The sequence below is a fragment of the Gastrolobium bilobum genome, unplaced genomic scaffold (genome assembly GCF_033153095.1).
Source record: "Gastrolobium bilobum isolate Gb01-03AN ecotype WA unplaced genomic scaffold, APGP_CSIRO_Gbil_v1 utg2596, whole genome shotgun sequence".
Taxonomy (NCBI): domain Eukaryota; kingdom Viridiplantae; phylum Streptophyta; class Magnoliopsida; order Fabales; family Fabaceae; genus Gastrolobium; species Gastrolobium bilobum.
In genome coordinates this window covers 1-72,089 of record NW_026895392.1, presented here as the reverse complement: position 1 = coordinate 72,089, position 72,089 = coordinate 1, and the positions used below count along the sequence as shown (strand labels likewise).

The following is a 72,089-nucleotide window of genomic DNA, read 5'->3' as shown; positions in this document are numbered from 1 at the left end:
GACGTATACTTGCACTGTCTCTGGCCAGTAGATTAGTATTGACACACATGGCATGATTATCTGCTGCATTGCATTGTTTTAGAAATGATAAATGATAAACTGCTTTTGAACTTATATTGCACATGTAAGTGTGCTTGGGGTGGAAGATCCTTGAGGACACTTACTGAGATTTCTAGATTAGAGATCTTACCCTACGTTTGGGAAATGCTTATTTCAGGATCAGGTAGTATGGGTACTGATGTCTCAGGCGGCAGGAGGCCGGAGCTTAGCTGATTATGTTTACTGCTTATGTTAGCATGACTGGATATGGATGCTGTTTATGTTTTCCGCTATTTATGATATTTTGTTGTTGAGACTGATGTTGGGCATGTTGCCTTATTTGAGTGAACATGGGGATTGTCCATGACACTTTCTATTAGTACTTTTAGATTGGAGTTGTATAAACTATTAGATGGTCCGGTCTACATTGTTGTAGTTCCGTGACTAGAGCCACACTTATATTATCTATGTTATGAGGTATTTCAGTTAGCGATTTAATTGCAATTACATATAGGCGATGTTTTATTAATTGATTATTAAGCAAGTTGGTAATGTTAATGGCATCATAATTGAAAACAAAAAGTAATTCCGCAATTTAATTAAGCGTAACTTAATACGATATTAAGATAGCATTACCGGATATATACGGGGTGTTACACTTGGGGCGCCAACTTTCTGCCTCCTGGGACAATTTCAAGCTACGAGCGTGGGATCCCACGCTATGTGCGTAGGAGTCCTGCAAATTTCTGCACCATTTTCTTAGAAAATGCGTAACTTGAGCTACGGTGCTTCGATTTGAGCGCGGTTTGAACCCACGTGTAGCTAATGAAAAGTCCTACAACATAGTGGGAGATGGGTGGCAGAAAGGAAGTGTTGAAATAATTTAGTAATAAAAGAGAGGAAGACATTTAACGATGTATTGTCTAATAAAATGGGAATAAAATATTAAGCTTAGTCTTACTATTCTGCAAAGAAAATATGGTTATGATCACGCATTTGGTTATTTTAAATTCGGCTTGTTTTAAAAAGAAAAATTTATCCTATTTTCTAATTGAACCAATGTGATTATAACTACGCTTAATGTCGTACGTAATGATAACAATCCGGTTCTAGAACGGGGTGTTACATTAAACTCATGCCCAAAATTGAACGTAGCCTTTTTTATACTGAAAATAATCTTTATCTTTCTTGCTTTCTGAAATACAAGTGCTAGAGAAAAACTCTCGTTGGATTTGGATCTAAGAAGTTTAAAATGGCTTTTCGAAGAACCAAAGAACCATGGGTACAATTTTGAAGAACCAAAGAACCACGGGCGAAGGATACGTGTCGGTCAAATTAAAAAGGTTTACAAGTTACAACAAGCTAACGCCACGTACAATTTTGAAACTTCACGTTATCTTGTTTTTTTTAGTACATTTACGTTATCTTGTTTAGTTTTTGTATTACTGCATTAGGCTTTGTAGTGGAAGATATTTTGGAGGGCCGTGGATTGATGAAAGTACAAACTATTTTGCTTGGAGCATATAAGTTACTCATGGGATGTTTTATTATTTTTCTTAATATTTTTTTTTTATAAAATTTGAATATTTGATTAGTTATATGACTTATTATGAGTTGCTATATGTATTAAATGTAAAATATATTATATATATTAAATATATTATTTAATATCAAAACGTGTTCCAACGTGTCAAAATTTTACATTTTTTAAAATTAACGTGTCGGAGTGTCGTGTCGTGTCGTATCCCGTGTCGCGTGTCGGTGCATCATAGGTAGGACCTACCATTCTAACTAGAAAAAGAAAGAGATATATAAATTTTAAATGAAGATGAAAATTAATTAGATGCAACCTCTGTATTAATTGACTATAAAAGAAATTGATCATTTTCAAGAATGAGGTAATCTATTAGGGATAAGATATTGTGACAACTAAATAATGTTACTAATGTTACTACTACGTCTTAAGTCACAATATCCTATTCCAATCTATTAAAAGAAAAAAAGAAACGAAAGAATGAATGAGGTCCACTGATTCACGTATCGGTTGGCGGTTGCAATCAACTCTTTTTCGAAACCCTTTTAAACCCCCTCCAATATTCCCCCAAGTCCCCAGGTCTGCTCTATTTTTTCCTACAACTTCCTCTGCTACTCAAATACTACAACAAGAAGCAAAAGCAGCAAAAACCCAATCACCTGAATGAGAAAGAAAAAAAACACATACCAAGGGATTCAATTTAGCTGCATAAATGAAATCAAGAATTCGTCAACAATATTGCTAGATAGTCAATGAACATGATTATGTCATTTAAAATGATAAATATTTTAAAATAACTCAAATTATTGCAAACTTATACCATAACCAAATTTAATAAATTAAATCCCAACACATACCAAGGGATTCAATTTAGCTGTGTAAATGAAATCAAACATATTATAGTATCTAAAGGAGGGTTTTATTATTACATTGCAAGCTTTCCAGCTGAGTGGTGTGATAAATATCATACAATAAGAGCTTATAATTATTTTTATATTTGCACTTTATGTAGAATGATATGAGCACCATGTTGTGGTTGAAGAGTAATCACTGTAGCTGGAGCATGAGCATAAGCAGGAGAAAGTTCAAATGAGAAATGTTGTAAAATCAATGACAAAGCCATCTTTGCTTCCAACATGGAAAAGTTTTGTCCAATGCATATTCTAGGACCCCATCCAAATGGAAAAAATGAAACTCTGCCATTTGTTGCCTTAAAAACTCCTTCAGAGAATCTCTCAGGATTGAACTCCTTAGCATCATCACCCCAGAGTTCACAGTCATGGTGAACCAAAACTATTGGTAAGGAAACCTGCACTCCAGCAGGTAACGTCAGGTTTCCAAGTTTTATATTTTTGTGAACAGTTCGAGAAAGCTCAGTTACTGGAGGGTATAACCTAAGAACCTCGTGCAAAATCATTGTGACCTGTTAGGAAAAGATTAATGGTATTATTAAGTATCAAGGACAAACTCTTCAGTATTGAAATCAAAATAATACAATACTTACAATCTTAAGGTGACTCAGCCCATCAAAATCTGGTTTGTTGTTGCCAAAGACTTGTAAGACTTCATCCCTAGCACGTGCTTGCCAATCAGGGTACCTACTCAATAAGACCATCGTCCAAACAAGCAAAACTGAAGTGGTTTCCTGCCCTGCAAAGTAGAATAGCTTGCATTCCTCTATTACATCTTCAAGATTCATTCCAACATTCTTATTGTTTCCTTGTTCTTCAATTTCCTTATGATTTGACTCAAGAAGTATTCCTAATAAGTCATTCTTAGCAGCTTCACCAGCCTTTAGTGCTTTCTCTCTCTTGTTAATTATATCCTTAAGCGAAACTTTTACATCTCTGTAAATTTGCTTCATCCTCCGTTGGGTAGTATTAGGTAGAAACCTACAAATAAACATAGCCGGTCCTGTAATTATCAAGATACGAAGGGAATGGTCTTCCTATATCTACTAGCCTTCTAGTGGCTGTTCTGTCAACAGTAAATTAACGCAAGTGGCAATTCAGACACTGCATCCCATCTTCCCATCACAATATTTCGTAAATAAGTGGACATTGTATATAACGCCTTGATTCTTATTGTTTATGATAAATGTAACTTATCTGAACGATTTTTTTTTTTAATTCAAGTTGCTATTTAGAGACCGCATATTCCTGTCACAATAATTGGTAATTTGCTCGTTGTAAAAACAAATTTGTTTGATTCTTAATGATAAATATTATTTGCTAATTGCTGTTTCCGGTATGAAATATGGTAAGTTTAGTTCAAACTCTTTTAATAAGCTTGATGTTGCTTGAGTAATTGAGCAGTAAGATACAAAGATTAGTCTTACCTCCATCCAGGGATGAAAGTTTTAATTACAACTTTCATTACAAGTTCAGCTTGCTCTTTTTGAAGCTCAAATATTCTTCTTCCCTCTTCATAACTGCTTCCAAATGCTGTTCTAGAAATAACATCACTCGCCAAATTCTGAAGGAAAGGCCATACATCCATTTCACAGGATCCATCTAGAGATAGCATTCCCTCCCATTTGCTAATCAGATCATTACAGCTTTTGAAAAATATTGGTAACATAATCTGTGGTGTAATAAAGAGATAACAAGGAGTAATCATTCACTGTGTCAAACTAAGCACATAAACATACAGATGTTTCATGTTTGCAAAAGTATATATGTTGGTGGCTAAACTAGCAAAAGCTATGCCATACCAAGTATTTTTCTCAGGAGAATGCATTTCCAGGAAGAGTAATTTTGCCACTGTGTTTCTGACAAGTTTCCAAAAGGCACAAAAGTTGATTATACCAAATCTATATCTAGCAAAGGGAAACTAACCTTCAATTTTTCTAAATTGAATGCAGGGTTGATTATCCTTCTGTGCTTGCTCCACTTTTCTCCCTCATGGCTTACAAGACCCATAACTAGTAACTTGAAAAGCGGATTGACATTAGGCTTTGGGAAGTCATAGATCTTGTTAAATACATCTTTTATTACCTCAGGATCTGTGAGGGTCACTACTGGTATTGGTCCTAACCAACTAAAAGAATTCTCTCCTGCATACCATCAACAACTTTATGGAGTCTCAACTTTAGATAAAACAAAAAACAGAAATTATAATGAAGGAAATGTCTTGTCAAAGGGAGGGAAAATTTTCCAGCTTTTGCCTCTTCCTCCAAAATTCAATTCAGGAAATTCCCTGCTATGCAATGTCGTTCTAAAACTATTTTAAAAGACAATGTTCTCAAGTAGCTTCTATTTTATGGAGGAGAAAGGTATGAAACGAGCTACACATTTTATGAATTGTGGGACCATTGCTTAATATAAAAGGGAAGCACACTTGAAGCATAATCTATTGGGATTTCAAACTAGGCCTCTTCAGAAATCAGGCATGGAGGATTGCTCAAAACCCCGGGATACTTCGAGTACTGTTAGATTATTCGAATGTATATTATTATTTTATTTTATTTTATTTTGGTAACAATTAGAATGTATATTATTAGTCCCCCTATATTGTGAATAAGGGCGCAAGTTCGTGTACTCTCTTATTATAAATATAAGTCTTGTCTGATCATATTAGACACACAATTCCATAATTTTAAGTTGGTATCAGAGCTTAAAGTTGGTATTAGAGAGTGATAGATTCACGGAGATGGAGTACAAAGAACAGAGCTTTGGACCAGATTGTTGATGCAGTGATAATTTCTTGCTTTTACTTTTCAATTTATGGATTCCTTCTTCTGTGTTTGTGTTTTCTTTAATTCCATCATTGGACATTTTATTAGTATATTTTTTTTGTCTAACGTGTCATTTAGTGTTATGTGTATGTGATCAATGAATAAAAAGTATACCCTCTTCTAATATTTTTAGTTTAGTATTTTATTTTATAACAAGTACAGCTGCTCACCATATACAGGACTCCTCATTGATTTTGTAAAATTTCTAATCATATATTCATATATGCATAGACTAAACAAAAATAATAACACACGGAATAAGATACTGCAAAAGAGAGTCACTATTTTGGGGGTATAAAAAAAGTGCAGGAACATGGATTACAAAGTCATTAAATCAACAAGTGTAAAGAAAAAGGAAAATAGATGAATTATACAATAACAAAAAAGTGTAAAGAAAGAGGCAAATAGAGGACAATTGCTAATAAAGTAATAAGAAGAGCAGGAAGCATAGTCATACCATGTTTGTTGACATTATGTTGGACAAAAGATAACACACGGGGCACTATATCATCAGAGAGATTCATGGTTTTGGACCTTGCTTCCTTTTGCATCTTCAGAATATCCTTTAAATCCCCAACCATAATCTTGTATGGATTTCCCTGAAGGCCTTGTTCTCTTAGAAGCCTCTCTAGCCTCTTTGGCTTCAGCCACAACCAATTCAGCACCCTCCATGACCATATTATTGCAACTATCATTGTGATAATTATGCCTGCACTTGTGGCCCATGCTTCTTCCATTTTTGTTCAAAGGAAAGCAAAGCGCTTCACTTTTCAGAAATCAGAACTAATAGTTCTTACAGAATTTGGGTGGCAAAAACTATGAGGTGCTGGACTATTATATAAGTTATCCTTTCGATATTTATTTTGTTTTTGTTTTTTGTTTTTGTTTTTGTATCTTCATATTAAGCATGAATAAGATTACTAATTGACAAGGAGATAATTCTTTTTGGGGGCGTTTCTGGTTTGTCTGAAAATACGCATAACTATATTTGTTCACCCCGACGAACATTTCCTGACATTGCTTGAATAGTATCGAATTATGAATCAAATTTTTTTTTATACAAATAAATCCAAGAAGTTGTATTTGGCTCGTCATGCTATTGCTCTTAGTTTACATACAACAACATTGATCTTAGTAAAAGGTGCTTTTGATGTGCGGGTTCCAAGTTAATAACGGAGGAGAGAAAAAAAAATTATCCGAAAATTATGATTTCCACGAATATGGTGAAAAAGTAAGTTTTTCATGAATTTACAAAAAAGTTATTTGTTATGCCAAAATGTTCACGAAAATGTTGGGTTAATTTTCTTGATACTATGTTTGATTGATGGTAAAATATTATTAGAAATATGGATTGAGGTTAATTATGTACCCAAAAAATTATCAAATATACCCATCACATAGGATCTCAAAATAGTACTCATTTGATCATATTTTAAGATAAAAATTTTCTTCATAAACATGAATCCGGGGAATCCAACTTTCCCAATCCTCCTACTAAACGTGGGTTAAAACGTAGAGAAAGGAGTGATATTTTTATAATTCTCAATTTCTATAATAGCTCTACCCTAATTAATTAGTAAATTACATGTACTTAAGTAATTAAGCATGTATTAGTGAGTAAAATTAAGTATAAGGCCTAATTATATAAATTAGGGTCACTTTTGAGGTAAAAAGTGTTGTCAGTGAAAATTATGGAGTAAAAATGGGAGTAGGCAAAAGTACCCAAAATATAAAAATAAAAGTGAAATATTCCTAGAAAAATATTTTAGACCTTTGGGTAAAGTTTGGTAAAGAATGGAGTTGAATAGATAGATGAACTTATACCCAGTTAAGATAACTTCACTAAGTTAAGTGGCTAAACATGAATAAGTCTTCTCATTTTCTTCTTCTCCTTTGACGGTTCACACAGAAAAAAGAGGGGGAGTGACATTTGAAGCTCAAACCCTAGCTTCTCCATTTCCCCACCAAATCCATCCATTCCAAAGCCAAAAATGTAGAGAATCCTTCCCTCATTGCAAATCCTAGCTTAGTTTTGAGTGGGAAGCATTGTGGAGTGAGATATCTTCCTCCAAAGATTTCAACCCTTTGAAGATTTGAGGAGTTTGAAGGTAGTTCTTTCCATGGGAGCTTAGGAGATCAACATTCCTTGGTTGTGCAACCATTTGTGGATTGAGCCTTGTGGATCAACATTGAAGGACCAACCATTGGAGGAAGCCATGGAGCTTGATTAGCTCACTTAAATTGGTATTGATTATAAAGCTTGATTGTTTGAGTTGGTAAAGAACAAAGGTTGAGATAAGAGTATTGATGTAAGAACCCACACCGTTAATTAAGGAAGTTAATTAATTAATTATGTGAAATTAGAAAATAACTGACCCTAATAATTATTATGAGGCTCTAATTTATAGTAAGTGGGTAATATTGCTGAAAGTCGCTTTTCTGACGAAAAGTGCAGATACCGGTTCTGCTAGTCGGTATAAATGCATGATAATTACTAGAATAACATGTAGGACTTGTAAAACAAGTTTCAAGTTAAAATAATGAGAACTGGTGCCAGAAACTGGTACTGGCTATGAAAAGCGCGTACCGGAAAGGTGCTCTGAAAAATATAAGAAAAATATGATAATTCTTGTAAAATTGAGTAGGTTAAGAATCATGAGTTTGAGATTAAAATGCTAAGCGTAGCAATTAATTTTATATTTGTGTGTTTAATGTTTAAGTGGGCCTATATAAGCTTTGGCACAAAGCCTTAGGTCAGAATTACATTTGTGCTACGTGATTTTTCTGGTTCCTTTCAGCTGCCACCTTCCCTTCTCCACTCCATAGCTTCTCCTTCACTTATTTCACCAAAGTGATCACCTTTGGTCATGGTTCCTTCACCAAAATGGTTGAGTATTGTGAGGACAAGCCTTGTGTGAGTTAAAGATCTTAATTTGCTGAGTTTAACTCCTGGTTTTTAGGTGTTAGTGGGCTGAGTTGGTGAATGTTCTTTGGGAAAGCCATGGTTATGGGATTTGGTGCTTAAAAGAGCCATCTTTGAAGAGAAAGGTCCAACCTTGTGTTATATTTTCGTGCTCTTGCAAAGTCAGAATCTTTGAGCCTTGTTGGAGAGCTCCAAGAGCCTTCTTTTTGCTGAGTTTGAACCTCTATTGGTATACCTTGAACTTTCCTTTGAATTTCCTTGTTAATGGCTTGTTTTTGATTATGAAATGAGTTAACTTTAATCATTCAAGCTTAAAGTTGTTAATCTAAGTCTAAAATGTGGTATTGAACTTCTGTTTTGGGTCAAAATCAGACCTTTGGTCATGGGGTGGCAATTTGGATTCGGATTATGCAGAAAAAATCTGCATAATACTGTTCTGCCCGCGTGGTAATCGATTACTTTTGATTGGTAATCGGTTACCATGTGTGGTAATCGATTACCTTGCTGGTGGTAATCGATTACCATGTGCAGTAATCGATTACCAGCCCTTGGTAATCGATTACCACCTGTGAAAATGACCATAAATCAGTTTGTTGTGCGTGGGACAGTTCCTATGTGGGCTTGATGGCCTAGGAAGTTGGTGTTACTGTTGGGAAACAATGATACCTATAATTAAGGGACTTAGTGCTTGATAATTATGATCTAGAAAAGACGTAATCGAATGAGGAAATGTTGTCATAATGAAACGAACCTTTAAAGTACGGTTATTGATGATATTTCTCATATAAACAGATTGTGATTGTGCTGTTTATGGGTCCTGAGCTTGTACGGACTCTTGGCTTGGATAGTTAGCTTGCAAGGTAAGCTTTCGTGTCCTCGGTTTAGCCATGTTGTGGTTCCACATGTCCCATGGGGGTATGGTTATATGCATGCTGTGTTACATGCTTTGAATATTTGAAATGCTGTTGAGCTTTATGTGTAATGGCTTTTAATATGCATGTGTTGTTCCATCTTGACGGTAAGCCTGAGTATGTGGCGTCATACAAGACGGTGATCCAGGGTGGATGCAAGTGGCGTCTTGCGCTATGTTTGGGTATTAGACGTATATAAATCCTGCATTTCTCTGGCCAGTAGAATAGAATTGACACACATGACATGATTATCTGCTGCATTGCACTATTTTAGAACTGATGATGATAAACTGCTTTTGAACTTATATTGCACATGTACGTGAGCTTGGGGTGGAAGATCCTTGAGGACCCCTTGCCTTACTGATATTTCTTGTTTAGAGATCTCACCCCACGTTTGGAGAATGCTTATTTCATGTTCAGGTAGTATGGGGACTGATGTCTCTGGTGGCAGGAGGCCAGAGCTTAGTTGATGTTTTGTGCTGTTCATTGTAACACCCCGTTCTAGAATCGGTTTGTTATCATTACGTACGGCATTAAACGCAGTTATAAACACCAAATTGAATTAAAATACGGATAACTTTTTCCTTTTTACTTATAAACGCTTTTGATTAAATCAATTCCGTACTTAAAACAATTCCCATAAGGTGAATGTAACTTAACTACATGTGGAATTATTACTGTAGGTCTAACTTTTATTGCTTTTAGAATCTAAACGCGTCCACCCTTTATTGATTTAAGAAATTCCTATTCTACTCTTATGGTCTCCATTTGTTCAACATATTATAGAATTTTTCATTAGTTACGCGTGGGTTCAAACCGCGCTCAAATCGGAGCACCGTTGCCCAAGTTACGCATTTTCTAAGAAAAGGGTGCAAAATTCCCAAGACCCCCCATGCCCATAGTGTGGGTTCCATGCCCATAGCGTGGGAAAATAGAAAGGTTGACGCTTAGAGTGTGAATCTCACGCTCAGAGCGTGGCAGTTCTGGAGCAAGTACCCAAAACAGGACAATCTGACCTCCTATGGTATTCTACCCATAACTTGAGTTGTACTCATCCAAATTACTCAATCTTGGTCTCTATGGAAAGCTAAGAGAAATTTCTACAACTTCTATTAAGACAAAAGGGTCAAAATCGATCATATAAAATACTAAAATTGGACAACAAGACGGGATATCTTTACTTCTACTTGGATTTTCCACTTAGAGGTCTCCTTTCACCTAATTGACCATCATATGATTCTTTCAATACATGAATTCCAGTCTTTCAAAGTACTCCTGCACAAGAGAAACATGCATACCATTTTATCATACATATATCTCCATTAATTACAACCTTTCAACATGTCTTAATTACAATTCATGGGACTTAGCTATAAAAAGAACTATGATCACTCCCTTGGCTTTCAACAACAAAATAGGCACCAAAAGAAGTGAACATAGGCGAAGTCCATCCATTAAGGCATGGTATACATATAACAATAGGCTTTCAAATATAGATCCTATACATGGTATTTCTTCATGTCATATGTAATCCCAAAAAAATTCAACATCTTCATGCATCAACTAATCCAAATATGGCCACTTGCCACTGGAGGCTCCTGCAACATCCTTTCCTGAAAGGGGGTCCCCACAACACGGGGTGAGATATACGAATATATCAAAGTAAACCAGGGGTCCTTGGAGCATCTCTCCTCCCCATAGTTCAATATTAGTGTAATAGCAATAACAATAATAATGCAATAAATACATATCCATGCAGTGTGTGAACAACATCTCCAGGAGAAATCCCTCGAGCTCTCAAGCTGTCCTAAGGATACTCAGATGCAAATAGTCCTACTGGCCAGCTAAACTACCAAGTATGATTTACGCATCGTCATGCAACATACCAACATAGGGAAACATCATCCTATGCAACACCAAAGCATACACATACGTATAACAAAGCATTAAACTATTTCACTGCATTTATATACACTATCACAACCACTACCCAATCAGGGCTTGGTGGAACAATCAAGGGAATTATACTCAAGGTCCGAAGGCTTACCTCAAAGCTTCAGTTCAACCTTTGTTCACCACCAACATGTTCTACAACTAGTTAACTTTGATTCCAAATTATAACTTGTAAAGTACACACCTACACCAAGGTGTCACAACATCAATCATGCAATCAAATGAATATTTGTATATCCATCAATACCACAACCACTCTACACTATCAATGAGCATGAACTTACCTATTCCAATGAGCTAATCAAGCTCCATAGCTTGATCCAATGGTTGGTTACTCAAGGTTGGTCCAAATGCCTCAATCCTAAACACAACATGGCACAATCAATACCCAACCAAGTAATGGTTCAACAATGCAAGAAACTTCACAAGTCCAAGCATGGAATTTTTTGCAATTCTCAAAGTATAAACCAACGACTATCTAAGCTCATTTTCACCGATTAAATGTCATTCCTAGCCTTTTTCATAACATCCACTAAGTCTCAATCTTCCTAGAACATAGCCAATTTACTCACATTAACATAAAACCCTAAACATTATTCATCATCTTCCTCAATCATGCAATCTCCATGAAAATAAGGTTCAAGGAGTAGAATCTTACCACCAATAGTTGCACAATCAAGGAGCGATGGCTCTTCAAGCTTCCAAGGAGCCAAATGCTCCCCAAACTCCTTCAACCTTCAAAGGGGCGGATTTTTGAGAGAGAAAATCTCACAACACAAAGCTCCCCACAACAAACCTGGCATAGATTCAAGAAGAGAGAAGGATTTGGAGTGGTTTAGGCTTTTGAATCAACAAAAACGGTTAAGGATTGGATGATCTAGGGTTTCCCTCTCCTTTCTCTCTTCTCCCTCTCTTCTTCTTCTTCTTCTTTCTTTCCTTGTTCGACGGTTTTGGGGAGGGGAAATGGGTTTTCTCACTTTTAAGTCACATAACATTAGTTAAGTTATTTTGAGCGGGTATTAGCTCATCTATCTATTTAACTCCATTCACTACCAAACTTTACCCAAAAGTCTGGAATATTTTTCTAGTAATATTTCCACTTTCATTTTTATATTTTAGGTACTTTTACCTACACCCATTTATACATCTTAATTTTCACTGAGTACACTTTCTACCTCGAAAGTGACCTCAATTCACTTAATTAGGTCCTATACTTAATTTTACTCACTAATACATGCTTACTTACTTAATTACATGTAATTTACTAATTAATTAGGTTAGGGCTATTATATTCATATTATGCTGGCATGACTGGATTGGATGCTGTTTATGTTTTCTGCCCTTATCTTTATGTTGCTGTTGAGTTAAGACTTATGTTGGGCTTTGTTGCCTTATTTGGGGTGAGCATGGGAGTTGTCCATGCCACCATGTTGTTAGTACTTTTGAGTTGATTTGTATAAACTGCTAGTTGGTCCGGTTTACGTGTTGTAGCTCTGTGACTAGAGACATACTTATGTTATTTTAATTAATGAGGTATTTCAGTTAGCTGTTTTATTGCAATTAAATACAAGCGATGTTTTATTAATTGATTAATAAGCAAGTTGGTAATGATAATGACTTCATAATTGAAAAAAAAGATATTACGCATTTTTAATTAAGCGCAGCTTAATACGATAATATGATAACATTACCGGATATATACCGGGTGTTACATTTATGGTATCAGAGCAATGGTTCGAGGGAAAAGCCTGTATGTATTGCAATAGCTAGGATGTTTGGTTGCGTCTGTCTTGTGTGTCTACTCCGTCGAATTTTATTATGATAATGCATGCGTAATCACATTGCATGGGCCTGATCAACTCATAATTTGTGTAATTTGTGCAGAGTCATGGTAAGGTCCGGGAGAACACGAGAGACTTTTGAGTATCAACCCGATCCTATCCTGATTGCATTGGCTGAGATGCAGGAGGCTAGGTTAGCCGATCAAGAGGCCACCAGATTGGCCAACGCGACAATGATGGACGTTGTTCGCGAGGCGAACCGGAAAGCCGCAGAAGAGATTCGTGAAGCGAACCGGAGGACCACAGAGGATGTCCTCGAGGCGAACTGGATGGCGAACATGGAGATGATGAGAGTCATGTTGGAGGAGATGAGGGCTGGTCCTGCTATAGGTCAGTTACCACCGCCACCACCGCCACCGCCGCAGCCGCCACCTCCACCTAGTGTTCAGGATGAGAGCCTGAGTCACATTGGCAGTGCTAATCATGTCGCTGAGACGATGGAGACCTTGGTAGGGCATGCTTGTTAGTATATGGATGTCCTAGAGACAATCTTTTGATTAGATTAGGACATATGTGGACCTTTTTATATTGTCACAAATAAATAAAAACACTCTTTATCCTGTTTCATATTTTGTCTCAATATTATTGTTAATATTTTATATGAGTAACTGGTTAAACCTTTTGGAATAAAATAGGTATCTCTTGAGTATCTGTGATGAGATCACAATCATGAGGATTCAAGGATACTGAACGTTTATTCTTAATTTTATGTTTGTAGTCTAGAGACACTAAGAATGTGGATCAGTGATCTCGGGTAAGACTAGCACGACTTATCTACTTGTATACGGATACAAGGTAAAAGACCTCATGTGCTACAGATATGGAGATGTCTTAGCTAAAGTCGTGGGTGGACCTATAAGGGTATAGCTCGCACTGAACAGACCCACAAAGAGATTCTATGAGGAAATCTCACAGATAGTGTCATTGGAGTAGTCTCTTTATATTTGGGTATGTCTTTCCTTAGACCAGAAGATATTACCTAGACTGTGTTCTAGTAGGCATGCTTTGATTGTATACCTCGTATGCCCGAAACCTGGAGACTCACAGGTACACTGTTGGGCTTGTCCTGAAAGAGCACAGGGCTAGGGTGATAAGCTGAAGGAATTCGTCAAATCTTTGTGAGAGATTAGGTTATCTGTAAACCGGAGAAATCGGGATGACATTTACAGGAACTCGGGAATCTATGCATAGTAAAATAGATCATGAGATGATCTGCCTTTAGAGTCAGTAAATTGAAGATTCCCTATTTCGAATAAAGCTTACCCTAAACCGCAAGGGTTGATACGTTTCCTTACCCTAGGTTTAATGGAAAGGTAACCGAGATGAAAGGAAATATATACGGCAACCAAATATGTCTAATAGGATGATCAAGTCATTAATCTAACTAGCTCTGGGGCAACAAAGCATTGCTAGTGCTCTGTGTTGTCATTAAATGGGTTGTGGGCTTGTTGGGTCCGAGCTCATTTATGTTAGTGGCTATGTTGGACCTAATGGGTCACACACTAACACCTTATTGTCATGATGATCTAGCATTAAAGGTATTGGGCCTAATAATGGTTGTTAGCCCAAGAAGAAATTTGTAAGCCCACCTAAAGGGAAAAGGGCACATGGATCATGTAATAGGCTTAGATGATCCAAGACATTACTAATTAATTTAATTGGTTAAATTAATTATCAAATATTTAAAATTTGAATTTTGAATTTGAAATTTGAAATTTGAATTTTGAATTTAAAATTTGAAATTTGAAATTTGAATTTTGAATTTTGAAATTGGAATTTTGAATTTGAAATTTGAATTTGAATTTGAATTTTGAATTGGAATTTAGAATTTAAATGTTTGAACGTTTGAATTTAAATGTTTGAATTTGAATTTGAATTGGCTGTGAAAAGTTGTTTCATAACAAAAGGATAAGATAGGATGAATGAGGCACCACTTTTGGTTGATCAAATCCCTTGTATCAACAGGAGATCTTTGGAGATCATCCAAGGATGAATGGGGCACCACTTTTGGTTGGATATGAGTGTCATCTTGTCAATCAAACAAGCTCCAATCGGATTTGGTTGTTGAGAGAATTAGTGAGCTAGTTGGTTCAAACTTGAATGGAACTGCTCAACGTATCTGGACCCCTTTTGGGGCTGAATGGTGTGCATAGATAGGATGATCATATGATGACCATTAGATCAGAATCTTGACTAGATAAAGATCTAGTCTCATGAGGATTCAAATGGGAGGTTGTTGGGAATTTTGAATTGCAATAACTCCACCTTTATCTCCTCTTGTTGTGCGCCACTTTTAATGTGATTTTTGAAGTGAAAAATCTATATTAATTCTCTCACTCTCTCACTCTCTTGTGCGCATACTAGGGGTAAGTTCTCCTTAAGGTTTTCAAAAAGGACCTAGCCAATTCTACTCTAATCCATTCCCCACTCTTGTGAAGTTTTCATGCTGAAGACTTCACTCTTCTAAACACATTTACCTAGCCTCCTTCTTCACCTATTGAGCGCATAGCAAGCCTCTTTCTGGTGGTCAATTGGTGGCTTGACAAGAAGAGTTCTTGCATCTTGACGTGGGTGGTGTGGATCAACGTTAGAGGGTTTGAACCCTTCAAACCTAACACTGATCGTCTTGGAGTTTTGAACTCACAAACAAAGGTAACATCATACTGTCATAAAGCATGATTCTTGATTGCATGTGTGATTCTGCATAAGAAAAAATTTGTTTTTCCCTCTCACATGCTACGGCCTTCAAGGCATGAAGGTTTCATGGCATATCTCGACAATATGAATAAAATTAGGATTCTTGATTTTGTTCATTTTGATCTTGATGATTTTGTGTTTTTGTTAGATGAATTGTTCATGAACATAGCATAAATTTTTTGTACATGATGATGTATGGTTCGGCCATATGAGTTATGGTTGAATAAATGGTTTAATTTTTGTGTTCTTTGAGAAAGATTTGACAAAGATTTGAATTATGCATAAAGATGCAAAATTTGACCATTGGGAGAAATATTGGTAAATTTTTGAATTTTGATTCTTATTTTGATGTTTAATTGTTAAATATCAAGATATATGTGAGAACATATATTATGTGATAATAAGATATTTTGTGCTTGCAAGTTGTTTAACCTTTCAGGTGCAAAAGAGGAAGAGGATGGTCATGGTGCCCGGAAATTTGAATTTCAAAATTTTAAATTAATGTGTAATTTTGCTCTATTTAAATTAGAGGTGTAATTTGAATTTTGAATTTTGTAATTTAAATTTTGTATTTTAAATTTTGTCCCTCCAAAGATCTTTTGGAGTTTCTTTAATTATTTGTAATTAGAAAATTAGGCTAGTGGCGTTTAGACGACAAGCAGCCGTAGGTTGAGAAGCAAGATGGACAAAAAAGCGAGCACCATGACTATCTCAAAATAAAACTGTTTTATTTGCATATATGTTATTATACGACTAGTATGCATGAGATAGTGTATCGCGATATGTATGCTTTATGACTTATGACGTCTAGTATGCATGAGTTGGACTAAATCGCGTTTGTATGATTATTATGCAAGTCCAATTGCGACTAGTTTAAACTGTTAGATGTATGACATAGGTTACGACTAGCATGATAATATATTAATGCGTTTGATGAGACTTAATAAACCCTTAATAAAATGAACCCTTAAAAGGAATAAAATTATTAAGCGCATGATTACCTCCCACCACCAATATTACTCAAACCTCCTCTAAATAGTGGTGCTCTACAACCCAGTTGGGACCCACTGTTTCGTTGAGTAAGAGAAGTATTAGAAGTGTAAGACACTTGGGGTGCTGGTTAGTGCTTAACTGAGACATAAGCTGCAGGCCCAGCCGGGCTTATGTGCTTAGGGTAATAGTGCTAGGTTGGTTGCATGAGATGCACCACTAAGTGACAAGGAGTTGTCAACCTAATGTTAAGAAAGGGTATGAGATACCATTGATAAAGATCAATCCATATTTAAATTAATCTTGCGGTCTCAGACGGGGGTTAAAATAAATAATCGCATTCTTAATCCCACTAAGGTAAATTCTAAAAGTAGAATAACCCTAAGTCAAAAGGAAGGGTCATTGACTTAGATAAAATAGTGGGAGGGGCAAAATTATTTAAAGTCTTTAATAATTTGTTTTTACTACATGACCGAATATTAATTAATTTTATCTTTACATTTTTCAGTTAATTAGTATGACTAATACACTGTCATTGCGCTCCATACTTGATATGAACAAGCTGACTGGTCCAAATTTTATGGACTGGTATCGGAACCTAAGAATTGTTCTAAGGGTCGAAAAGATTGCTTACGTCCTAGATGCTGAATTACCCGTAGCTCCTAGGGAAGGGGAAGATGGGTTCACGGAATTTGATTTCGAGGCCCACAAATAGCACATGGATGACAATGTGTTGGCTGTCTGCATCATGTTGGCATCCATGTCGCCTGAATTGCAAAAGCAGCATGAGCATATGGATGCTCCCTCTATTGTCTTACATCTCAAGGAGTTGTATGACATTAAAGGCAGGCATGAGAGGTATGAGGCCTCAAGAGAATTGTTCTCTTGCAGGATGTCTGAGAACATGTCTGTTGGCAGTCATGTTCTTAAGATGATCGGTCTGATTGAGAAGCTAGGAAATCTAGGCTTTATCATGGATGCCGAACTAAGTAATGACTTAGTGTTCACCTCACTTCCACCTTCCTTTAGTCAATTCATCATGAATTACCACATGCATGGGATGCAAGTGAGCTTGCCTGAGTTGTTAAGTATGTTAACAACTGCTGAAGTGTCTATCAAGAAGGATAAGACACAAGCTCTTCTGATTGGTGGGCCTAGCAAGGCCAAGGCTAAGGGTAAGGGGCCTGCTAAAGGTGACTCCCTTAAGCCCAAAGGAAAATCCAAGAAGAATAAGGGCAACAAGAAGGGTAAGAAAGCATCCAAGGACAAAGGCGATGCTGAGTGCTTCCATTGTGGCAAGAAAGGCCATTGGAAGAGGAACTGTCCAGACTACCTGAAGAGTGTGAAGGACAAGAAGCATGGTGATGCTTCTACCTCAGGTATTTTCATGATTGAGATATATTATTCATGTGCTAATCCTACTTCATGGGTATTGGATACCGGTTGTGGTTCTCACATCTGCAATATGTTGCAGGTACTTAGGAACCCCAGGAGATTGGAGAGGAACGAGGTGGACCTCCGCGTTGGTAATGGAGCAAGAGTTGCTGCTCATTCTATTGGAGAAGCCGACCTCATTTTGTCTACGGGCCTTTTTCTGCATTTGAATAAATGTCTTTATGTTCCAAGTATTTCTAGAAACATTATTTCAATTTCTTGTTTAGAACAAGATGGATTTATTTTCAGCATTAAGAATGGTACATTTTCTATCATTATGAATGATATTGTTTATGGTACTGCTACCTTAATAAATGGATTGTATTTTCTAGAAATGGGAACTGAAGTGCTCAAAATAGATGTGAAACGACCTAGGATGGATAATCAATCATATCTTTGGCACTGCAGACTAGGGCACATAAATGAAACAAGATTATCTAGGATGCATGCAAATGGATACCTAGATTCCTTGGATTTGGAATCCTATAGACAATGTGAATATTGTCTAGCTGGGAAAATGACTCATCACACGCCCAAAGGGCTTGAGAGTCATAGGGCTAGTGAGTTATTAGAACTCATTCACTCTGATGTATGTGGCCCAATGTCTATTGAGGCTAGAGGAGGATACTCCTATTTCATTACCTTTACGGATGACAAATCAAGATTTGGGTATGTGTACCTGATGAGATATAAATCCGAAGCTTTTGAAAAGTTCAAAGAGTTTAGGAATGAAGTAGAGAAACAACGTGGCAAGATAATTAAGACATTACAATCAGATCATGGTGGTGAATATTTGAGCCATGAGTTTCAGGATTATATAAGAGAGAATGGAATTCTCTCGCAGTTTACTGCTCCTTACACACCACACCAAAATGGTGTCTCCGAAAGGAGAAACAGGACCTTGTTAGACATGGTTAGGTCTATGATGAGTGAGACTCAACTTCCAAAATCGTTTTGGGGATATGCCTTAGACACAGCGGCATACCTTCTAAATAGGGTACCGTCTCAATCTGTTCAGACCACACCATATGAGATATGGAATGGTAAGAGACCCAACCTGAGTTATCTCAGGGTTTGGGGATCGCCAGCTTATGTCAAGACATTGGCATCAGACAAGCTTAGTGCTAAGAGTGCTAAATGTCTTTTTGTGGGGTATCCTAAAGGTAATAAAGGATACTACTTTTACTCTATGGATGAACACAAAGTGTTTGTATCCAAGAATGCTGAGTTCCTTGAGAAGGATTTGATCTCTCAAGGAGCCAGTGGGAGTAAGATTGATCTTGAAGAAGTTCAAGAACCACATGAATAGATTGAGGAACCCAAGTCTTCTCAGCAGGCGACGTTCTCCAATGGAGAAGTAAACACACAACTCCGTAGGTCTACGAGGGACATCCATCCACCTGAGAGGTATGGGTTTGTGATTGAGAATCAGCAAACCGTCGAGGATAATGAACCAAGTAACTACGAAGAGGCAGTCAAGGATGTTGACTCTTCTAGATGGCTTGAAGCCATGGAATCTGAAATGGATTCGATGTATCAGAACAAGGTATGGACCTTGGTTCCTAAACCGCAAGGAATAGTTCCTATCGGTAATAAATGGGTCTTTAAAAGAAAGACTGATGCAGATGGCAACGTTCAGACCTACAAAGCTAGGTTGGTGGCGAAAGGGTATCGTCAAAGACAAGGAGTTGACTATGATGAAACTTTCTCACCAGTTGCCATGATCAAATCTATAAGGATCATGATTGCAATAGCAGCATATCACGACTATGAAATTTGGCAAATGGATGTCAAGACCGCCTTCTTGAATGGGTTCTTGAAGAAGGAAGTGTACATGACACAACCTGAAGGCTTTCTAATCAAAGATCAGGAGCATATGGTATGCAAACTTCAAAGGTCGATATATGGGCTAAAGCAAGCATCAAGGAGTTGGAATATTCGTTTTGATGAGGTCGTTAGGAGTAACGGTTTCATCAAGAACGAGGATGAACCTTGTGTTTACAGGAAGGTTAGTGGGAGTAATGTTGTCTTTCTAGTGCTTTATGTAGATGACATATTGCTTATAGGAAATGACATCCCCACATTACAAACAACGAAAGAATGGCTTTCAGAAAGCTTCACCATGAAGGATTTGGGAGAGGCGACCTTTATACTTGGTATAAAGATCTATAGAGATAGATCAAACAGGCTGCTGGGTTTATCTCAATCCACGTACATTGACAAGATGCTAAAGAGGTTTAGCATGGAAGGGTCGAAAAGGGGTTTTCTACCTATCAGTCATGGGATACATCTTTCAAAGGCTATGTTTCCTAAGTCACAGCCTGAGAAGGATCGCATGAGTGGAATTCCATACGCTTCGGCTATTGGGTCCATCATGTATGCCATGATATGTACGAGACCAGATGTCTCATATGCTTTAAGCATTACGAGCAGATACCAGTCTGACCCTGGAGAGGGTCACTGGACGGCAATCAAGACCATCCTTAAATACTTGAGAAGAACTAAGGATGCGTTTCTGGTCTATGGTGGGGTTAATGAGCTTACAATTAAAGGGTTCACTGATGCCAGCTTTCAGAGTGACAAAGATGACTGCAAGTCACAGTCAGGGTTCGTATTCACCTTAAATGGTGGGGCAATATCTTGGAAGAGTTCCAAGCAGGAGACAACAGCAGATTCAACGACAGAAGCTGAATACATAGCTGCTTCAGAAGCGGCTAAGGAGGCCGTGTGGATCAAGAAGTTCATATCTGAACTTAGGGTGGTTCCAAACGTGGATGAGCCCATACAGTTGCTGTGCGACAACACTGGAGCCATTGCGCAGTCAAAGGAACCTAGGTCTCATCAAAGATCTAAGCACGTGCTCCGCAGATATCACCTGATTAGAGAAATCATTGATAGAATGGATGTAAAGATGGATTATGTTCCCACAGATGATAACCTGGCCGATTCTCTGACAAAGGCTATTTCTCAGAGAAAACATGATAGTCATTATGAGGCTTTGGGTATACGACTTAGGTCTGATTGGCTCTAGGCCAAGTGGGAGCTTGTTAGTATTTGGGTGTCCTAGAGACAATCTTATGATTAAATAAAGACAGAGATGTAGACCTTTTTTTAATATTGTCGCAAATAAATAAAAGCACTCTTTATCTTGTTTCATAATTATGTTTCAATATTAATATTAATATATTATGAATAACTTGATAAACCCCGTGGAATAAAATAGGTATCTCTTGAGTATCTGTGATGAGATCACAATCATGAGGATTCAAGAATACCGGATGTTTATTCCTAATTTTATGTTCCTAGTCTAGAGATACTGAGAATGGGGTCAGTAATCTCGGGTAAGACTAGCACGACTTATCTATTTGTATATGGATACAAGGTATAGATCTCATGTGCTACAGATATGGAGATGTCTTAGCTAAAGTCGTGGGTGGACCTATAAGGGTATAGCTCGCACTGAACGGACCCACAAAGAGACTCTATAAGGAAATCTCACAGAGAGTATCATTAGAGTAGTCTCTTTATATTTGGGTATGTCTTTCCTAAGACCAGAAGTTATTACCTAGACTGTGTTCTAGAAGGCATGCTTTGATTGTGCACCTCGTCTGCCTGAAACATGGAGACTCATAGGTACACTGTTGGGCTTGTCCAGAAAGAACACAGGGCTAGGGTGATAAGCTGAAGGAATTCGTCAAATCTCTGTGAGAGATTAGGTTATCTATAAACCGGAGAAATCGGGATGACATTTACAGGGACTCGGGAATCTATGCATAGTAAAAGAGATCATGAGATGATCTGCCTTTAGAGTCTGTAAATTGAAGATTCCCTATTTCGAATAAAGCTTACCCTAAACCGCAGGGGTTGATACTCTTCCTTACCCTAGGTTTTATGGGAAGGTAACCGAGACGAAAGAAGATATATACGGCAACCAAATATGTTTAATAGGATGATCAAATCATTAATCTAACTAGTTCTGGGGCAACAAAGCATTGCTAGTGCTCTGTGTTGTCATTAGATGAGTTGTGGGCTTATTGGGCCCAAGCCCATTTATGTCAGTGGCTAAGTTGGACCTAATGGGTCACACACAAACACCTAATTGTCTAGATGCTCTAGCATTAAAGGTATTGGGCCTCATAATAGTTATTAGCCCAAGAAGTTGTTTGGAACTCCACCTAAAGGGGTGGAGGGCGTGTGGTTCATTGTAATGGGCTTGGATAGTCCAAGACATTACTAATTAATTTAATTAGTTAAATTAATTATCAAACATTTAAATTTTGAATTTTGGAATTTGAAATTTGAATTTTGAAATTTTGAATTTTGAATTTGAATTTCGAAATTCGAATTTTGAATTTAAAATTTGAATTTTGAAATTTGAATTTTGAAATTTGAAATTTTGAATTTTGAATTTGAATTTTGAATTTGAATGTATGAACATTTGAATTTGAATATTTGAATGTTTGAAATCAAATATTTGAATTTGAATTTGAATTGTCTATGAAAGGTTGTTTCATAACAAAAGGATAAGATGAGATCTTGTTGGAACAAATCACAAGTATCATGAGAGAATCTTTTGGACAAGATCCAAGGCCATATATGGCGCTGATTTGGGTTGTTGGTGCGCAAGATTTGCTCATCAAAATCAGCTCCAGAAGATTCAGTCAGTTGGGAGAAAATCTGAGTGAGTTCATTCAAATTTGAATGCAACTACTCAGATGTATCTGGTCACCTTTTTGGGCTATATGGGGCGCACCATATAGCTGATCTTATGAAGATTTCTGATCAGAATTTTGAATAGGTTTTGAACCAATTCTCAAGAGAATATTCTAGGAGCCTGTTAGCAATTTTTGAAATAAAACAGCTCCACTTCTCTCTCTCCTATCTAGCGCCTAATGATCAGATTTTTAGGATAAAAATCTGATCGGTATTTTATTTTAAATACTCTCCTCTTATGTGCCTAAGTGATCAGTTGTTCCTCCAAGGGTTTTTCTGAAAACCTAGCCTATTCTCTCCTCTCTCCTGCACCACTTGTGAAGCTTTAACATTGAGAGCTTCACTTTTTCAAACACTTTCACCTAGCCTCCATCTTCACACATAGAGCGCCTAGCAAGCCTCTTTGTGGTGATCATCCGGTGGCTTCACAAGAAGGAGTTCTTGCACCTAGACGAGTGGGTGGTGTGGATCAACGTTAGAGGGTCTGAACCCTTCAGACCAGCCTTGATCATCTGGTGATTTCACGAACAAGGTAACATCATGCTTTCCTAAAGCATGATCTTGATGTGCATGTATATTCCGCAAAGAAAAGTTTTGTTTTTCCCTCTTGCATGCATCGGCCTTCAAGGCCATTTCGGACTTTCCGTATAAACAAATTATTAAAGACTTTAAATAATTTTCCCCTCCCACTATTTTATCTAAGTCAATGACCCTTCCCATTTGACTTAGGGTTAATCTACTTTTAGATTTTACCTTAGTGAGATTAAGAGTGCGATTATCTATTTTAACCCCCGTCTGTGACCGCAAGATTAATTTAAATAATGGGTTGATCCTCATCAACAGTATCTCATACCCTCTCTTAACATTAGGTTGACAACTCCTTGTCACTTAGTGGTGCATCTTATGCAACCAACCTAGCATTATTACCCTAAGCACATAAGTCCGGCTGAACCTGCAACTTATGTCTCAGTTAAGTATTAACCAGCACCCTAAGTGTCTAACACTTCTAATACTACTCTTACTCAACGAAACAGTGGGTCCCAACTGAGTTGTGGAGCACCACTATGTAGAGTAGGTTTGAGTAATATTGGTGATGGGAGGTAATCTTATGCTTAATTATTCCTTTGAGGGTTCCTTTTATTTGGGGTTTATTAGGTCTCATCAAACGCATTTATATTATTATCATGCTAGTCGTTATCCTATGTCAAACATCTATCGGATTACACTTCGTAATTGGACATGCATAATAATACATACAAACGCGATTTGTCCAATTCATGCATACTAGTCGTTCAAAACATAAAAGCATACATGCATATAAAACAGTTTTATTTGAGATGGTCATGGTGCTCGTGTATTTGTCCATCTTGCTTCTCAAGCATCGGCTCCTCGTCGTCTATACGCCACTAGCCTAATTCTCTAATTACATATAATTAAAGAAACTCCAAAACATCTTTGGAGGGACAAATAATAAAAATACAAAATTCAAAATTAAAATTACAACTCTAATTAAAATAGAGCAAAATTACACATTAATTTAAACTTTGAAATTCGAATTTCGGGCACTATGACCATCCCCTTCCAAATTGCACCTGAAAATTTAAACAGCTTGCAAGCACATAATATCAAATATTATATAAATATTTCCTCACATATATTTTGATAATTTAACAATTAAAATATTAAAACAAGAATCAAATTTCAAAATTTTTCCAATTTTCTCCCAATGGTCGAATTTTGCATCTTTATGCATAATTCAAATCTTTGCAAATCTTTCTCAAAGATCACAAAAATTAAACCATTTATTCAACCATAACTCATATGGTCGAACCATACATCATCATATACAAAAATTTTAATAAATAAAATTATGGAGAAAATAATGCATTTGAATATTCACATCATGGCAGAATCATGTTCCCTTTTCAAAAAAAATGTTTCTTTTTAAAACTTTCACAAAGAATCAAAACAAACAAAACCATGAGGTCATGTAGATATATGAACACCATAATCATATTAAACATGTTCATAAAAAAAATCCACATGCAAAGAATTAATCTTTAACAAAAAGACCTTTTGACCGTGATAAAATTAATTTCACAAACAAAGTACCATCACCCGCCGATGGTAAAGTGACCGGGCTCTGATACCACTTGAAGGTAAAATGGTCTTGAAGGCCGTAGCATATGAGAGGGAAAAACAAAATTTTTCATATGCGGAATTACACATGCAATCAAGAATCATGCTTTATGGCATGTGATGTTACCTTTGTTTGTGAGTTCAAAACTCCAAGACGATCAGTGTTAGGTTTGAAGGTTTCAAACCCTCTAACGTTGATCCACACCACCCACGTCAAGATGCAAGAACTCTTTCTTGAAATACACCAATTGACCACCACAGAGAGGCTTGCTATGCGCTCAATAGGTGAAGAAGGAGGCTAGGTATATGTGTTTAGAAGAGTGAAGTCTCCAGCATGAAAACTTCACAAGAAGGGAATGGTATATAGAAGAATTGGCTAGGTTCTTTTGAAAAACCTTAAGAAGGAACTCACCAACTAGGCGCACAAGAGAGGGAGATAATTAATGTATCAAAGCAGAATTTTTACTTTACTTATAATGAAAGTGGAGCACAAGTGAGTGAGACAAAGGTGGAGTTGTTGCAATTCAAAAATTCCAACAACCTCCCCTTTGAATCCTCATAAGACTAGGTCTTTATCAAGTCAAAATTCTGAACCAATGGTCATCATATGACCACCAATTCATGCGCCCCTATTCAGCCCAAAAAGGGTCCAGACACATTTGAGCTGTTGCATTCAAGTTTGAACCAACTAGCTCACTGATTCTCTCAACAACCAAATCTGATTGGAGCTTGTTGGTTTGACAAGATGACAATCATCTCCCACCAAAATGGCGCCCCAAATCAGCCCTTGGAGATCTCTATAGATCTTCTCTTGATACAAGGGATTTGTTCCAACAAGATCTCATTTTATCCTTTTGTTATGAAACAACTTTTCATAACCAATTCAAATTCGAATTCAAACATTTAAATTCAAACGTTCAAACATTTAAATTCTAAATTCAAATTCAAATTTCAAATTCAAATTCAAATTTCAAATTCAAAATTCAAAATTCAAATTTCAAAATTCATATTCAAAATTCAAATTTCCAAATTCAAATTTCAATTTCAAATTCAAAATTCAAATTTCAAAATTCAAATTTCAAATTCAAAATTCAAAATTTAAATATTTGATAATTAATTTAACTAATTAAATTAATTAGTAATGTTTTGGACCATCCAAGCCCATTAACAATACCATGCGCCCTCTCCCTCTTAGGTGGGCTTCCAAACTTCATCTTGGGCTAACAACCATTATTAGGCCCAATACCTTTAATGCTATATCATCATGACATTAAGGCGTTAGTGTGTGACCCATTAGGTCCAACATAGCCACTGACATAAATGGGCTTGGGCCCAACAAGCCCACAACCCATTTAATGACAACACAGAGCACTAGCAATGCTTTGTTGCCCCAGAGCTAGTTAGATTAATGATTTGATCATCCTATTACACATATTTGGTTGCCGTATATATTTCTTTTCATCTCGGTTACCTTCCCATATAACCTAGGGTAAGGAAGCGTATCAACCCTTGCGGTTTAGGGTAAGTTTTATTCGAAATAGGGAATCTTCAATTTGCTGACTCTAAAGGCAGACCATCTCATGATCTCTTTTACTATGCATAGATTCCCGAGTCTCTGTAAATGTCATCCCGATTTCTCCGGTTTACAGATAACCTAATCTCTCATAGAGATTTGACGAATTCCTTCAGCTTATCACCTAGCCCTGTGCTCTTTCAGGACAAGCCCAACAGTATACCTATGAGGCTCTATGTTTCAGGCAGACAAGGTATACAGTCAAAGCATGCCTTCTAGAACACAGTCTAGGTAATAACTTCTGGTCTAAGGAAAGATATACCCAAATATAAAGAGACTACTCTAATGATACTCTCTGTGAGATTTTCTCATAGAGTCTCTTTTGTGGGTCGGTTCCGTGCGAGCTATACCCTTATAGATCCACCCACGACTTTAGCTAAGACATCTCCATACTTGTAGCTCATGAGGTCTTTACCTTGCATCCGAATACAAGTAGATAAGTCGTGCTAGTCTTACCCGAGATCAATGATCCCCATTCTCAGTGTCTCTAGACTAGGAACATAAAATTAGCAATAAATATCCAGTATCCTTGAATCCTCATGATCGTGATCTCATCACAGATACTCAAGAGATACCTATTTTATTCCAAGGGGTTTATCTAGTTACTCATATAAAATATTAACAGTAATATTGAGACAAAATATGAAACAGGATAAATAGTGCTTTTATTTATTTGCGACAATACAAAGGTCCACATATGTTCTAATCTAATTAAAAGATTGTCTCTAGGACATCCATATACTAACAGGATGGAGGAACAATAACAACTTGCCTTATTCTCAAAGGCAACAGCAAGGATCAAGCTATGTTCCAGCACAGCAGATGCAAAGGCCACCATTCCAACAACAGCAGCAGCAGTACCAATAAACTAGACATCAATCTGACAACTCTAGTTCGTTGGAGAATATGCTGAAGGACTTCATGGCAAGGAATGATGCCACTACTCAGAGTCAATCAGCATCAATAAAGAACTTGGAGAATCAAGTAGGGCAGTTAGCTGATGCCACGAGAAGCAGACTCATAGGCACACTGCCTAGCAACACTAAAAATCAAAGAAGAGAAGGAAGTGAGCAGATCAAGGCTATAGCATTGAGGAGTGGAAAGATTGTAGATGAACCAGACCATATTAAAGACTACCACAAGATGAAGGAGTTAGAAGGCCAGAATGTCGGAGATAAGGTTGCTGTGGAAGAAGATATTGGAGAGCAAGAGGTTGACAATCAGACCAAAAGTCCATAATAGAATGCTGCAGCAAAGAAGCAGCATAGTCAGCCTGCTGACAAAGCAAGTAGACCACCACCTCCTTTTCCTCAGAGGCTTCATAAGCAGCAAGATGACAAGTAATTCAAAAGGTTCATGGACGTGCTAAAGAAATTGCATATCAAGTTCCATTGGTAGAGGCTCTTGAACAAATGCATAGCTATGCAAAGTTCATGAAAGACATCTTGTCAAGAAAAAGGGGAGTCAAGGAGTATGAGACAGTAGCCCTTTCCCAAGAAAGTAATAGGTTCTTGAACAAGTTGCCACCTAAATTGAAGGATCCAGGGATTTTCACAATCCCTTGTTCAATTGGTAACACCTATGTTGGTCAGGCATTATGTGATCTTGGTGCATCCATCAATCTGATGCCTAAGAGTATTTTCACCAAATCGGGAATCGGAGAAGCACGTCCAACCACTGTCACCCTACAGCTTGCTGAAAGATCCATCACTTACCCTGAAGGAAAAATTGAAAATGTGTTGGTAAGAGTGGATAAGTTTATATTTCCTGCTGAGTTCATTGTTCTTGATTTTGAAGCAGAAAGGGTGGTACCCTTGCTCTTGGGTAGACCATTCTTATCTACTGGAAGAACTCTTATTGATGTTGAAAAAATACCTCTGACTATGAGAGTCAATAACGAGCAAATAACTTTTAATGTGTTAAATGCTTTGTGTAAGAACCCACACCATTAATTAAGGAAGTTAATTAATTAATTATGTGAAATTAGGAAATAATTTCATAATTGATCCGAATAATTATTATGAGGCTTAAAGAAATATAGAAAGTGGTTAATAATGCTGAAAGTCACTTTTTGAACGAAAAGTGCAGATACCGATTCTGCTACTCGGTATAAATGCGTACCGATGAATTATCCCGAAAAATTATAACAAGTGCATGATTATTCCTAGAATATTATATAGGATTAAAATGATCAAAATAATGAGAATTGATGTCAGTAATACTGCTAAAACGCGTATAACAAAAAATTAATATAAAAATATGAAAAATCCTAGAAAAATGGCTAGGTTCAGAATATGAAGTTTGTGATTAAAAGGATAAGCGTAACTATTAACGCTAATATTGCGCAATTAAACTTAAGTGGCTTATAAATACAAGGAGCACACATTTCTAGGTCAGAATTTCCTCCTTCCTACGTGGGTTTCTGATTCTCCTTGGCTGCCACCTTCTACTTCATTGCAAGTTTGGAGCTTTTCTCCATTTCCAAGCTCAAGTTCCAACATTTTCTTCTTGAAAACCCTTCTCCATCATTGTGTGAACTTGTGGCAAGCTTTGGGGGAGTGGGGAGAGTGTTCTTGTGAGCTCAAGGTTCTGTTTTCTGAGTGCTTGAGGGCTGCCACCTTGGTTGGGGAGTGTGAGTGTTTTCCACCTCCATTGAAGCTTCAAGAACCAAGCTTTGGAGGGAAAGAACCTACCTTGGTGTGGTGATTTTCGTGCATCACTAAGGCATAGGATTAGGGCACTTCATTGATCATCAAAGTCTCTTCTTTTTCTGAGTTCAAGGACCCCACAGGTATACCATGATCACTTTCTTGAAAATACTTGATTTTAGCTTGTTTAAGTCATTAAAAGAGGGAGCTTTGATTAATCAAGTTAAAAGTGGTTAATATATGCATGATAAATGTTGTTGAACATCTGTTTTGATGAAAAACCGGACTTGGGAGCTTGGGGAAGCATTTGGGTCTCTGTTTATGCAGAAAAATCTGTATTTTCACGTTTCTGCATAGGTGGTAATCGATTACCTTTGAGTGGTAATCGATTACCATGAAGGGTAATTGATTACCCCCTATATGGTAATCGATTACGTAGTGCAAATGTTACAGCAACGACTTAGTTTAGTAAAATTGTGATATCTTGAGCTACAAAGATCCAAATTGAGTGAGGTTTGGACCTATGTAAATCTAACACATAGGGCTACAACTCTCTAAATAATTTTAGCCATTGGTTAAGTGGTATGATCTCAGTGTCAATTTTAAGTCGCGTTTTGGTTGCTGGAAATTCCGTTTGCAGCAGTCACCTTGCGTAAATTATAATCGAAGTTATACAACTCCAATTGAGATATAAAGTATATCGTTGGAAACCTTAAGTTGTCTAGTTTAAGATAGTAAATCTTGGAAAATTTTATAAAGAGATGAAATTGCAGTCTTGAAAATGGTAAAGTTAGTTTAGTGCTTGTGGCTTCGGAAAGAGCCCGCAGTAAGCGAAACGAAAAAGAAATAATGATCGTTTTAAATCTGAAAAGCTATGATATATTTAGATAGTATGAATGTTATGAAAATAGATCTGTGACCTTGCTGGACACTGTTATTACTTGTGACCCTTTGGACACCGGGTCGTGAGGGAGGGTTTAGCTTGCGAGGTAAGCTTTCGTGTCCTCGGTTTAGCCATTGTTGGTTCCACCATTTCCCACGGGGGGATGGTTGTATGCATGATGTGTTTTCATGTACTATTTTATTGAAATGCTAATGATCTGTTAAGTGCAATTGCTTATGATATGTATGTGGTGTTTCGCCTAGACGGGATAATGATCCTGTAGACAGGTACAACAATGGCTAGTATTGTGTGGGTTTAGATGGATTCCTGCACTTCTCTCATCAGTAGAAATATTATAACACACATGACATGATTATTTGCTGCATTGCACTGATTTTGCAACTGATATTGTAAACTGATTTTAGAACTTATATTGCACATGTAAGTGAGCTTGGGGTGGAAGATCCTTGAAGACCCCTTGTCTTACTGAGATTTCTTTTTAGAGATCTCACTCCACGTTTGGGGCACCATTTCAGGTTCAGGTAATGAGGGGGTTGAGACCTCTAGCAGCAGGAGGCCGGAGCTTAACTGATATTGCTGTTTACATGCTGATTATGATTGGATGCTGGATATGCCTGTTGCTATTCTGTTATTAGCTCTTTGATTATGTTGTTGCTGTTGAGACTATGTTTGGTTGTGTTTCCTTATTTGGTGAGCATGGAGATTGTCCATACCACATTGATTTGACTATGTCTTATTTTAGATTCGAGTTGTAATAATGTATCAGGATTATGTCCGAACTACGTGTTGTAGTTCCGTGATTTTAGATACTCACTATTATTTATACTATGAGGTATTTTAGTTAGTGGTCTCTTGCAATTACATACAGGCAATGTTTTATGAAAATGATTAAGTAATCAACTTGGCTAAGTGTAATGACGTCATAAATGAAAAGAAAAAGATATTCCACAGTTTTAAATTAAGTGTGGCTTAATACGATGACATGTTATCAAACTGGATGCATACGGGGTGTTACACTTTGAAGTATCCAAGTCAAATGGAGGAGTGTGCTACAATAGAGGATGCTGATGAATAGCTGCTTCAGCAACAGGAATCAGAAACTGAGAAGGAGCCCTTGGAGATTGCTATAGCAGAAGAAGGTGCAATTGACAAAGAGGAGGTAGAAGCATGTTTAGCTTGGATTGATGCCCAACCAGTGATACCATTCAGAGAGAGACACGTTGAATCTCTGAACCTACCAGAAAGAAAAACTCAACCACCAAAGCCTTCAGTTGAGGAACCACCAGTGCTGGAGCTTAAGCCACTACCTGATCATTTGAGATATGCATACTTGGGAGAAAATGATACTCTTCCCGTAATAATTTCATCTTAATTGACCAAGTTGCAGGAGGAACAGTAGCTAGAAGTTTTGAAGAAACATAAAACAGCATTGCGGTGGACCATTGCTGATATAAAAGGCATAAGTCTGTCACTGTGTATGCACAAAATTTTGCTGGAAGAAGGCTATAGTAGTACTGTACAACATCAGAGGAGGTTGAATCCTATGATGAAGGAATTTGTGAAGAAAGAAGTTATAAAATGGCTAGATGCAAGAGTGATATACCCTATTTCAGATAGCCAATGGGTGTGTCCAGTCCAATGTGTCCCTAAAGAGGGAGGAATTACAGTGGTAGAGAATGAAAATAATGAGCTAATCTCTACAAGAATTGTAACAGGATGGAGAATCTGCATGGACTATAGGAAGCTGAATGATGCAACAAGGAATTCTATTGCTTCTTAGATGGGTATTCAGGCTATAATCAGATTGCTATAGCACCTGAAGACCAGGACAAGACTACATTCACTTGCCCTTATGGCACCTTTGCATTCAGAAGGATGCCATTTGGCCTGTGTAATGCTCCAGCAACCTTCCAGCGTTGTATGATGGCTATATTCACAGATATGGTTGAAGATTTTGTGAATATTTTCGTAGACGATTTCTCAGTTTTTGGGGAGTCATTTACTTCATGTCTTGCCAACCTATCAGATGTACTTCAGAGATGTGAAGACACTAATCTCATACTCAATTGGGAGAAATGCCATTTCATGGTCAGAGAAGGCATAGTCTTGGGACATAGATCTCAAAGGAAGGACTTGAAGCGGATAAAGCCAAGGTTTCAGTGATTGAGAAGCTGCCCATACCCATTAATGTGGAAGGAATCATAAGCTTTTTGGGGCATGCTGGATTTTACAGAAGATTCATTAAAGACTTCTCAAAAATTTCAAGGCCACTTTGCAGATTGCTGGAGCAGAATGCACCATTCATTATAGATGAGGATTGCAAGGCAGCCTTTGAAGAATCGAAAAAGAAACTTGTCACAGCACCTATCATAGTTGCTCCTTATTGGAATCTACCATTTGAAATGATGTGTGATGCTAGTGAACATGCTATTGGAGCAGTACTAGGACAGAGACACAGTAAAGCGTTTCATCCCATCTACTATGCTAGCAAAACACTCACTGAAGCTCGGATTAATTATACAGTCACTAAAAAGAATTATGGCTGTGGTTTATGCTTTTGAGAAGTTTAGATCTTATTTGTTTGGTGCTAAAGTGACTGTTTATACTGACCATGTAGCTATCAAGTACTTAGTAGACAAGAAGGACTTAAAACTGAGGCTAATCAGGTGGATGCTCTTGCTACAAGAATTTGATTTGGAGATAAAAGACAAAAAGGGCATAGAGAATCAAGTGGTAGACCACTTATCAAGGTTGGATGAAGGTAAAGCAGATAAGCCTGAAGAGCAAATCAAGGATGCATTTCCAGATGAGCAGCTATTTGCTATTACCATTTCTACAGCACCATGGTATGCTGATATTGCAAACTACATAGTGAGTGGAATTTTGCCCAACAACATGAGTTCACAACAAAGGAGGAAGTTCTTCCATGATTGCAAATACTACCTTTGGGATGAACATACATATTCAAGAGATGTCCTGATCAAATCATAAGAAGATGCGTACCTGAAGGAGAAATACAAGCCATCTTGGAGCATTGTCATTCATCTCCATATGGAGGCCACTATGTTGGAGTCAGGACTGCAGCAAAGATTCTATAATCTAGTTTTTACTGGCCTAACATTTTTAAAGATTAACATTCTTTTGTTTCAGGTTGTGATAGATGCCAGAGGACTGGAAATGTGTCAAGAAGGCATGAAATGCCCCTCAACCCTATTCTTGAGGTGGAGCTGTTTGATCTTTGGGAGATGGACTTCATGGGACCATTCCCACCATCATTTAGAAACCAATACATCCTAGTGGTTGTGGACTATGTGTCCAAGTGGGTAGAAGCCGTGACATTACCCACCAATAATTCAAAAGTTGTGTGGAAATTCCTCAAAAAGAACATCTTCAAAAGGTTTGGCACACCAAGGGCAATTATAAGTGATGAAGGCTCCCATTTTTGCAGCAAACAATTTGAACATCTGTTAGCAAAATATGGGGTAAGACACAAGATTGCTATAACATACCACCCTCAGACCAGTGGGCAGGTTGAAGTGTCCAATAGGGAAATCAAGAGGATATTGGAAAAGGTGGTAAATCCTACAAGGAGAAACTGGTCACTAAGGTTGGATGATTCTTTATGGGGATATAGGACTGCTTACAAGACTGCCTTAGGTGCATCACCATTCAGAATTGTGTATGGGAAGTCATGCCATCTTCCTATGGAGATGGAGCATAGTGCTTATTTGGCAATAACCAAGCAGAACTTGGATGCTAAAGCAGCAGGGGAGAATAAAATGTTGCAGCTTAATGAGCTTGATGAATTCAGGCTGGACTCATATGAAAATGCCAAGCTTTATAAAGAGAAGATGAAAAAATGGCATGACAAGAATATTCTGCATAGGAGCTTTGAGCAAGGAGAGCAAGTGCTATTATTCAATTCAAGGCTCAAATTATTTACAGGAAAACTTAAGTCAAGGTGGTCATGACCTTTTAGAGTGGTCCAAGCATTCCCCCATGGAGCTGTTGAAGTTATGAGTGAAAAAGGGGGAGAAACATTCAAAGTTAATGGCCAAAGACTTAAGCATTATTGGGGAGGCCATGCAGACAAGGAGAAGTTTGTTATCTCCTTGAGAGAGCCTAATTGAGTCCAAGAAAGAGCAAGTCAGGCTGAAGACTTAAAATCAAGCACTCTAGGGAGGCAGCCCTAGGAGACAAGCAATTTATTTTGATTTAATTAAGCATTTTCATTATAGTTAATTTTGTCTATTAGGAAGCATGTGATTTGATTCTAAGTTTTTAATTTCTTGGTTCAGATACAAAAATGGGAAAGAGATTCAACGCTGTAGTAATGTCACAGCGTGATCACATGCTACACCAAAGGAGCTATGGGCCAGAAAGAAATTAGGCCGCGCTAGGCCATTGCAAAAGGAGGAAAGGCCCAAGGATGCTACAGCGTGGGTTTTGCTGAATAACCCAAAAGGACCGTTGAAGCATTTAAAACTGGAACGTTGGAGGAGAGAGGTTATTATGCTTGCGGTTGAGCAGTTGTTTGGGCCAATAGGAATGCTGCAACTGCCCCTGAGGAAGTTATAAAAGGCTGCTAACGTACCTTGCACCTTATCTCTTCTCTGATCGTGCAAAAGTACCCATTTTCTCTTCATCTTCACTCTCTCTCAACCCTAAAAGAAATTCCACACTATTCCAAAGAGCCAGAGTAAGAAACTGAGTTTGGAGTCGCCATTGTCAATCACAACCGAGAGCAAACATCTGAGTTTGGAATCATAGCAATGGAAGGCACATCAACAAGAAGTGAAAAAATTAGAGGGATGAACGTGAAACATTCTGGTACCCTTAAGAAATTGGAGGCTATACCCACTTTCATCAACGAACGAGCTGTAAAGAGGCATGATGTTATGCTGAAGAGGAATCTCCTCTCTGATAGAGGTTTCGTGCAAGTCAGCATAGATGCTGGGGCATATGACCCATACTTCACCAACATCATTTCTGCACATCAATTGGGGAAATCCTGCCTCCACGAAGATGAAGCAGTAACCCCTATTGTTAGGGAATTTTATGCCAACATGCCTCAGAGAAAATCTACCAAGGTAATGGTCAGAGGAACAAGTGTATCCTTCAGCTGTGCTACCATCAAGAAGGTGTACAACCTTCCCACCATTGTGGATGAATATCAAGGTCTGAAGACCACCACTGATGAGGAAGGGACGACATGAACTGAGTCAGCCCAAAAGAATCTCTCTTTTCTGAGAAGTGCACTGAAGCCGAAGCAAGGGTGAAGTACCATTTCTTGAAAAGTAGGCTAAAGCCTACTTCCCACACTGAGACTGTTAACAAGGAAATAGCAATATTGCTCTCTTGTATTCTGGATGGAAGACCCATTGATGTGGGTCGTATAATTCAAGCCAAAATTGTGGCTTGCTCCAAAACCGATACTGGCTACCTGTTCTTCCCTGGACTGATCACCCAGTTATGCCTTGAAGCCAATGTTCCCATTGCTGATGATGAGGAATAGTTCCAGATCACAGAACCAATCACACCCTACACCACTAAAAGGGTCAGCAAGAAGGCAAAGGAGCTTACTAGAGAAACTGGACCCTCACCAAAATCCCGAGGAAAGAATGCTGCAACATCAACCTCCACAGTAGCAGTGGAAGAAGATTCAAGCTGGCATAAGAGGATTGAAGATAGACTGAAGAAGATTGAGGATGACCAACTGGGGACCAAGAAAGAAATTATGGATAAACTGAATAACATGGACAATTTCATCCTAGCTCAATAACATGGATAAACTGAATAACAGAAGGAAGGCCAAAGAAAGGCTGCAACATCTAAAGAAGATGAAGGAGAAGCAGAAGAAGAGGAAGAGGCAGAAGAAGAAGAAGTAGAAAGAAAAGAAAATGAAGATGAAGAAGAGGGGGATAGTGATGGATCTCCTCTGATTTAAAATGTGATTTGTGAAAGGTTGTTTTGTTCTTTGTTTTTCTTTTCTTTTCTTTGTCTGTTGTATATCTGTCCACTTGTCAATTGAAAAAGAACTTAGTAAAAAAATTACATGCTGTAGGAGTTATTTTCTGTCCAAGTTTCAATATTCTGTGTGTTTTTGGTTTTATTCTGAAGTTAGGCAAAATATAAGGAAATAAGGGACTCAAGAAGAAAACTCAGTACTGATGCTGAGTTAAAAATGCTGAATGGTTTAGCTTAACATCAATAAGGCAATGTTGTATCTTTGCCTATTCTGTTATAATCTGCATTGCTGCAAGATTGCTATAACACTGTGTAAGCATGAAAGTCAGTGGTTTTAAGCCAAAGTCTAAATGGAAACTCAAGTAAGACTTGAGAGCAGAACCAACTCAGGGTGAAAGGCCAGTGGATGAACCATTTAAGCACAAGGATCAATTCAAGGCAAGAGAAATCAAGGAGTTAATTGCGGAAGAGGGCTTAGGACTCAACAAGTTGATAGGTTTGACTCACATCACATGAGACAGATTTAAAGGCTATAAGGGACAAAGAGCCAATGCACAAAGAATTCTTCCTCAAGAAATGGAGTCAAAAGAAAAAGAAAAGAGGGGAAAACACCAAAAATAGACTAAGTGCAAAAGCACCAGACAAAAGAGGAAGGCAAAGCTAACAATGCAAGGTGGACACTCGTTCCTTCAAGTCCTGTACACATGGATGTGGATTCAATTCTAACAGAGCATGAGTCAAGCAACTAGGCCTTATGATTTTTAGTTTGAAGCTCCAAGGTGGATCAAACGAAGAAGCAAGTTCCTAGCACACACACACTGATCCATCCAAAAGCTATGAAGCCTTGAAAAGATGAAGCCAACAAGGAATATTGAAGTTGAAGTAAGGATGATGGCTGAAGAATCAACAATCAACTACACAATGTTGTAGCAATGCTGCTGCAATCTGGAGAATCTCAACAACAGTCTTTGATACAGAAGTTACTGAGTTGATGAATGTTAACCCTGAGGAGTGTTTTGTTGCTCGAGGACGAGCAACGTTTTGAGTTTGGAGTGTGATAACTCTCCAAAAGAGAGTTATTTTGGGCTTAATTGTGATATTTTGGTACTATGATTACATATCATTCTCTTGATTTTATATGATTAATGCATGAATTTTATGATTTCATGAGTTAATTGAGAATTATGTTAATTATGAGTATTTGGATATAAATTGAGGTATTGGAAACATTTAAATGCATTTGTTATTTCACTACAGGTCAATGTTGTAGCATCGGGAAGCAGTGTTGTAGCGATGCAGATGAGGTCAGCAGTGCATATTGTTGACATCAGCACTAGCAAGCCATGTATCCAAGCTCAATTTGATGGAAGAAGCTTCTGAACGTGTACGAAAAGATCTGATTTGGATACACGCTCAAAATCATCAAGAAATCACAAGATAATCTTCATCAAATCAACGATTACAAATCAGATTCGAATCTTAATTGCAAATCTGGAAAGAATCCTATGAGATATGCAACAGCACACTCTGTCAGCATGACAACAAAACAAAGTATCAATCTCAATCGATCACAAGGCAGATTTGTGTGACGATTTGCATGGATAAGAAGAGATGATTGAAGCCCAGAATATCAAAGCTTAAAGAACGAACCCTACACAAAGAAAGCACGACTGATATGTTTTGAGATACGTAATTGGAGGCCATTTTAGAGAGAGAAAGTGGATGAAACACTTGGAAGGAATTTGAGGGCTCGTTGGGAGAAATCTTGTGGATCAAAGGAGGGAGCTGAGGTTCAATTGAGAGATCTTTGAACCCAGTAACTTGCTGAACTATTCCGGCGGCTGAGGTAAGGTTGATGGTGGTGGAGCTCATGGTTGCTGCGAGAGCAGTGCTACAGCAACGTCCCTGTTTTCTTTACTTTAGTTTTATGGAGTCCTATTCTTTCCTTGGTGTTTCTGTCCACCCAATTATAGGCTAAATTGTTAGGATTGGGTGATAGAGTACCCTTATTATTATGTAAATAGTATTGCCTAAACTTTGCTGCATGATTTTCCTTTCAGTTGCTTAATAAAGTGTTATATTTTCCTTAATCTTGTTGATTCATCGAGAGAGGGTTGCAAGGTAATTAGGATTTATGCTATAGAGATATAGGTAATTCCTGAATGTTATTAAGCATTGTGGTTTAACTAAGTAAAATTAGTTAATTTTGGGTAGAGAGATCACTTGCACCACAAAATCAAATGGAACTTGAACTTAATGAATTCATAACTTTGTTGGCCATAGAGATGTGGGACTTAGTATACATGTATTGTTGGTGAGAGCCCTTGCATGCATTAGTGTTCTGATTACTGTTTGGATAATTGTTGTAGCATGGTTACTGCATTCTGGTGAAATTGCAATAATGGAGAAATTGATCCCAATCTGTCTTGAACATTTGGAAAACTTATTTTGTTATTGAATACTTGTTAGTTAATCATTACTCTTAGTTTACCTTATTTCTTAAGTGTTAATTTAGTCATTAGCCAGTTACAAATCATCTTTGTTACCTTTATTGCTTCACGAAAGCTATAACATTATATAATCTCTGTGGGAACGATATCTGGACTCACACATCCACTTTATTACTTGTTGATACGTGCACTTGCGTACTTGTGTGATTTATAATTGATTGCAAAATTGCATAACAATGTACCTTCTATATATACATCTTGTAGCATAAATAACCATATGTACCTTCTATATATACATCTTGTAGCATAAATAACCATATGTTACATGTTCCTCCTTGACCATGGCATGCGTAAAGTTTTACACATACTCTCTCGCAATACTTGTGCATGCTTTCCTGCAACCCACACACAATCACCCTCGCGTAATCTATACTAGTTAAATGGATAACCATGACAACCAATCCCAAACATGATGGGCTCCACATGGTTCTTATCATAACTTTTATACCACAAATTATAATGGCATTTAACCTATGAACTCAAAGTGTCTACTCAGTATAAAAGATCGGATATTGTGTGCACAATACTTTTATTCAAAGCGTGGATGCCATATTAAAATTCTACTTCGTATAATGATTCAACTATATGCACCTCGTGCTTCATCTTTACGGGTAAATGGTGGTGGGACCTAATCAAGATTTAAGCATTGTCTTTATTCAATTAGCATCATATTTTCCCACACGGTGTAACATAGACACATAACAAAACGGGTAGGACACTTAAAGCATTATGCTGGATGGTCAATGTGTTCCATTATGGTTAAAATTATCATTGGCACTTGCGCAATCCGTATGTTGAAGCAACTACATGATCAATCTTCACTTGGTTTTGGTGGGATACTAAAACCCTAAACGCTGGCAACTACAAGTTGCACAATGAGTTATATTAACTCCTTGTGCAATCCGTATTCTTGCGCGATCAATTTCTTACTAATCCAAATAATATAACATGCGCGATCATCATTTGTTACTAATCCAAATAATATAACAGGATCAATCTTCACTTGGTTTTGTTGGGATACTAAAACCCTAAACGCAAGCAACTACAAGTTGCTCAATCAATTATATTAACTCCTTGTGCAATCCATACTCTTGTGTGATCCATATCTTACTAATCCAAATGCTGCAACATGCGCAATCCTTTTTTGTTGATACTAGATCCTATGCAATCACCATTCTTAAATAACCATGTTTTGAGTTTTTCTTCTTCCCTAACCATAACTACCTAAATGGATGTGCCCAAATGGTGGGAAGCACAAGTTGATTCTAAACTAGAACATATATATTCTCACTTCCCTCAATGGTAGAGAAGCACAAGTTGTTCTCCTTGGTGCAGGTTTGTGACACTATTAAAGATTTTGATAAATAATTGCTCATATCTTCACTAGCCATGATGACACTCTTTATATTTATGACGTGTCAAAGTTTATTATTACGTGTCTTTTAGTTTGTTACTACGTGTCCTTTAGTTAGTTAAGAAGTTAGTTTCTAATATTTGAGTAGTGGTTGTATATATATATATACAGATACAGTACTTTGGAAACATAGTTTTTAGTTTTCTTTGTTTCTAATTCGAGTTCAATACAATTGATTCCTCTGAGTATGGACTTTTCACCTTACTCTGATCTTTGTCTTCTCCATTATATGATGATATCTGAGAGCCGCGCGGTGCTCTGGTATTCGCTGTCGATTTCTTTTTCTTCTTCCTTTGCATGCGTGTGGTTGCAATTTGTTACTGTTAGATCTGTTCGGTTTCTTCTTCCTTTTACATGCATATTTTGATTTGATCTGTTGATGATAGATCTTCAGGTTTTTCCTTTCCTTGCATGCATGTTGAATCGGTTAATTGTTGATAGATCTGTCCATTTTTTCTCTGTAAGCAAGACGACGAATCAGAGTTCCGTGCTTTCAATGGAGAAGGAAGCTGAGAGCACTTATCCATATAGAGAAGGTAACACTATGAACACAAGTCTGATTGATCTATTAGATCCAAGAAGTCCCTATTACCTTCATCCAAGTGAAAATCCATCATTTGTTCTTGTGTCAAACCTGATGAACGGGAAGAATTACCATGGATGGGCCAAGGCAATGACGATGGCTCTTATTTCAAAGAATAAAGTATCATTTGTGAATGGTACAATTTTGACTCTAGATACAACAGATCCGCATTTTGCAGTTTGGGAAAGGTGCAACACAATGGTCCTCTCATGCCTGCATCGATCAATTACCAGTTCCATATCACAATCCATTTTATGGATGGATAAGGCTTATGATGTGTGGAAGGATCTCAAGGAGAGGTTCTCTCAATCTGATATTTTTAGAATATCAGACTTGCAAGATGACATTTATCGTTTGCATCAAGCGGATAGCTCAATATTAGATTACTTTACTCGTCTCAAAATTCTCTGGGATGAATTGGAAGCATTACAACCGACTCCTACTTGCAAATGTGCTCATCCATGTTGTACAATTGCAGTAAAAGTTAAGAACATCAAGGAGAGAGACTACTCAATTCGCTTCCTAAAGGGACTCAATGATCAGTTTTTTCATTTGAGGTCCCAGATTATGTTAATGGATCCACTCCCCTCTGTCAACCAAGTATTCTCCCTTGTTGCACAACAAGAAAGGCAGTTGCAGATTGAAGGTAATATTTCGAGCCATGACTCTTCAAGGATTTTCTTTAATTCTGCTGAGCAGGTTCAAGAAAGAGGATGTATACAAACTCGTGGAAGGGGAAGAAGATTCACTGGAGGATGTGGAAGAGGATCTAGGCTTTGCACCTATTGTGGAAAGACTAGCCACACAGTGGATACATGCTTTGACAAGCATGGCTATCCTCCTGGTTATAAGCAAAGAACCTCAGGACACAAGGTCAATTCAGCTGTGAGTGAAGGAGTTAGTGCAATTGACAATTCTGGACAAGCTGATACAAAGGAGAATTTCACTAAAAGTCAGTACCAAACCATCATGGAGATGATCCAACAAACGATGCAAGTGCAACAGGTTTCTGTTCCATCAACTCCCCATGTTAGTAATATAGTGCACACCAAGGCACTAAGTGTTGATGATCATTCTTCTAGAGCAAGTAAGCCAACAAATCAGTGGGTCCTAGATACAGGAGCCACTTATCATATCACTTTTAGCCTTGAAAATTTATCTTCTATCAAACACATTGAACCAATTGGCATATACTTACCTAATGGAACACGAGTCTTTTCACATATATCTGGTACTGTAGCAATTTCTAAGACATTCACATTGAAGGATGTCTTATATGTAAAGGAATTTGGGGTAAATCTTATATCAGTACATAAACTGATCCATGAAAGTGATTGTCATGTGACATTTCAGCATCAAATCTGCCTCATCCAACATCAACAGTCCATGGAGATGATTGGTTCTGCTGATTTGGTGAGAGGACTGTATCTGATGAATCATGATAGCTCAAGACATGAAATACTGAATTGTGATACTGCACAACAAGTGAATCTTTCTAATAATAGTAGTTTTAGTTTGAATTCCTATACCAAAGATATTTGGCATTTACATTTGGGCCATTGCTCTAAACCTGTAATAAGAGCCATGATGTTATAGTATCCATTTATTACCTGTAAACATATGGATACTCCATGTGATATCTGCCACATGGCAAAACTGAAGAAGCTCCCTTTCATTTTAAGCAATACTATGTCAAGAAATGACTTTAATCTTGTTCATATAGATATCTGGGGACCTTACTCTGTCCCTTCTATTCATGGACATAGATTTCTTTTAACCATTGTTGATGATTGCACTCGATATACATGGGGAATTTTAATGAGGTCAAAATCTGAAGTGAGGCACCATATTTCTGCTTTTGTTGCATTAATTGAAAACCAATTTCATAGAAATGTCAAAGCTTTCCGAAGTGACAATGGGCAGGAGTTTTTGATGATTGAATTTTTCAGACAAAAGGGAATAATTCATCAAACCTCTTGCATAGAAACACCTCAACAAAATGGTGTTGTTGAGAGAAAACATCAACACTTACTTAATATTGCCAGGGCTCTTCTTTTTTAGGGAAAGCTTCCAATCAGTTTGTGGTCCTACTGTATCATTCATGCCATCCACTTGGTTAATCGACTTAGCACACCAAAATTGAATAATAAGTCACCATATGAATTGCTACACAATACTCCACTAGTTATTATACACCTTAAGGCTTTTGGTTGTCTTGCCTTTGCCTCCACAATAATGGCAGGACGTTCAAAAATTTGATCCAAGGGCACACAAATGTGCATATATTGGATACAAAGGTGGAACTAAACGATATCTTTTATATGATATATCCTCCAAGCAGATTTTTGTCTCTAGAAATGTTGTTTTTTATGAGCAGCATTTCCCCTTTATGGATGAATCAACCTCACAACCACAAAATACTTGGCCTACTGATCAAGGTTCAGTTACCTTTTGTGAAGTTCCAATTTTGGATCATCATCACCATCCACCTAATGCACAGGAATCAAATACATCAGAAAGTACAATTTCAGTAAATGAAGACTCACAAGACAGTAGACCTAATGACAATACTATCATTGATCCTCCACTTGATTAGAATACTACATGCACTCTTGTGCCAGAGAGCTCAAACCTTAGACGCTCTACACGGGTAAGGCTTCCACCCAAACATTTAATTGATTTTCATTGCAATTACTCTTCTGCTAACATGCTGCCTAGTTCTTCTTCTACTGCTTACCCTTTATCATCTGTTGTTTCTTAAGACAAATGTTCAATGGAGCACTCTTCTTTTTGCCATAATATTAGCACCTTTGTTGAGCCAATGACCTATAAACAGGCTGCACAATTTACTGAGTGGACAACTGCCATGAAGGAAGAATTAGAAGCATTAAATCGTAACAGAACCTGGGAGATAGTGGACTTACCAAGAGGAAAACGTCCTATTGGTTCCAGATGGGTTTATAAAATAAAGCACAACCCAGATGGAACCATTGCAAGGTACAAGGCTCGTCTAGTTGCAAAGGGGTACAACCAAATGGAAGGAGTTGACTACTTTGAGACCTTTTAACCCGTTGCAAAGCTCACTACAATTCGATTATTGCTTACAGTAGCTGTGGCTAGCAGTGGCACTTGGAATAACTTGATATAAATAATGCTTTCTTGCATGGAGATTTATCCGAGGAAGTGTACATGTCAATTCCACAAGGTGTTGTCGTGGATGGAAAACATAAAGTTTGCAAGTTGAGAAAGTCCTTATATGGGCTTAAACAAGCCAGTAGGAAATGGAATGCTCGTTTAACCATGGAATTGTGTTCACTTGGATACTTACTTACAGTCCTTCTCTTATCATTCTCTCTTCACAAAGGCTAAAGGGAAGTCTTTTACTGCTCTTCTAGTATATGTGGACGATATGGCTTTAGCAGGGAATGATCTGGATGAAATAAAGACAGTCAAGGACCATTTGGATAATCTGTTTCAGATCAAGGACCTTGGGCCTTTAAAAAATTTTCTTGGCTCGAAATAGCTCGTTCCAGTAAAGGTCTAGTACTGAATCAACGAAAATATGTGCTAGAGCTACTGAATGATAATGGATTACTTGATACAAAACCAGTTTCAACCCCCATGCAACCTGGTCTTCGACTTAGCCAGAATCAAGGGCCAGCTTTTCCTGAACCAGCACAATACAGAAGATTAGTAGGGAGACTTCTTTACCTCACCAACACAAGGCCAGACATTGCCTTTGCTGTTTCGCAATTGAGCCAGTTTGTGGCCAATCCCATGCAAATTCATTTTGATGCAGCCTGTCGAGTGCTTAAGTATCTAAAAGGATCCTTAACCAAAGGTTTGTTCTTTCCTCCTGATTCCCTATTGGCTCTTTTTGCATTTGCTGATGCAGACTAGGCATCATGCCCAGATACAAGATGATCTATAACCGGATTTTGCATTTTTCTTGGATCCTCTCTTATATCCTGGAAATCCAAGAAACAGACCACTGTAAGTCGCTCATCTGCTGAATCAAAATATCTTGCTCTTGCAGCTATTACATGTGAAATTCAATGGCTATCATACTTGCTTCGTGACTTGCAAGTCTCATTTACACAACCTTCAATGGTGTATTGTGACAACCAAACGGCCATTCACTTAGCATATAGTCCCTTCTTTCATGAGCGCAACATGCATATAGAATTGGACTGTCATATAACAAGGGAGAAGATTGCAGCTGGTTTAATTCACCTCCTACCCATTTCCACTACACAATAGCTAGTAGACATTTTTACAAAGGCACTACATCCTGCCTCTTTTCATGATTTTCTGGTCAAGTTGGGGTTTCATGACATTCACCTTCCAACTTGAGGGGGGTGATGACACTCTTTGTATTTATGACGTGTCAAAGTTTATTACTACGTGTCTTTTAGTTTGTTACTACGTGTCCTTTAGTTAGTTAATAAGTTAGTTTCTAATCTTTGAGTAGTGGTTGTATATATATATATATATGTGTATATCTATATATATACAGATACAGTACTTTAGAAACATAGTTTTTAGTTTTCTTTGTTTCTAATTCGAGTTCAATACAATTGATTCCTTTGAGTATGGACTTTTCACCTTACTCTGATCTCTGTCTTCTCCATTGTATGAAGCTAGGACCATTGCGCATTGTAAGAACCCGCACCGTTAATTAAGGAAGTTAATTAGTTAATTATGTGAAATTAAGAAATAATTCCATAATTGACCTTAATAATTATTATGAGGCTCTAATAATTATAGTAAGTGATTAAGAATGCTGAAAGTCATTTTTCGGAAGAAAAGTGCAGATACCGATTCTGCTAGTCGGTATAAATGCGTACCGATAAAGTATCCTGAAAAATTATGAAAAGTGAGTATATATTACTAGAATAATATATAGGACTTGTAAAACGAGTTTCAAGTTAAAATAATGAAAACTGGTGCCAGAACTAATATTGTCAGCGTGAAAAAACGCGTACCGAAAAAGTGTTGCGAAAAATAAAATAAATATATGAAAATTCTTAAAAAAATATCTAGGTTAAGAATCTAAAATTTTAGAGTTAAACGAAGAGCGGAACTAATTAAACTAATAATGCTAGTTTAACTTAAGTGACTATATAAATAGAAAAGGGGAGCAAAATCCAAAGTTTTTTTAAAGACTCAGCAGTTGAGTAGTGTGGCAGCATTTGGGAGTTTTCTTGGAGTCTTAGCTTTCTCCTTCAAAGTTTCCATCTTTTCTTCCTCTCTTCCATTGAAACACCACCCATCCATTAAAGCTTTAGTTGTGTTGAAGGAGAACCCATTGTTGAAGATTTGGGTGCTTTCTAAACCTCTCAAGCTTTCATTTTTCTGTTCTAAAAGGAACCAAGGTAAACTTAACTATCCCTTTGTAAATCCATAAATTGATTATACCCCTTGTTATGTGTTACTGTTATATTAGCATGTTTGAAATTTCCTCTGCGTTTCTTGTCTTCAGTTTGTTATATTTTCTATGTTTTCCTTTCTTCGATTAGCGTGATTTAAAATGAAAATGCAGAATTTCTAAAGCATTTCGGTCATGGGTTATCTATGAGTTCGGTCACTGTCTATCAATTCTATTTACGATATTTGGTTTAAGTTGATATATATGTATATCAACGTTATTATAACCATGAAGACCGAATTGTTAAAAAGAAACGAATTTTAAAAAGAAAAGCATGCTTACCTTACTGTTATAATTGGAGACTGAATTGTTAAAATGAAAAGCATGCGTACCTTATTGTTATAATTGTCAACGTATTCAAATATATATATATATATATATATATATATATATATATATATATATTGTTACAGGAAGTCGGTAGTTGGAAATTGGAATTTTGATATATATAGTTAACGTAGTTGGAAGTTGACACACATATATATATATTATATAATTATATATAATATGTATATTTATAAATATATATATTTATAAGATAATAATTATCTTATATTAAATAAGTTAAAAGGTATGTCTTAAAAAGGAAATTCGGTTCGAAATGAAAAAGAAAATAATATCTGATTGCCTAGGAATTTTAGAATATGTATATTGATACTATGATGGTCATTGAACCAGATCTGTGAGTGCATTGGATTCTATTTGTGGTGTGGACCATTGTGATACCGAGTTCGAGTCGGAGGGCATACGGGTACAGGTAAGCTTTCGTATCCTCGGGTTAATCATGTTGTGGTTCCGCCATGTCCCATGGGGGTATGGTTATATGCATGCTGTGTTACATGCTTTTGATGTTTTGGAAATGCTATTGAGTTGTTATATGCTAGTGCCTTGTTGATATGTATGTGGTGTTCCACCTATACGGTAAGCCTAAGTATGTGGTACATACAATATGGTGAGGCTGTGGGTGAGGTGCGAGCGGTGTTACTTGTACTACATGTAGGTGATAGACGTATTCCTGCATTTCTCTGGCCAGTAGAATAGTCAAACACACATGGCATGAATATTTGTTGCACTGCATTGAGTTTTGGAACTTATATTACACATGTAAGTGATCTTGGGGTGGAAGATCCTTGAGGACCCCTTGTCTTACTGAGATTCTGTTTAGAGATCTCACCCCACGTTTGGGGCACCATTTCAGGTTCAGGTAATGTCGGGGTTGAGACCCCAGGCGGCAGGAGGCCGGAGCTGAGTTAGATATTGCTGATTTTATTTGCTAACTTGTTGGATGCTGGATATGCTTGCTGCTATTATGCTTTTAGCTTCATTTATGTTATGGATTATCTTGTTGAGACGTTGTTGGTTATGCTGTTGATTTGGTGAGCATGGGGATTGTCTATGCCACATAGACTTGTTTATTGTCTTGTTTTATTTGAAATGGTATTAATGTATCAGGATATTGTCCGGACTACGTGTAGTAGATTCGTGACATAGATACTCACTTTATCTTTATTATGATGTATTTCAGTTAGATGTCTTTTTGCAATTTACATACAGGCGATATTTTTCTGAAATTGATTAAGTAATCAACTTGGCTAAGTATAATGACGTCATAAATGAAAAGAAAAAGATATTCCGTTCTTTTTTTAATTAAGCGCAGCTTAATACGATGATATGTTAACAAACCGGGTATACACGGGGTGTTACACGCATATACAGTATACATTGTGAAGGGTGTACCTGCAAGACACTCCGACGCTCAAGTCAGATTTGGCTCAAGCCGATTTTAATCATGTAAAAGAGGATGTGTACCTTTGTGTTAACATATATGTTTTTATAGTAGAGATATGAGCAGCTTGGGAGATGACCAGCTTGGTGATTTTGCTTAGTGATCAAGTTTGCTTTGTCTTGGTGCCAAAGTAATACAGTTGTACCATTTAATACTGAGGTGCTTGATGAGAAATGCTTGTGATAAAGATGAGGTTGCAACCTTCATTGACTGTAGTCTTTACTTAGTGTTGAAGGCTTTTAATTTGGGCCATGCATTATTATAATATAAATCCAGATCAATTTTAAAATGTCATTTCTAAACACATATCTTTAAACAAATCTCTTTTATAATTATAATTCATTGCTTTTCAATCTTTGTTTTCTATTATTAATAATAGTGCCTATAATGTGTCTTTTTTTAAGGTAATATATATGGGATATGTTATATTTATAATTTTTTATTATAAACATAATTAAAGATGAAATTTTTTTTATCACTTATCAAAAATTGTTTAACTTTAGTTACAACCAACGAATAAAAAAATAATGTAATATTTATTAATAATAAAATATATTTATAATTTTATCCTTTTCAATTTTAAATGGCAGATTGACCAATTTGTCCTTATTTTTAAATCTGTTTATCACTTTACATTTTATTTAACTATATATAATGTATCCTTCTTCTCAAACTATATATCAGTGTTATTAAACCCTACCCGGGCAATGAACTGGTAAGGGTACTGGGTTATTGGGTCACTGGTCGGACCGGTGGGTTATGGGTCGGACCGGTTGACCCAGATATATATAGATATATAAAATTATATATAAATACGAACATATAAATTCAATTATATTCTCCATATCTAAAATAAATGAAACAAGGTTCATTAAATAAGTTCAAAAATAAGAAGCATAAATAAATAAAAATACAAGTTATTACTATGTCAATTTAAATTACAACTCAGAATCCTCATAAACATACATCTCAATGACATTGAACTCATTTTTTTCAAATTCAACTACATTAAAAATGACATATGTCACATTCTCTTAATTTATTATTCCGCAAATTGCTTCAGTATTGGAAACTGAAATTTGAGGTCATTGTAGAAGAGTATACTAGCAAATAAAATTACAAAATATTTTTGAAATGAGTTCTACATTTTTTTTTCACGATAAAATAATTTTTATTTTTTGATTTTTTTTAAATGCATGACTCGACCGGGTCACCGGGTTTGGCCGAGTTTTGACCGGATTTGACTGGATTGATGCATGACCGGTCTAATGCTTTATCCGAATCGGTCCGATGATCGGTTCACAGGGTTTTGGGTCGACCTGGCCGGGTTGGGCCGAGTTTTACAACTATGCTATATATCAATCTGGTGCTATTTGATCAAAGTTTGATCGACATTTATTAGAGAAAATGAGTTATTTACTTGAGTAAAAGACTTACCATTGATTAAGGTTTAGTTAAATAGGGACATGTTGATATATATAACTTAAAAAGAGTGATAAATTCATATATAATTTAGGAAGAGGAGGAAAGTGGGAAATTTTTTTAAGTAAGAACAGAACAATCAATCAGCCATTTTAAATAAGTTATAATATATTTTCCCCCTTTCCGTTTGCTATTATTTCAAAATTGTGGTCATGAATTTGGATACCTTATATTTTATAATTTTTGTTTAATTTGTTATTAAATTAAGTTGTAGTTTATTGTATAAAAACCTTAAGTTGCTAAGATGGGAGACATGTTTAAGATTTGTCTCAGCCTCACTTGAGTAGGCATAATATTGTATATAGCACATACTTTTTGGAAAGCATGAGATAAATATAAAAACAAATTATATAGAAAGTATATATATTTTTGAATTATTATTTATTAATAAATTATTATATTATTTAATAAATTAAATGACTTGTATGTTATTAAATATTTTAAATAATAATGTAAAACTTTTGATTGTCATAGTACATTTAAATTAAATTCATAACAATTAATTAAGGAGTACAATGTAATTAATTTAATTGCCATTGTTATAAAATATTATAGATGACTTTTCATATACTTTATAATGTATATGATTCTTTGCTTTCTCATTACCTTTCTATCATATAACCACAACACTAATCGTACGTAGAAGTGCAATTATTCCCTTATTTATAATTACAGTCCTATAATGACATGACTTAGATAAACAATGTCCGGTGCTTATGAATTCAGAATTTTGTGATATTTCATACTTTCCTAAACACTTAAGGGCTTTATACTTTTTACATAACAATTTCATGTTGACCCTTCGATTCTCGTGCCACAACTTGTTTTCTTTTCTTTTTTTCCTTTCCTATTGGGTCTCACTTTTGCTGAGTGGCGAAGGTTTTTTTTTTCTATTGCACAAGAAATATAAACCCCAAAAACTTATCTTCGATCTTCCTTTAACTTTCTCTCAACATTTTTTCCACTTTCTCTCATATTTCACTTTCTTTTATATTCTCAATCAATTGTATAATACATTATCAACACGATAACCTCTACCATATCAAACTAATGTTAACAAACCTACAAACAAGGAAGCAATTTTTTCTTTTAAAAGAAAGGTATTCTTTAACAATGTTCTAATTCATTTTTTTTACCAATTCTCTTTTTTTTCCTTTGGCCTTCTCATTAATGTAAGGATTTTTCCCATACATTATTATGGAAAATATTGAAAAGCTCAAATTCTTCAAGGAAAACATCTTATTAATACAATTACAGAAACTAAAACATCGTATGAAAAGGATAAAGCAAATGCACTGATTTTTATTTGTCGTCGTTTGCATAAAAACTTGCAAACTGGATATTGATCCGTTCGAGACCCTCAGATTATGTGGAAAAGGTTGAAAGCTTGGTATCATCATACCAAGACTATTATCCTTTCTCAAGTAAAGTATGATTACTAGCATTACAAATTGCAAGATTTCCAATTATAATTTTGCTTTATTTGATATTATTTATTGGCTTGATGTAACATCCCGTGAAAATTAGGAATTTATATAAATTACTATTAATAATGTGGAAGCATGACTTGTCATTCGAAATATATGTACATATATAGACATATTTAGTGTGACCTTAAATTGAATTAAGAACAACTTGTACTGGGTACAAATATGAGTGAGTTGTATTTAATATTTGTACAGGAGAAAATTAGTGAACCATTGGGAGAATTAGTTTTGGACCATTTTCCTTACAAGGGCCACGGCCCAAACCTTTAGAGGAGGTTTGACTCAGCCCAAAATTTATAAACCATCCACTTTGCTATCCTAAAGAAATCTGGAAGCATGCTCCTCATTGGCCCACTCTTTTTGCATGACTTCTCATTGGTTGGAAACTACCCTCTCATCCTAAGCATTTCACTCTAAGAGCGCTAATCAGAGGGGCATAGGCTGAGGTATATAGTCTGTTAATTCAGATTGATAATTAATCTTCGAGTCTCTCTTCCCTCTTGGCACCTCACTGTAAAAAAACCGAACCAGAACACCCACTCCCTCTCATTCCTAAAGCAGCAAGCACACCTAAACTGAACTGCACCCGCTCCACACCTTCGACCAAATCAACCATGGTACAGATTGCCTGACAGTTCATTGTGTTTCATCATTTCCACCAGGTCCGTGGCGTTCCTAGGAAGGGGGGATTACCCTTCCATTGTTATTCCCTTCCCCTTCCAGCCGTGCGTTCATCAGCAAAGAAATGGAGAGTTCATCGTTGTTACTGCCTTTTCTTCCATAGTAGGTTCTGACCAAGTTCTTCTTGGTGTGCGCATGTCTTGGTTCGATTTGATGAGGACTTCCCCTGCATGCATAACCGAGTTTAAGTTCACATCCACTCATCCTTCTTCTTGTCCAGCCGAAACAACCCGCAGCAAGGAGGTGTGGCGTTTTTCCCTTGTCTTGTTCTTCCAATCCTCTCTTCGATTGTTGTGGAACTTCCTCAGATTTGCAGATTTTAGTATAAACTCATTCTCCTCTTTGCCTTGTTTGGTTTAGAATCTATCTTAAGGAGGTGCATGGAACTCAATTTTTGGAGCTCTTGGAGGGGAGAGGTTGCTGTCTCCTAATCGATTTGGCTAGTGTGTGTACCGCTAAGAGGTAATGGTTGAACACTTAGTTCCTCCCCCACTTTCTGCTTCGGTTTGTAGGTGCACTTTAGGGGATTAAGGTTTTGTAGCACTCATACTCCTGTACCTTTCGGGTTGGACCTCACATGCTTGATAAGAGAGTGTCGTTTTTGTCAATTTCATACCTTTGATTCTGCCATGATAGAACCGGTTGAAAGCTTGAAATAAAGCCTCCTCTTTAAGTGTTGCTTTGTTACATGTGAATAAGTTATCTAGTGTTGGAATGTATTTGTTGTATCAAACTCTATAGGAAATTAAATTAAATTAACAGTATGCCTTGGTCTCCCCATCAGCGCACCTTTGGTCTAGAAGTGATGGTCAGATAAATGAATACTCTAAAACATATTAAATTTGGATGAAAACTGATTATGGATGTTTCTGAAACCTTGGATTTCTTCTGTTGGTTAGTGAATAAAAAGAGACGAAATTAGTATGCTAAAAACTTAATTGTTCTAGTCTAAGCAAAATGGGTAGTGTCTTATTGATATAAAATTTTGTGCACTTAAACCCTGGCTTAAAACCAATCTGAATATGTTGGAAGCTTTGAATTACTTTGCTGTTAACTAGTTGTTAATTAAATATGAAGCCAAAAATTTGTTTTAGGAAAATGCATGGTAAAACCGAATCTTTGTGTGTGTGTGTGTGTGTGGTGAACGCTGGAAATCCTGATTTGATTAGAAATTAGTGGAATGAGTACGTAAATAAAATCCTGAACATTTTGTCATGCTGAAAGCTGAACTCATACATGTATGAGACCTTAGGAAATTTTATTTGCTAGCAATGGGAGGAATAGCTTTAAGGGCAGAAAAATAATTATCATAGTGACCTCATAATTTAATTAAGGTACAAGGATTGAAAGCATAGGAACTATTTGTGAATTGTAGGAAAAATTATGTAAAATTCTGACTTGGTGAAATGGTATACTAGGTGCGCATAAACCTCTAAGAATGTGGACTATTCTGGTGTGGTTTGAATTGTATTTGGGCACGCAAGGTATGTGTTTGGTGGTGAGACCTACTGTGACTATTAGCTAGAGTATGGAATTTTGAACTGATGCTCACATGTCCCTTATGATTCGTATTCTGTTATATGATATATGAAATCTATCTTTGGACTTGTCTTGATGGAAAATTCTGCCTATGGAAGTGTTTGTTATTCGGCAGCTTGGTATTAAATATACAAGAGATATATGCTATATGATTTAGTCATGCATTTGCACATCATGTTTCACCTGTGTCTGTTTGTGTGTGTGTCAAGCATGTCATAGCATACAGAATTATGCATTCATCAGGTAATGTCGGGGTTGAGACCCCAGGCGGCAGGAGGCCGGAGCTGAGTTAGATATTACTGGTTTTATTTGCTGACTTGTTGGATGCTGGATATGCTTGCTGCTATTATGCTTTTAGCTTCATTTATGTTATGGATTATCTTGTTGAGACACTGTTGGTTATGTTGTTGATTTGGTGAGCATGGGGATTGTCCATGCCATATAGACTTGTTTATTATCTTGTTTTATTTGGAGTAGTATTAATGTATCAGGATATTGTCCGGACTACGTGTAGTAGATCTGTGACATAGATACTCACTTTATCTATTTTTTGAGGTATTTCAGTTAGATGTTGATGCTATCCGGCAAGTATACCGTTTCGCATAAGTAGTAAAGTAGTAAGAAAGATCGTCTCCTCAGGGATTGAAAACCAAGTACTAAAATAATCAGTCACTTTAAGTTGAAAAACTTGATCTTTTGTTGGGAAAATTAAATTGAATCTTAGTAACCATAAAAGTAAAGACTTATTTTTGAGTTTTTGTATTTTCAAGAATGAAAAGAAAAATAATAATGGAGTTGGTTTTGAAAATATGAGAAAGAATTGCAGTTAGGGAACACTCTCCCTATGTTCCCCACTTATTACTTTGGATTGATACAAAATACTTATTTATATAATTTCTCAGATAATTATGATCTCAATATATTAATAGTTAAATCCCAATCCCTTGGTAACTTAACCCTTTAACCTCACTTAGAATCCTAATCCCTTAGTAACCCCTCATGAGAATTAAGCAATGAACACAATAATTCCAACATCTGCAATTAAATAGACATCTATCCCTAGTATGCATACCAATAGTTATCTTATCTCCTTTCGAGATCAGAAACCCCAATATCCCTATTTAAGGTTCTAACCCTCAAACTATTTTCAACTATCAAATTGATCAGGTTTAATAAAGAAAATATCAAATACGCACAAGATAAGATAAAGAAATTTATGTAAACGAGTACAATAATTTAAATCAATCCGTCATAACAAGGGTTCACATAGGGTTGTGACCCTAACTACAATAAAAGAACTTAGCCAGACATAGTCATATCCGACATAAACAAATATTCAAAAGAAAGCATAAAAACTATAATTACTAGAAAGAATGGAGAAGAATTCTTGATCTTCAGTCCTCTACTGCTTGCTCTGAGTTGTGAATTGGTTCCTTTGTTGTGCTCCCAATCTCCTTATTTATAACCACCGGCATTGAGCCCATCCAAGAGTTTGTATTTGATTTAAACTTTGTTTCCTTTTTTCATGTAACAACCTTGGAGATTTGATTGATAAATTAGAATTTCAAATCTTGATTCAATCTTACCACAAATCATCTAATCTTATCTCTAATTTGGATAGAGATCTCATTGCTGAATCAAAAACTTGATTTTTAAATCTTTTTCTTTTCCAAAATTGCCCCGTTGCAAAACACGGGGTCTGAGAATTCGCAAACTGACGCTCTCAGCGTCAACTTCACGCTTCAAGCGTGAACGCTTCTGTCTGAAAAATTTCTTCCACGCTGCCAGCGTGAGATCCACGCTTTGAGCGTGGATTTTGATTTTGCAAAATCCTCGTTTTGCTCCAGTTTGTTTGCTTTTTCCTACAAAATTAGCATAAAATCAGTATTCAATCCTTGATTAAGATTCTGACAAATTAACAGTGATTCTTGCTCTTTTTCTCAAGATTTCATCAACATTCTTTCTCTTTTTGGTTCAGATTTCCTTATATGCTAGGCGCATATCAAACAATTCCCAGATTAGAACTTTGCTGTCCTCAGCAATGTAATATATTCAAGTTATCAGCAAAGAATAATTCAGTGAAAACATGGAACACAACATCTTAAGAATTCAGACTGCTATGCATGTATAACTCTTTGTTAAAAACTCCCAACAATGCTTTTCAGTTATGTCAAGAATTAAAACTCCAGCATGAATATTCCTCATCAGTTATAAATATACTCTCATCACGCTCAGTGTTTGAGGGTTTCACACTTATTTCATCAGTGTAGCAGTAATTCCATAGGCTTGAACTTATTCTCAATTCCTAAGAATGAGGAATCCATTTGTCATGCACAGACTGATCAAAAGGTCTTTGATAGGTTGTAACTTGGCCTGGTTTGGGGGTGAGAATCATTTGGTCGGAAGCTTTATTGGAAAGATTGAAATACTGATTTTAACAATACTTCCTTCTCTTCTTCATTATGCCTCATTTTACAAACTTGGGATTCTTTTCCTTTATTTGCTACCTTTTCCTTTCCTTGTTTAACTACTTAACTTTTCCTTTTGAGAAGTACTTTGATTTTTCTTCTTTTGTTCAGCATTCAATCTCTCAAGGTGTGTCAAGAGGAACAAGATTAAGTAATTTTTTATCAGGTTGAAATGAACTGGTTTAAGGCTCAAAGGGGCTTAACAATGGAAATTCTTATGGGTAGGCTATTTGGCTCTAAGTTAATAAGAATAAAAATGCCCTTATCATTTTAGTTATGCATGACAAGCCAAAGAAACAGTTCAAGTTCTAGAATCTACTACAGTGAGGCCTCTCTGAAATAAAATTCTGTTTAGGCTCAAATCCTCACAGTTAAAATCCAAACTAGAATCTCGATTCATTGTTTCACATCAAGCATTATCAAACATTTTAGCAAAACAGTTATAAAAACGAGTAGTCATCATTCTCAGATTAAAACAAGTAATTGCTCACAGTTATAATGCTTCATCCAACTCAATCTAATTACTTACTGAGTAAGCTCAGAGCATTCTGGAACTGCTTGTTTAGGAATAATCTAAATTTTTTTTTTTTTTTAAAATAAAGATTGAATCTAACTCAAAACAGCAAATAAAAATAACAATTGAAGGTTAAAATATCTCCCCTTTTTAGAAAATTTTCTGTTTAGACCGTTCTTTCCGTGGTGTAGTTCTTAACAGGTCTCGCATACAACATGCCATGCGACAATTCCCAGATTAGAATGTTGCTGTCCTCAGCAACAACTATACTAGTCGGAAAGTAATGAAGTGCATAATCATCAGTAGTCCTCCATAGCAGCGTCATCATCCTCATCATCAGCAACAACATCATCCGGAACGGCCTGTGATGCTGCCGCTGCTGGAGATGGAGGTGGTTGAAACTGTGGTCTGAAACTCGCAGTGTCAATCCCGCGATCACTGCATAGCCTCTCCATCATCTCCCTCAGGTACCTCTGCTCGATCCTCATCTCTTGTATCTGAACCATAAGGGAATCTGCAGGAGGTGCAGCTACGGGCTCTGCATCATGCTCAGGTGCAGGTGGTGATGCTGGAGGTGCTCCACCTGCTGCACGGGCTGCCTTCCAAAGAGCATTCCGACTAGATTCTGCGCTCATAGTAGCAAAATTTGTCTGTGTGAGGTCTGTTTTAACCTGCACATCATAGGGCTCATCATCAGGAATCTCCACTCCAGCCGCTTGACAGAGCTTCTGTATCAAAGAACTGTGAGCAAGGTGGATCTCAGCCTTCTTCTGAGTTATGATGTATACTATTCTGTCAGACAAAGTATCAGCAATATGGAGATTTTCTGTACCCATAAGGGTATATAACAGCACTGCTCTCTCAACATTGACATCACTTAAATTAGTAGATGCAATGATTGTGGAATTTATGAAAGTGTGCCAAAACATTGCTTCTGGATTTAGATCCTCCCTTTTTAACTTTTCTGGCACGTGTGGCTGCCCACCCTTTGATTTCCACGTAGAATGAGGATGAGTGATAGCAGCTCGGACTCTCTCTGCAATTTCAGGCATGTCTTCCCAGTACAAATCTTTTTCAGCCGTAGGTTGCAATCTATTAAATGTCCGTATAGAGTGGCATGGCTTGCTACGGTCATATGTGGTCCCCAGGAATTGCTCTATTGCGTCAGAGGAGAAAGAGATCTCATGTCCTCTCACCCAGCTCTTCCTAGTTTCATCTACTGTCTCTTGGTCAGCATTGGCACAAAATTCTTTCAGAATTGTGCTGGAGCTTGGTGCAGCAAATCCCACTAACTTCCCCCATTTTCTCCTCTTCACTGTTCGTTTGACTGGGCAATCATCATTTAGGAAGGAACTGATTCGCCTTTCTGGTATGATTTTCTTGGGGCCAAACCATTTGTAAAACCTGTCTTGAGCCTCATGTGATAAGAACCTGGTACTATCAAAAACAGATGAAGAAGAGGTCCGAGCCCTTTTTGTGCCAGCAGCACGACTTGCTCCAGTTTTCTTGCCAGAACTAGTTCCTTTTGTGGTGATCTGCTTGCCTTTCTTTCCCTGCACTCAGAAAAGTAACACAAAAACAGGGAAACTCATGCATGTCAAGATTTAACAATGAAAACCAGTCATGAAATTCCCAGAATTATTTTTCACAATGGTACTTTTGGTATCTTTGATCATCAGAATACTTATCCAAAATCGAAGTGCACTGGATCAATAGAGTATGCTAAAAAATATTACATGCTTACACAGAATATCATAAGCATGGCCTGTAATTTGAACATTTGAATTCCAATGATCATCAATCAGACTTAAAGCATTGCTGACATGAATATTTTCAAACTACTGAAGTAATCTAATAAAACCCAATTTAGCATTTAGTGCACTCATGATCAGGCCAACTCAGATACAAAATGTGATGCTCCCAATTTTTAGATCTGTCTTGGCAATGAAAACAACACAAGTAATATGTAATATGCTCAATATGAGAGGCATACACGGATAGTAAGAAACTGTAACAATCCCTTAATCGAATGCATGGCAGACATTTGTTTAAGAAAATTTTTCACACAAAAATCACCATGACAATCGATTACCGGTTGCACAATTTTTAGCTTGATAAGCACATATGCATTCCTTACCATCATATCGTACTTCCTTATCAGGCAAATCATCGAACAGGTAGAGTGCATGTACGTAACTAATATTTGACCCTTATATGCTACTCCAAATATATTTCTATCATGAGTATTTTCAGAACAAGCAACAATAGTCAAAACCTAATACCAACTCATGCATAAGGAAGTAGTAGAGTTGCAACAATACCTTATCTCCTGCCATGATTGCTTAGTGACCGACCAAAAATCAGAACCCAAAATTGATGTGAGAATGATATACGTGAAGAAGACAAAGTGCTTGCTGGGTTTGTGGTGGAAGATTGGTGAGGGAAGAGGAGAGGAGAATGTTGGTCGCGGTGGTGGCTGGGGCAGAGGTAGGAAATCGAGAGAGAGAGAGAGAGAAAGATCGGGGGGGGTTTTCACGGTGAGAGGGAAAAGGAAATGGGGAGGGAAAGTTAGGGTTCAGTTCTTTTTAAATACTGATTTTGGCTGCCGCGCTCTCAGCGTGGGTTTGACGCTGTGGGCGTGGGAGCTTCGGGTAAAAATTTTCCTTTCCACGCTCTCAGCGTGGGAACGTGGGTTCCCACGCTGTAAGCGTGAGACCTTTTTCCAAATTTTCCCACGCTGTAAGCGTCAAATTGACGCTTCAAGCGTGGAAGCTACTGTTGATCTGAACATTCCACGCTACTAGCGTGGATTCCACGCTGAGAGCGTGGACTTATTTCTCACTGCACCTTCTTTTTGTATTTTCTCTGTTTTCTTGACTTAAATAAAAACAAAAATTTAAAAACTACTAAAATGAAAATTCTTTCACTGGGTTGCCTCCCATCTAGCGCTTGTTTAACGTCACGAGCCTGACAGCAACTGTTTAAGGTTCAGGTGCAACTAAAGAGACAGAAATTGTGTCTCTAGGTGTTTGTTCTCCATAATAGATTTTCAATCTATTTCCATTGACCTTGAAAGGTCTGTCCTCTTTGAGAGGGGAGATTTCTACTGTCCCATATGGGAAGACTGTCTTCACAATAAAAGGACCAGACCAACGTGATTTAAGTTTACCTGGAAACAACCTCAGTCGAGAGTTGTACAATAATACCTGTTGTCCTGGTTCAAACTCTTTGTGCTTGATTTTGCTATCATGCCACCGCTTAGTCTTCTCCTTGTAAATCCTTGCACTTTCATATGCAGTTCTTCTGAACTCATCTAGCTCATTTAACTGAAGTAATCTTTTCTCCCGAGCTCCTGATGGTTCAAAATTCAAAAACTTTGTGGCCCATAAGGCCTTGTACTCCAACTCCACAGGCAAATGACAAGCTTTGCCATACACCAATTGATACGGTGACATGCCTATGGGGGTTTTGAATGCAGTTCTGTATGCCCACAGTGCATCGTCAAGCTTCTTAGCCCAATCCTTCCGAGAGTTTCCCACTGTCTTTTCTAAGATTCTCTTTATTTCTCTGTTTGAAACTTCAACTTGTCCACTGGTTTGTGGATGGTATGGTGTAGTAACTCTGTGTTTGACTCCATATTTAGCAAGTAAGCTCTCAAAGTGCCTGTTACAGAAGTGAGTACCTCCGTCACTGATAATGGCTCGGGGTACTCCAAACCTTGTGAAAATGTTCTTCCTCAAGAAATTTACCACTGATATAGCATCATTAGTAGGAAGGGCAATTGCCTCAACCCACTTGGATACATAGTCAACGGCCACCAGTATGTACAGGTTGGAATAAGACGAGGGAAATGGGCCCATGAAATCAATGCCCCATACGTCAAACAACTCTACCTCCAATATACTATTCAGAGGCATCTCATCCTTGCGAGATATGTTGCCTGCTCGCTGACACTTGTCACATTTTTCGACAAATTCTCTGGCGTCTTTGATCAGTGTTGGCCAGTAGTAACCGCTTTGCAGGACTTTCTGAGCAGTCCTATTGCCTCCAAAATGACCTCCATATTCAGAAGAGTGGCAGTGCCACAAGATCTGGGTCGTCTCAAACTCAGGAACACATCTACGAATGATTCCGTCAGCACATTGAAAGTATAGATATGGATCATCCCAGAAGTACCTCTTTAAATCCCGCAGAAATTTCTTTTGTTGTTGCCCAGTAAGATTAGCAGGTAACTCCTTCACAACTTTGTAATTGGCAAAGTCTGCGAACCATGGAGGGACGTGAATAGACATCACTTTTTCATCAGGAAAATAGTCGTTGATTTCTTTGTCAGGACTATCTTGAAGCTCTTTCTCCTGGATTCTTGACAGATGATCTGCCACTTTGTTCTCCACTCCAATCTTGTCTCGGATCTCCAAATCAAACTCTTGAAAGAGTAACATCCACCTTAGCAATCGTGGTTTAGCATCCTGCTTAGCTATCAGATACTTAATAGCAGAATGATCAGTAAAAACAATGATTTTGGATCCTAACAAGTAAGGTCTAAATTTATCCAGTGCATAAACTACTGCTAACATCTCTTTCTCAGTTGTGGCATAATTAACTTGAGCTTCATTCAAGACTTTGCTAGCATAGTAAATGACATGTAATAATTTTTCCTTACGCTGACCGAGGACGGCACCAATTGCATAAGCACTGGCGTCACACATGAGCTCAAAAGGAAGGCTCCAATCAGGGGCTGTAAGCACAGGAGCTGTAGTAAGCTTTTCTTTCAATATGGTGAAAGACTTCAGGCATGCATCATCAAATTTGAATTCGGAGTCCTTCACCAAGAGCTGGCTCAATGGTTTAGCAACCTTGGAGAAGTCCTTGATGAATCTCCTGTAGAAACCTGCATGTCCTAGAAAACTCCTAACAGCATGAACATTAATGGGAGTGGGGAGTTGCTCAATCAAGATCAATTTAGCTTTATCAACCTCAATTCCATTCCTGGAGATTTTATGCCCCAAAACAATACCTTCATTAACCATAAAATGGCACTTTTCCCAATTCAGAACAAGGTTAGTCTCTTGGCACCTTTTCAAAACTTTAGACAAGTTAATTAAACAAGAATCAAAACAAGAACCAAAGACGGAGAAGTCATCCATAAATACCTCTAAAAATCGCTCTACCATGTCAGAAAAAATAGAGAGCATACACCTTTGGAAGGTGGCAGGTGCATTACAGAGACCGAATGGCATTCGTCGGTAAGCGAAGACTCCAAATGGGCAAGTGAAAGCTGTCTTCTCCTGGTCTTCAGGGGCTACTGGAATTTGATTGTAGCCTGAATAGCCATCTAAAAAGCAGTAATAGGCATGGCCCGCCAGTCTTTCCAGCATCTGATCAACAAAGGGTAGTGGAAAATGATCTTTCCTGGTAGCCGTGTTCAACCTTCTGTAATCAACACACATTCTCCAACCTGTGATAGTTCTAGTTGGGAATGACTCATTGTTTGCATTTTTGACAACGGTCACACCACCCTTCTTTGGAACAGTCTGAACCGGACTTACCCAAGCAGCATCAGAAATTGGGTAAATCATACCTGCATCAAGAAGTTTCACAACTTCTTTTCTGACTACCTCCTTCATGATCGGGTTAAGCCTTCTTTGCGGTTGTCTCACAGGTTTGATGTTTTCTGCCATAAGAATTTTGTGTGTGCAAATAGAGGGACTAACACCCTTTAAATCAGAAATAGACCACCCTATGGCAGTCTTATGAGCTTTTAGAACTTCAACAAGCTCCTCTTCTTGACCAGGAGATAGTGCCGTATTGACAATTACAGGATAAGTCTCTTCATTCCCCAAGAATACATATTTCAAAGTATCAGGCAGAGTTTTCAACTCAACCTTGGGTGGCTTATCTTCTATATCATCAGCTTTTTCTTTAAGCTCTTCCACAGCAACTTCTTTGCCTTCAAAAGGAACATGATCCCGGGCTCTCAACTCATAATCATTTTCTTGTGGACGCATCTTCTTATGTTGCTCTTGAAACACTTCAACTTGAAAACAATCATCATTCTCAGCTGGTCTTTTCATTGCCTCAAAAACATTGTAATTGAGTTCCTCATCATGCATCCTTAATTTAATCATTCCCTGCTCAACATCAATTAGAGCACGGGCTGTAGCCAAAAAGGGCCTACCTAAAAGTAGAGGCTTATCACTTCCTTCCCCTGTATCCAACACCACAAAATCAACAGGAAAGATAAACTTGTCAACTTTGACAAGAACATCTTCAATGATCCCGTTAGGTTTCCTTACAGATCTATCAGCAAGTTGAAGAGAAACTTCTGTGGGTTTCAATTCTTCAATTCCCAGTGACTTATAAATAGAAAGAGGCATCAAGTTGATACTAGCCCCAAGATCACAAATAGCTCTGCCAATGGCAATATCATCAATAGTAATGGGAATATTAAAACTACCTGGATCACGAAGCTTAGCAGGAATCTTCTGCTGAATGAATGCACTACTTTTTGCAGTAAGTTCAACGGTTTGGCATTCTTGCAGTTTATTCTTCTTCAACAGATCCTTCATGAATTTTGCATATCCAGGCATATTTGCTAAGGCTTCTGCAAAAGGAATATTGATGTGCAACTTCTTGAAGATGTCTAAGAACCTGTCATAATGTTTGTTAGTAACCTCTTTCTTGAACCTTTCTGGGTAAGGTGCTTGAGCCATTATATATTCATGGGTCAATGGGCAGTTCTTATCAAAGAAGGATGGTTTTTCCTTTTCAATGACGGCTTCTTTCTCCTTTTCTTTCACAATTACTTCAGCCTCTGGTTCAATTGCTCCTTTCTGCTTCTCCGCTTGTTCCTTGTCTTCCACACGATCAAGAATTGGATTTGCAAGCGGTGCTACAACTTTGCCACTTCTAGTGGTAATAGCCATGCAATCTTCCTTTGGATTGATAACTGTATTACTAGGAAAAGTACCCGGAATTCTGTCTGAAACCTGCTTTGCAAGTTGGCCTATCTGATTCTCCAGATTCTTTATGGAAGCACTTGTATTTTTGTTGTTGGCTCTTTGCTCCTCCATGAAAGCATTTGAATGTTGAGCCATCTGTGCCACTAGCTTTTCCAATTCAGAGGGTTCCTTTGCTTGAATTTGTGGAGGCTGCTGGTAGTTATTAGATTTGTAATCCATGCCAGCTCCTTGAGTTCTTCGCTGAAAATTTCCACCACCACCTCCAGCACCATAATTATTGTTCCTTGAAAAGTTTGACGGCTGAGGCCGCTGGTCATACCATATTCCATTCACCTGTACTTGTTGAGGTGAATCATCTGATAACGAATTAGAGCATTCGTTGGATTTGTGAGCTTCCTGAGGAGTTGATTGAACATGAGACACTTGGAATTTTTGAAATCGCTGCTCCAAGCTGTCAAACTTACTATCAATCTTTTTGGATAACAGTTCAGCGAGCAAAGTGTCATTGTTTTCTTGTTTTATCACTCCTCTTTTTACTGAGGCTGGAACACTCTCATTTTCATCTCTTGCCAACTTCTTTATCAGATTGAGGGCTTGCTCTGAGGTACTCTGCCGAATAGAACCTCCAGCTGCACCATTAATCACCAACCTTGTTTCAGGAGAAATGCCATTAAAGAAAATTGCTACCTTTCTGTCATTGTCTCCCTCCCATTGTGGACACTTCCGGATAAGTTCTTGGAACCTATTCCAAGTTGCACACAATGATTCTCCTTCAAATTGACGGAAATTCGTGATTGCATTCACCAGCTGATTATATTTCTCCATAGAAAAGAAATGGGCAAAGAATTTGTTTGACAAATCTTCCCATGTTGAGATACTATTTGCTGGTTGCCTTTCTATCCATTTGAGAGCACTTCCCTTAACAGCAAAAGGAAATAGTCGGAGCCTGATAGCATCAGCTGGCACACCATTGTGCTTCGTGGTGTCACAGATCATCAGAAATCGATCTATGAACTCATGAGGGTCTTCCTCGTCAGCACCAGAATATTGAGCTCTTGCCACCAAAGAAATCAATGATGGTTTCAACTCAAAATTGTTTGCTTCCACCGTCGGCCTGACTATGCTTGAGTTTGGCCTATTGAACACTGGTGTCAGAATACTTTCCAACAATCTTGGGGGTGGATTGTGGCCTATGCCACCATCATCGTTGTTGTCTCCTTCCATCTCTTGTTTTGGTTGTGCAGGTACGCTTTTCAAATCTTCCCAAATTATCTGCCTAGCCGCCTTCCTCAGTCTCCTCTCAGTCCTTGATATTTCAGGATCAAGCAAAAAGTCTTTAGATGGAAGTCTACCTCGCATAAAACTCAGAAAAATTTGTTAATAGCACCTGTAAAATGCAAACAAGAATAGTAAAATAAAATAAAATTCAATCTCAAAGATCAAAGATTATTTATAATATTGAAATTTTCAATCCCCGGCAACGGCGCCAAAAACTTGATGCTATCCGGCAAGTATACCGTTTCGCATAAGTAGTAAAGTAGTAAGAAAGATCGTCTCCTCAGATTGAAAACCAAGTACTAAAATAATCAGTCACTTTAAGTTGAAAAACTTGATCTTTTGTTGGGAAAATTAAATTGAATCTTAGTAACCATAAAAGTAAAGACTTATTTTTGAGTTTTTGTATTTTCAAGAATGAAAAGAAAAATAATAATGGAGTTGGTTTTGAAAATATGAGAAAGAATTGCAGTTAGGGAACACTCTCCCTATGTTCCCCACTTATTACTTTGGATTGATACAAAATACTTATTTATATAATTTCTCAGATAATTATGATCTCAATATATTAATAGTTAAATCCCAATCCCTTGGTAACTTAACCCTTTAACCTCACTTAGAATCCTAATCCCTTAGTAACCCCTCATGAGAATTAAGCAATGAACACAATAATTCCAACATCTGCAATTAAATAGACATCTATCCCTAGTATGCATACCAATAGTTATCTTATCTCCTTCCGAGATCAGAAACCCCAATATCCCTATTTAAGGTTCTAACCCTCAAACTATTTTCAACTATCAAATTGATCAGGTTTAATAAAGAAAATATCAAATACGCACAAGATAAGATAAAGAAATTTATGTAAACGAGTACAATAATTTAAATCAATCCGTCATAACAAGGGTTCACATAGGGTTGTGACCCTAACTACAATAAAAGAACTTAGCCAGACATAGTCATATCCGACATAAACAAATATTCAAAAGAAAGCATAAAAACTATAATTACTAGAAAGAATGGAGAAGAATTCTTGATCTTCAGTCCTCTACTGCTTGCTCTGAGTTGTGAATTTGTTTCTTGGTTGTGCTCCCAATCTCCTTATTTATAACCACCGGCATTGAGCCCATCCAAGAGTTTGTATTTGATTTAAACTTTGTTTCCTTTTTTTTCATGTAACAACCTTGGAGATTTGATTGATAAATTAGAATTTCAAATCTTGATTCAATCTTACCACAAATCATCTAATCTTATCTCTAATTTGGATAGAGATCTCATTGCTGAATCAAAAACTTGATTTTTAAATCTTTTTCTTTTCCAAAATTGCCCCGTTGCAAAACACGGGGTCTGAGAATTCGCAAACTGACGCTCTCAGCGTCAACTTCACGCTTCAAGCGTGAACGCTTCTGTCTGAAAAATTTCTTCCACGCTGCCAGCGTGAGATCCACGCTTTGAGCGTGGATTTTGATTTTGCAAAATCCTCGTTTTGCTCCAGTTTGTTTGCTTTTTCCTACAAAATTAGCATAAAATCAGTATTCAATCCTTGATTAAGATTCTGACAAATTAACAGTGATTCTTGCTCTTTTTCTCAAGATTTCATCAACATTCTTTCTCTTTTTGGTTCAGATTTCCTTATATGCTAGGCGCATATTTTCCAATTTCCATTGTTATTTCATATTTCAATCTCTATTCTGTTTTCAAAATTTTTGTCACATCTGTCATTTAAGTTGCTTCATTCTTACTTCTTATTTTATAACTTAGGAAAGTAATTCAGAAAATTTTAAAAGAAAAGTGAACAGTAGTGTTTTAGGTCCATTCTAGATTATTTTTTACTTTACAATTTTATTTCTTCTATTTTCAAATAGTAACTCTGTTTTAAGCAATTACAAATTTTAGTCATTTCAAAACGCCAACGATCCTTGTGGGAACGATAACTGGAACTTATAACAGCCCTATATTACTTGTTGTCGCGTATACTTGCGCGCATTACTTGCACAACTGTTAGCAAGGCAACAAGTTTTTGGCGCCGTTGCCGGGGATCGAGGCGTATATGATCAGATTTCTGTGTGATTGCTATTTTTGAACTGCTTCTTTTTGCTGTTTTTAGTGTAGCTCATTTGAATTCTGTTTCAATTTTGTTTTAGTTATTATTACTATAGTGTCTTGAATATTGGTAGTTTAAAATATGTTCTGTTCATATTCTGTTTATTTTATGTCATTTAAGTTTTTTTTAGTCTCATAGTTCATAGTTGTTATTTTGTTTTGTAATTTTTTTTTTAGTTTCAGTTTTATTTTAATTATTAGTTCCACCCTGTGTGAGGGTGAGTTGTTACTGCCTTATAAAGCCGTCAGGCTGTGAACTGTCTTGGGACTTTTCTGCTTGCAGGTTCTTGTTTGTTTATTTTTTGCTTGTTCTGCATAAAAGTTGGTTAGTAATCTAGGTGTTTTAGCTAAGTCAGGTTTACCTGTTTTAGTTAAAAGGGGTGCATGAGTGCAACTCCACACCCGTTCATATATTCAATTGACCCTGAACCTGAGAGGACATTTAGAGTTAGGAGAAGAGCCCAGAAAGCACATAGGCAATTCCACTTCTAGAAATTGAAGAAATGGAGGATTTAGGAAGTGTAAATGGGAATGATGGGGTAGGAGGACCTGCAAGGATAAGGGACCCACCTGTCATAAATGATAATGATAGGTCCATGATGGACTTCATCATACCTGTGTTGGATGAGTTAGATCCAAGCATAGCCCAACCTGTGAATGGAGTGCCCTTTAAGTTAGAACCTGTGATGTTCACCATGCTTCAAAACATGGGGCAGTTTCATGGGTTGTTTATGGAAGACCCACACAAGCACCTTAGAAATTTCATAGAAGTGGCCAACACTTTTAGGAATCCTAACATCTCGGATGATGTGTTAAGATTGAAGCTTTTCCCTCATTCACTGGCTGACAAAGCCAAAGAATGGTTGAACTCCCTTCCATCCAACTCCATAACCAATTGGCACACCCTTGCTGAGAAATTCATTATGAAAATTTTCCCCTCTAATAAGATAGTGCAAACTAGAGGTGATATTGCTAACTTCATGCAGAGGGATGGAGAGACACTAGTGGATGTGTGGGAGAGGTACAAGAACCTTCTTAAGCAATGCCCCAACCATGGTTTGCCCTCTTGGGCAGTGTTACAAACCTTGTACAATGGCCTAAATACTCAAAACAGGGCCTTGGCAGATTCTGCTGCTAATGGCATGTTTATGACTATGTCCTTTAACCAAGCCCATGATTTGTTAGAACAAATGACTCAAAATTATGCCCAATGGCCTGAAGAGAGAAATCAGCCAAGGAGAGTGGCTGGTTTACATGAGATAGACCCTGTAACAGCTCTTTCAGCCAAGTTTGATGCACTGTCCAATTTAGTGAGAACCCAAGGACAAACCATTGAGGCAAGATTATCCCAATCCCAAGTTCCTGCACCTCAAATACCTGTGACCCAACCTCAAGTTAATGCAATAAACACAAGTGTAACTTGTGTTTGCTGTGGTGGGCCCCATTTGTATGATAGCTGCCCATCCAACCCAGAATCTGTGTTTTATGTGGGAAACCAAAATAGAAACCAAAATATTTTTCCCAATAACTTTAACCAGGGATGGAGGCAGAACCAACGGCCTCAATATTTTCAAGGGCAGGGGCAGCAAGCTGCCCCTTCTAATGCCCAAACAAAAATACCTTTTCCTACCCAGAATTACCAACAAACTTCAAGGCAGCAAGCTGTTGTTCAACCTAGTGAGATGCCTATTGCTCCATCCTCTTCTTTAGAAGCTTTGTTAAGGGAATATTTGGTTAAGAATGAGACCAAGCAAAACAGCTTGGAAGCTGTTGTGCAAAGTATTCCAGCATCCTTGAGGAACATAGAATCCCAACTAGGCCATTTAGCAAACACTATGAATACCAGACCTCCTGGTACCTTGCCTAGTAACACTGAAGAGCCTAGGAGAAATAAAGAGCAATGCAATATGATAGAGCTTAGAAATGGCAGATCTGTAAATCAGCCAGAAGCTGTGGTTAGACCTTCCACATTAAAAAAAAAAGAATGGGAGAACATGCAGAAAGAAAAGGATGCAAATTCTGAACCTGTTCAGAATTCTGTTGTTCATAATAGCCCCCAAGGGGTTGTGCACAATAACTCCTTACCCATTTTGGTCGAATCAGACACTCAGCCCTCTATAGATGAGCCTTTAGGGAATAATTCCATTGAAAAACCCACTCAAAAGGGTTCAGCCCCTAAGCCAAATAGTGAGACACCTGCTGCTTCAAAAAGACCTCCACCACCCTTTCCTCAAAGGTTGCAAAAGCAGAAGCAAGATAATCAGTTTAGGAAATTTCTAGACCTCCTAAAACAGTTGCATGTCAACATTCCATTTGTTGATGCATTGGAACAAATGCCCTCTTATGTGAAGTTCATGAAAGAAATTCTTTCAAGAAAAAGGAGGCTAGAAGAGTTTGAGACTGTTGCTCTTACACAAGAGAGCAGTCAATATCTTCTTAGTAAGATACCTCCTAAACTAGGAGACCCGGGAAGTTTTACAATCCCTTGTACCATAGGAGACCACTACATAGGCAGAGCATTGCGTGATTTAGGTGCTATTATCAACTTAATGCCTTTGAGTGTGTACAAAAAGCTGAAAGTAGGAGAGCCTAATCCCACCACTGTCACATTACAGTTGGCTGATAGGTCTCTAGTTTATCCGGAAGGGAAAGTAGAGAATGTTTTGGTGAAAGTAGATAAATTCATTCTACCTCCTGATTTTATAATCTTAGACTATGAGGAAGACAGAGAGGTTCCAATTATTTTGGGAAGGGCTTTCTTAGCCACTGGTGGGGCTGTTATAGATGTTAAGGAGGGTGAGTTGGCCATGAATGTGAATGGTGAACAAGTAAAATTTAATATTTTAAAAGCCATGAAATACCCAAGAGACATTGAGGAATGTTCTAGACTAGATATCATTGACTGTGTAGTCAAAGATAAATTTTTGCATGAGTCCTCATTAGACTCTTTACAAAATTCTGGTTTTGAGGGTCTAGAAATCAGTCAAACTGATTCTGAGGAAGTAGTTAAGTGGCTGAATTCTAAAACTGATGTGGTTTGGAAAAATAAAAATTTTGAGTCATTAGAATTGGCCAAGAGAGGGTTAAAAATTCCCAAACCCTCAATTGAAGAGCCCCTTGTGTTAGAACTCAAGCCTCTGCCTAATCATCTTAGGTATGCTTACCTAGGAGAAAAAGATACCTTGCCTGTCATAGTGTCCAATCTGCTCACTGTGCTAGAGGAAGAACAGTTGCTGACTGTTTTAAAAAAATTTAAGAGGGCTATAGGTTGGTCTTTAGCAGACATAAAAGGTATTAGCCCTTCTTATTGCACACATAAAATTCTGTTGACTGACCCAACCAGCAGCTCTAGGGAGCAGCAAAGGAGATTGAACCCAATCATGAAAGAGGTAGTCAAAAAGGAAATAATTAAGTGGTTGGATGCTGGGGTAATATATCCTGTTTCTGACAGTAACTGGGTCAGCCCAGTACAGTGTGTCCCTAAGAAGGGTGGGATCACTGTTGTGGAGAATGAAAAAAAAGAATTAATATCCACAAGGACTGTCACTGGTTGGAGGATCTGTATGGACTACAGAAAACTCAATAAGGCCACTAGGAAGGATCATTTTCCTTTGCCTTTTATTGACCAGATGTTAGATAGATTGGCTGGTAAGGAATACTATTGTTTTCTAGATGGCTATTCAGGATACAATCAAATAGCCTTAGCCCCTGAAGACCAGCCAAAGACCACTTTCACTTGTCCCTATGGCATCTTTGCCTTTAGGAGAATGCCCTTTGGACTGTGCAATGCACCAGCCACCTTTCAAAGGTGCATGATGGCAATTTTTACTGACATGATAGAACAATTTGTGGAAGTCTTCATGGATGACTTCAGTGTCTTTGGGGATTCTTATGAAGAATGCCTAGGAAATTTGGAAAAAGTTCTTGAGAGGTGTGAAGAGACAAATCTGGTCCTAAATTGGGAGAAATGTCATTTTATGGTGAGGGAAGGCATAGTTCTAGGACACAGGATCTCTAAGGCTGGTTTAGAGGTTGATAAGGCCAAGATAGACCAAATTGAAAAATTGCCACCCCCTGTTAACATAAAGGGGATAAGGTCTTTCCTTGGGCATGCTGGCTTTTATAGGAGGTTTATAAAAGACTTTTCCAAAACCTCAAAGCCTCTTAGTCATTTGCTGGAAATTAACACCCCATTCCATTTTGATGAGGCTTGTCACAAAGCCTTTAAGGAGCTAAAACAGAAATTAATTTCTGCTCCCATCATAATAGCCCCTGACTGGTCACTGCCCTTTGAGTTAATGTGTGATGCAAGTGATTGGGCAGTGGGGGCTGTTTTAGGACAAAGAAAAAATAGAGTTTTTCACTCTATTTACTATGCTAGCCGAACCTTAAATGGAGCCCAACTGAATTATACAGTTACTGAAAAAGAACTGTTGGCTGTTGTATTTGCCTTTGACAAGTTTAGATCCTATTTGGTAGGTACCAAAGTCACTGTATATACTGACCATTCTGCCATAAAATATTTGGTGGAAAAGAAGGATTCCAAGCCTAGATTGATTAGATGGGTTCTTCTCCTTCAAGAGTTTGATATGGAGATTAAAGATAGGAAAGGAACCGAGAATCAAGTGGCTGACCACTTGTCTAGGCTTAATGAAGGGCAGAAAAATGATGTGGGAGTTGAGCAAGCCATTAGGGAAACTTTCCCGGATGAGCAGCTATTTTTAATTACCACCAACACAACCCCATGGTATGCTGATTTTGCTAACTATTTAGTTAGTGGGGAACTTCCTAAGGAGTTGAGTTACCAACAGAGGAGGAAGTTGGTGCATGACAGTAGGTTTTATTTGTGGGATGAACCCTACATGTTTAAAAAATGTGCTGATCAGATAATTAGGAGATGTGTGTTGGAGGAAGAGAAAGAAGCAATTTTACAGCAATGTCATGACTCACCATATGGTGGTCATTTTGGTGGTCTAAGGACAGCAGCAAAGGTGTTGCAATCTGGTTTTTATTGGCCTACTTTATTCAAGGATGCCAATGTTTATGTCCATAAATGTGATAGGTGTCAAAGGACTGGCAATGTGTCTCGAAGGCAAGAAATGCCTTTGAAGCCAATTTTGGAAATAGAACTTTTTGATGTTTGGGGCATAGATTTTATGGGACCATTTCCCCCTTTCTTTGGGAACCAATATATATTGGTGGCTGTGGACTATGTTTCCAAATGGGTAGAGGCTGCTGCCCTACCCACAAATGATTCAAAAGTGGTAATTAAATTCTTGAAAAAGAATATTTTTACCCGATTTGGAACTCCAAGGGCCATTATAAGTGATGGAGGTAAGCACTTTGCTAGTAGACAATTTGAAGCCCTTTTGGCTAAATATGGAGTTAAGCATAAAGTCTCTACTGCTTACCACCCACAAACCAGTGGGCAAGTAGAAGTCACAAATAGGGAAGTGAAAAGAATTCTGGAAAAAGTTGTGAATCCTTCAAGGAAGGATTGGTCCTTGAAATTAGATGATTCCTTGTGGGCTTATAGGACAGCCTATAGAACACCTTTAGGTTGCTCACCTTACAAATTGATTTTTGGTAAAAATTGTCATTTACCCTTAGAGTTGGAATATAAAGCATACTGGGCTACTACTCAATTGAATGTTGATGCCACTGCCTCAGGAGAAAAGAGAATTCTCCAACTGAATGAAATGGATGAATTTAGATTAAATGCTTATGAAAATGCCAAGCTGTATAAAGAACAAATGAAGAGATGGCATGATAAGCAAATTTCAGATAGGCAGTTTTTTGAGGGACAACAGGTCCTGCTCTTTAATTCTAGGCTAAAATTCTTCCCGGGAAAGTTA

General features: G+C 37.4%; 2 protein-coding genes, 1 long non-coding RNA gene and 1 other non-coding gene across 5 annotated transcripts; 1 reads left to right on the top strand and 3 right to left on the bottom strand.

Annotated features, from left to right (window-relative positions):
- Positions 1 to 2,488: 2,488 nt before the first annotated feature.
- Positions 2,489 to 7,517, bottom strand: LOC133308821 (cytochrome P450 72A68-like). 2 transcript variants are annotated; one of them, XM_061509549.1, is made up of 6 exons: positions 7,508 to 7,517; positions 5,767 to 6,018; positions 4,411 to 4,628; positions 3,912 to 4,156; positions 3,078 to 3,465; positions 2,489 to 2,996 (listed from the first exon to the last, which is right to left on the bottom strand). In XM_061509549.1, exons 1-6 carry the CDS (start codon positions 7,512 to 7,514, stop codon positions 2,565 to 2,567), a joined length of 1,542 nt encoding a protein of 513 aa, XP_061365533.1. In that variant the 5' UTR covers positions 7,515 to 7,517; the 3' UTR covers positions 2,489 to 2,564. The 2 variants fall into 2 exon arrangements, with proteins under 2 accessions (XP_061365533.1, XP_061365525.1); XM_061509541.1 differs by lacking the exon at positions 7,508 to 7,517 and having other exon boundaries at positions 5,767 to 6,075.
- Positions 7,518 to 51,131: 43,614 nt separating this feature from the next.
- On the top strand, positions 51,132 to 53,500 carry LOC133308804 (uncharacterized). Its single transcript, XR_009751226.1, has 3 exons — positions 51,132 to 51,616; positions 51,734 to 51,835; positions 52,792 to 53,500. It is a non-coding gene; the product is annotated as an uncharacterized LOC133308804 (long non-coding RNA).
- Positions 53,501 to 58,875: 5,375 nt separating this feature from the next.
- LOC133308855 (uncharacterized) lies at positions 58,876 to 64,215 on the bottom strand. Its single transcript, XM_061509578.1, has 6 exons — positions 63,735 to 64,215; positions 62,989 to 63,485; positions 62,149 to 62,904; positions 61,510 to 62,025; positions 60,002 to 61,416; positions 58,876 to 59,872 (listed from the first exon to the last, which is right to left on the bottom strand). Exons 1-6 carry the CDS (start codon positions 64,213 to 64,215, stop codon positions 58,876 to 58,878), a joined length of 4,662 nt encoding a protein of 1,553 aa, XP_061365562.1.
- A 2,973-nt stretch (positions 64,216 to 67,188) lies between these two features.
- LOC133308883 (small nucleolar RNA R71) lies at positions 67,189 to 67,294 on the bottom strand. The gene has a single exon (XR_009751232.1). It is a non-coding gene; the product is annotated as a small nucleolar RNA R71 (small nucleolar RNA).
- Positions 67,295 to 72,089: the final 4,795 nt, after the last annotated feature.

Coding starts and splice junctions, on each gene's coding strand:
- LOC133308855 (XM_061509578.1), bottom strand. CDS start 64,215: ATGCGAGGTAGACTTCCATCTAAAGACTTTTTGCTTGATCCTGAAATA. Junction 62,026..62,148: donor TTGAAGATGTTCTTGTCAAA/GTTGACAAGTTT, acceptor GATGTTGAGCAG/GGAATGATTAAATTAAGGAT. Junction 59,873..60,001: donor ATTCGTAGATGTGTTCCTGA/GTTTGAGACGAC, acceptor CAAAGACGCCAG/AGAATTTGTCGAAAAATGTG.
- LOC133308821 (XM_061509541.1), bottom strand. CDS start 6,046: ATGGAAGAAGCATGGGCCACAAGTGCAGGCATAATTATCACAATGATA. Junction 4,157..4,410: donor TCAATTTAGAAAAATTGAAG/GTTAGTTTCCCT, acceptor ATTACACCACAG/ATTATGTTACCAATATTTTT. Junction 3,466..3,911: donor ACTTTCATCCCTGGATGGAG/GTAAGACTAATC, acceptor GTTTATTTGTAG/GTTTCTACCTAATACTACCC.